Here is a 72089-nt window from a genome sequence, read left to right as displayed (position 1 = left end):
CAGTATTTTGACGCACTAATGGATTGCATTTTATATATTTTTTAAGATGGACTGGTTCTGTCAAACAAAAAGATGATGCATAATTGTGTGTCTAGATTCTGAAGAGCAGGGGAATGAAGAGAAAACACCGACCTCGACTACGATGGACACAGATGGACGAGAGCCTATGGGTACACTCCCACTCACATTACCTACATTTATTGAAGTAGATTTAGTTTTAACCAAGAGACATTTATGAAGGTCTGAACCAGGAAGGAGAACTCATAGATGCAGTTCAACAATGGGATTTATGTGAAATCACCAGAAAAGAAACGATAACATGAACTCTGTTATAAAATATTTACTTTGGCCACAGTTCAACTCCAATATTAGCTCCAATGTTAGCAGCATGCTAGCTCACTAGGTTCACTTTGTGGTAGAGACCCTTTGCATTACTCACTACACTGTTGAGTAGAGCTGTACTCACATCAGATTACAGAACATTCCAGTTCACCTGCAGAGCAGCTGCCCTACACTCACCTCCCATTACAGCCTACATACCAAACGTTATGTTTTACCTTTAAGACTCGTATTTTACAGCCTTTTGATCATCATCTGTGATGTAAAAACCTATGATCTATCTCTGTTTCCATTACATTACTTTGTAGTTAGGTAATTTTGAAACAAGAGAGAGTTTGCAAGACTTGATAGTCTACCATGCTGTTGTCCTGTAACTAGAAAAAGTTCAGTGACAACTGACAAAATGAGATTCGACTCAAGGGCTTCTTGACTCATGATAACATTATTATCTCCTTTCAGCAGGGTAGTAAAGGTGTTTATCAACAGCAAGTTGAAAATCACTTCTAATGAATGTAGCTGACAGTACAATGAAAAAAAGTCCTGATAACTATGAAGAAGTGAAGCAGTGATTAAACAGACTGATGATTAATCATGGCTGTTTACACCTGCTTAAGAATGAATTTACAGATATGCTGGAGTTGACTATCCCCCACATTCTCAACATAACTTGTTACATAACTTATCACACTTAATGTGTTTTGAGATATCTCTTCACTGCACTCCTCCTCAGAACCCGAGATAAAGGTAAATAGAAACCTGTTGTTCAGTTGTATCAAATACTTTTGATTTCTACATCAAGTATAAATACAACAGATGCATGAGACAGTCCCAGAGTCTCCTGCAGTCTGATGTCAGGTGTCAGTGAACCTCAGTATGCTGGAACCATTTGACTGTTTTGTATTGAAATGTGACACAAAGCATTTTTTCACAATATAATTTGAAGTTGATCATAACTGTATCTAGTTAGTGATGATTTGAAATATGTGCAGTATTTTAACGCACTAATGGATTGCATTTTATATATTTTTTAAGATGGACTGGTTCTGTCAAACAAAAAGATGATATATAATTGTGTGTCTAGATGTTGAAGAGCAGGGGAATGAAGAGAAAACACTGACCTCGACTACGATGGACACAGATGGACGAGAGCCTACAGGTACACTCCCACTCACATTACCTACATTTATTGAAGTAGATTTAGTTTTAACCAAGAGACATTTATGAAGGTCTGAACCAGGAAGGAGAACTCATAGATGCAGTTCAACAATGGGATTTATGTGAAATCACCAGAAAAGAAATGATAACATGAACTCTGTTATAAAATATTTACTTTGGCCACAGTTCAACTCCAATGTTTGAGATAAACTCAAAATATTAATGTAATTATCGTAGAATTATGATACCATGATCTTCAGTGTAATGTAATTATTGATACATTAGTATGAAACAAAAATGTTCAAAGGAAACAAAAAGGAGATGAAGTGATGAGACAAATCAAAGTTGCAAAAAATAAACACAAGTCACTGCAACAGGTGGAGAGAGAGAGAAAGACGGAGCAGCATCAGTTCAGAGTGAAGCAGGTGGAGGTGAAGATGGTGTTGATATAGATGTTAATACTGAGATAAATTCAAACAAACACACACTTGAGACTAAATGTCTCAACAAAAGGAAACGTTTCATAGCAGCCTGTAGTGATTTTACAGTTTCTTGATGGTCAATTTCAAATTCAAGTTTAATAAACAAAAAAACTAATAATCAGATTGTGTTCATTAATAAAAGCCTAATTGCTTAATTTTTGTTTGTAATAATCAGTTTTTAGATATACAAGTTTATTTTTAATTAAATATTTTATATAGACTTGAGCTTAAAGAGAGTCAAATAAATAAATTAATACATGAATAAATTACATACATGCACAATGCATCCTCATATTCAAAATAATTAAATATAAAATCAGACTCAAATTGAAACACTATCATTACACTAAGTAATGTCTGGAAGTCTAAATAAGTTGTTTTCCACTGAATGGAAAAAAAAAGTGTTCTCAGTAGAGGTCATGTAGGGCCTTATGAGCTCCGTTTTAATGTTTTCCAGATTCTGTTTGATTTTTTTTTTGATTTAAGCACATTTTGTCACCATAAAGTGTCCAATCATGTGGTGTTTGAATAAAATTTCAATTCATTCAATAAGAAATTATTCAAAATATAATCATATATTGACTGAAATGAATATATATCAGTGAATTTGTAATGATGCAACACAACATGGCACTATATTTTAAATCCAAGTAAGTGCTTCAATACACAGCACACTGAGAGTTTGCATGAAGAAGTGAAACAGATATGTGAGCGCTATGGCCTGAAGTAATCCTTCACATAACAAATGATAATCACAAAATAACATTGGTAAAGCGAGTCTTACAGTTTGGATATTGCTCTGCTCTAAATTTATCTGTTAGTATTGAATTCCTCAGTTTTTTGGATGACTTAGCCGTGTCAGAGGGCCTCATCGACATGACTGTGTGTGTGTGTTGTAACAGGTTTGTTACTTCATAGAAAATAGTTGGAAATAGCTCAGTCAAACCACACAAAACAATAAATACAATAAATATAAATAAATAAATAATAAATAGCAAGTAGCAATGAAAAACACATCATCAAAAACCAGTACAACTCAGTTCAGTTTTCAATAGATGATTAAATCAAGCAAGCAAAGCGACATCGGTGTGTGTCTGTAACTCGTCCCACAGTCTCAGAGGTCAATCCTCTCAGTAAAGGGTCCGTTTTGTTTTCCCCACAAGCCCTAATCAGTTCAGTTCAATCCGGTTTCACAAACATAAAAGAAAAACAATTCAAAAGTCTGCTCCGGGTTTTCACCGCAGATCCCCTCACAAAACAAAACAAACCAAAGACACTAGCAAAGCAACACTGTTACATATGTCAGACCATCATGTTTAACTATATATCTTTAAACGTTACAGTTTCGGCTGAAAATGACAACAGAAAAAAACAAGTTTGCCAAGTTCACATATCTCAGCAAGTCAAATCAACCACCAGTCATCTACCCAGAAGTGACTGTTGTTGTTAGCGCGACGTCACGGTCTGTAGTTCTAATGAATGGCGGAGTAATATTTTTAGTGATGAGGCTTTTTTCATTTGAGCACAGCTAGGTGTTGCTGTTATGCTGATTTGAGCACGTTCTAAATGTCTAGTTGACCAATCAGATTGCTTGGTTGGAACTACGTGTTGTGTAAGTGTATTTTGAAAACATGGTAGAGAATACAGAAAGAAAGAAAAAGAAAGAAAGAGGTTTTCTAAAGAACAATAATTTTACATTAAATTGACACTGGCCAATGCAACTGATTTTCTGTACTGTAATAAGAATAAACCCTGAAGAGCAACATTGAACAAAACACAGTTACAAACCAGAAACACAACTGCATTTCATAACACACGTTAATTAAAGACATCAATGATTCAGAAAACAAGATATTTCACAAAAAACACAATCTTGGGCCTGTTTTCCACAAACTAATCACAATGCAGAACTGAATCAAATCAGGTCCTCCATAGATGCCAATACAACACTGAAAACACATTTAAAAATGGCATACAAATAAAATTAATGTTATATAACATGCTAAGTCATAGAGGGTTACTCATTTTTCTGTTAATTTTTCTTGTTTTTACAAGTGATCTTTTTTTTCTCCCTCATAGTCTTTTTCAACTTTCTCTCCAAACTTGGACTGAAGAAATTTTATCCCAACAAGCTCACTCTTCAGTCTCTTCTGGAAATCAACAAAAACAGGATTTATGATGAAACTGTTGAATCACTGGAGAAAATACCATGGTGCTTTCTCAGGAAACTCTTTCAAATCAACACAGAATGCAGAAACTGCACACAATTATCAAACAATGATGATGAGGAGGACGAAAACAGTGATCCATTTGACTTTGACCTGGTCACTGCAGATGACTCTGCAGACAACAAGGTTAATCCTCTCGACCTCATAGTCGCACTCTTTCTTTGTGCTGACAGCTTCTTGCAACAGGAAATGGCCCTCAAGATGTCAATGTGCCAGTTTTCTGTCCCACTGCTGTTGCCTCATGGTGATAACAGTCAGTGTTCACTGATGCTGTGGGCTCTGAGAGACATCGTCAAAGAGTGGCGTCCACATGATTTGTCTGAATCAAAAGGATTTGTTGAAGACAATATTGTCCAAGCAAATATACCATTCTTTACCTTTGTGAGGCTGAAAAACTGTAGTTTGTCCAAGTCACAGGTTTTGAATCATGTTCTCAGCAGCGGTCAACAGAATCACAACATCTTCATACACAGAGATATGGAAGGAGGAGAACTTAAAAGAGAAATTGCCAATGGTTTGGTCGAGGTTTGCTGGTACCTTCCCTGTGGCAAAGAAAATCTTGACATATTTCCAGAACCAGTTGCCTTTGCCAATTTGAGAGGAGACATTTGTGAGTCACTCGCACAATTCAAGTTTCTTTTTCAAGTGTCAACTGCTACCTTTGTGTTCCTGGACAAAGTTGAAGAAAATGAGCACAAGATTCTGACTTCTCTTCAAGATGTGAAATCCAAACTCTTCTTGATTGTTAATCGCAAGGACAACGCCAGAGAGGACATGATGTCTGTCCAGACAACACTGAAAGAGTTAGAGCTACCAAACAGCAGTGTGAAAATCAAAGACTCAAAGGTAAATGTTGCAGAGTTCTTAAAGAAACTTTGTGCAGCCATCAAGACCTCACTGCCAGAAGAAACACCCACAATGAACATTGTCAATATGGTTGAAATAGCTGTTGAATTTGGTCTATCTGTGGATGAAAACTCAAGTGAAAAACAAAAGAAAGCAGTTGAGGAGATTGTGAAAGGAATTGGGGAGCAGAGTGTACCAGACTACAAGAAACAACAACTTCCTTTTCAGGGAGTTAAGTGGAAAAGATTATCGGAGTTAGAGATGGAGGAGTGTAAATTGAAATCTGGAGACTCAAGCCCTGAAGAGTATAAATCCCAGCTACAGGCAGAAAAACAAAAAATTAGGGAGGAGCAAAGCAAACAAAAACTGTCCAAAGGAATGAAGAGTTTTATTAAAACCTTATCCACAAGTGACAAAGAAGAAAGAGATTTTTTTCTTAAGTGGATGAAACTCAAGTTTAACACACATTCACGGAGGAAACTGTCTGAGCTGCGCAACAAATTCAAAGAGCAATGCAAGAAGAAAGATAAAAATCTCACTGCAGAGTCACAACAGGCTTTGATGGAGAGTTCTTTAGGAGTAGAGCATTACATGAGAGAGATGGGACTCATCTATGAGTTCTCAATTTCTGGCTCAAGAAACACTGCTGATGAAATATCTCGTCTCCCTGGTTTGGCAGCTGAAATGCTGTTGGATGGATATCCTTTAGAGCTCTTGGATGGAGATGCTTCCAACATCCCAGAGAGATGGGTGACAGATGTGCTGATGGAGCTTCACAAGAAGGTTGGAGGGAAGAGCAGACTGTTAGTACTGAGTGTGCTTGGTGTTCAAAGTACAGGGAAGTCAACACTCCTCAACACCATGTTTGGTGTGCAGTTTCCTGTCAGCAGCGGCAGATGCACAAGAGGAGCTTATATGCTTTTCCTCAAAGTTGGAGAGGATATGAAACATGAGTTGAATTATGAATTTATAGTTCTCATTGACACAGAGGGTCTAAAATCTCCTGATTTGGCAGAACTAGAGGAAAGTTATGAGCATGACAACCAGCTGGCAACCTTTGTGATTGGTTTAAGTGATGTCACCATTATCAACCTCGCAATGGAAAATGCAACAGAAATGAAAGACATCCTGCAAATTGCAGTTCACGCCTTCTTGAGAATGAAGGAAATTGGTAAAAAGCCAGTTTGTCATTTCGTGCATCAAAATGTTTCTGGAGTTTCAGCTCATGAAAATACCGTAACAGATAGAAAGAAGCTCTGGGACCAGCTCAATAAAATGACAAAAATTGCAGCTGAAATGGAAAAGAAGACTTCTATTACAGCATTCACAGATGTGCTGGACTATGACATGGACAAAAACCACTGGAACATCCCAGGACTCTGGCAAGGAACCCCTCCGATGGCAGCAGTGAACACAGGTTACAGTGAAGCTGTAGCAGATTTCAAGAAAAATCTTTTGGCAACAGTGAAAACAGACCAAAGCAATGACGTCTCACAGATCCCAGAGTTTCTAGAATGGATCAGAAGTCTCTGGAAAGCAGTGAAATATGAGAACTTCATCTTTAGTTTCAGAAACACTCTTGTGGCTCAGGCCTACGACAACCTTTGCAAAGAGTTCAGTCAATGGGAAGGGGAGTTCGGAGAAGAAATCCTCTCCTGGCAAACAGAAGCAGAGATGGAAATCTTAAATTCTGAAAATGAATCTGATATTCAAACTTGGAGCATTTTGGTTGATTCAAAAAAATCAGAGGCGTCAGAAAAAATAAAATCTGAAGAAAGAAAAATTAAGGAGAAACTTACAAACTACTACAAAAAGAAAGACCAGAATGTAAATCTGATAGAAAAATACAAAAGTGACTTTTTCAACAGCATCAGTAGTCTCGCAAAGGAAATCAGTGATTCAGTGAAGAATAAATTGGATTGTGTCCTTGAGCTGAAAAAAAGTAAAAAAAAAGTTGAGGACATTCAGACTGAATGCAGAGGTAAGATTGAAGGCGAGGTCAAGAAGCTCCTGAGTGCCTGTAAAAACTCCAAACTGTCTGATGAACAGCTGACACATGAGTTTGAAAAGATGTGGACCGATGTGACTAGAAATGTGTCTGGACAAGAAGTTTTATTCTTGTCAGATAATGATCTTGAAATTCAGCTGCAGAAGTACAAGACTCAGTACTTGTTAGATTTTCTTGATTTATACAAAGAGAGAGATGATTGTCAGCGCAAAGCAAAGACTTTTGTCCAGTTTTGTATCAAACCTGCTGTGGAAGAGTACATCAACAGATCTCTGGGAATAAACATTGTGGATGAAATTTTGATAAGTTGTCATTCAGCAGAGTTCAGTTCCCGCTCCTTTTTCCAGTACAACATTCAGGAAGAGTTGCTGCAAAAGGACGACTTTGACAGTTTTGTCAAGTACATTTGTAACTATGAAATATATGTTAAAGATTGGATATTTCAGCACATCCAGCAACAAATGTCAAAGAACAAAACTTTGTGCAAACTGAAACAAGAGAATCTGAAGGTGATAGTTCACAAAATCACAAAAGCCTTAGAGCAGGCCACAAAAGGACCAGGTGGTGTTCAACTGCCAGACAACAATGAAAGCATCACAGAGCTCATCAGCAACATGCGGAAGTATTTGATTAAAGACATCTCAATTTCAGTGGAGAATGAAAAAACCACCTTGTTTCAAATCCAAAGCACATGTCATCCATTTATCAACAGCCTCAAAATGTCAATAAAAGACTTGAACAAACAGCTTCAGGAGGAATTCTCAAAGTCTGAAAACATCACTGAGACTCTGAACAAACTTCCAATCAAACCACAGGAGGAGCTTTTCAAGCGAGTGTTTGGTTGTGGAAAACAATGTCCATTTTGTAAAGTTCCCTGTGAGGCTGGAGGCAAAGGACACGAGCAGCATCATGCAGCTGTTCATCGGCCACAAGGTCTTGTTAGATACAGTTATGATGACAGTGATAAGCTGGTTGCAACACTGTGTACAACTGATATACAAAGTGAATGTACATTCAGAAACAGAGATACTAAAGGAGAGTGGCATCCTTACAAAGACTACACCAAGTACTATCCAGACTGGCACATTCCTCCAGATCCCAGCATGGAGGCATCTGACTACTGGAAGTTTGTACTGGTAAAATACAATGACAGATTTGCTCAAGAATATAAGGCCAAGCCAGCTGATGTTCCAGAGGCCTGGAGGAGAATCACAAAGGAACAAGCACTGAAGGGGTTAAAAGATGCCTTCAACATAAAGTGAACAACATACAAATGTCTTTAAACAAAACCACATTTTAAACATGCAAGTTTTTTTCTAACAAAAATGAACACTGGAGAGGAGCAAAAGGACACGAGGACTAAACACATGAGAGCTTGCAGCAGATCAGATCAGTCAAATTCAATTAGTTAAATTCAAAATATATCAATACTGTTTTAATGTATATTGTTTTGTTTTTAATGTAAATGACTTTCAAACAGACTAAAGCAGCTGCTGACAGTGAATACTGTGGCATCATTTGGTCTGGTGAACATGATGAACAAATGATGAGTTGAACAAGTTGTTGAGAAGTTGAAAAGCTGGAAATAGTTGTTAGACTGTTCAACTTTTTCTATAATATTCCTTTTACTTTTTATTTTGTGTTTTTATTTTTTTGGAGATTACAGATGTTTTGTTTTCTTCTCTCATGATTAATGACTGGTGTTCATGATAATGATAAAGAAAATGATGACGTACAACAAAGATCATGTAAAAAAGAGATGATGTTTTATGGTTTTATCTTTATATTTTGGTTTGTGATCATTACAAATGTTTAGTTTTTTTCTTTTTTCAAGTTTCATTTGCATACATGTAAATACACAATTATGATGCTGACGATGACAATTATAATGTTCTACAAAGACCTCATGAAAAAAAGGTCATGATTTATAATATTAGTTTTTTTGTTTTTGTTCTTTTTTTTTCTTCTTTCTTCATATTGATATGTGACTATGTGAATAGTAACCAGTGTGCAAGATAATGATGACGATGATGAAGATGATGAAGATGTCAGCATGGTTCATTCAGTGTTTTCAGTTGGCTTTCTAATGGTTACTACCAGTCAATCAATAACAAATATTGATACAACTGACTTTTGGTGCACAGAAACAATCACTCAGACTTTTAAATATTTACCTTTTTTTCTTCTTTATTTTATTATCTTAAATACAATGTGATGATGATGATGATGAAGGTCTATGTAGTTGAAAGGTCATCTAATGAGATGCTGTTTTGTAACATGTTTTACTGCTTTTTACATTTCTTATAGTTTTATTCTTTAACATTACTTGTAAAACACAACATGTTAAAATAAAATAGTTATTAATGTTTTCTTGGAGATTAAAGTAAATAAATTGTCATCAGTTCAAATGTTTGCATGTTGATGCAAATTACTTTTTGATTCATGAACAAATACTGAGACGTCCTTTCATGTGTTGTTAATGTAACTTTTTTCTTTTAGATATTATGTGTTGAACAAGACTAGAAAACAGTTTTGTTATCTTTTAAAAACATTATTTTTTGTATTCTTTTATTTTTGCATTTTACTTTTTAATGAGTACAAAAGTTTTTGTTTTATTCATCTTGTAACACAACTATATACATAATGACATGAGCTACAGATAATGATGCTGTTGATGATGATGATGATGATGATGATGATAAAGAACAAAGCTCATGTGAAACAGATGTTTTCTAACATGTCATGACTATTCTTAAATATTTTTACAGTTTCATTTCTAATAGGAACATGTAAAACATTTAATCTTTTGATGTGTGTTTGATAAAAGTCAGTGAATAAGAGTCTTTATGTTGTTGTAACTGACCTTTTAGCTCATGTTTAAATATTGTCTAAACAAGCCAACTGTGGGAATAATGTGGCATCTTCTGCTCTGTTGATCATGTTCAACTTCTGACACAATGAATTAAACAAGATACAAACAAGTTTTGCTTTGTCAGTGTTTTTTTCTTCATTTTTACAGGTTGACATACAGTATAGTTATGTGTATAATGATAAGTGATGGTGATAATATACTGTATGCACAAAGATCATGTGACAAAATATCTTTTGTAATAATCAAATTAATGCATAAAGCAATATTACCACTTTCAAATTTGATAAGTTCACAAATATTGGGTATAAAGTTTTCTTCTACAAATGTGTGACTTTAGTTTTATGTTTTTAAAGCTGTAATCAAAGCCGCTGCACTACTGACAACAATGGTGTCACTCTTTACCAGCTGTCAGTAGTTCCTTTATTTCCATTGTGCATTGCATTATGGGACAACAGTGTCTATCAACAGCAGTTATTAATTATTAATCAACACTACAGACTCAGAACATGTTTAGATTCACAGAGTGGTTTACAGGTATTTTGAGGATTATTCTCTATTTTTGGTTTTATCTTCACAGTTTTTGAGATATCTGTCTCTGAGTTTTCTGCCACCATCCCAATACAATGGAGGAGCATTAAAAAGTGACATTTAAAAGACTTCAACAGTATCACGTCTTTCTAAAAAACAATGTCCCCACTTACTCTGGACAATCCACAGGACACATTCTCAACAATTCTGAGTGGAAAGACTTTCTACTAAACTAATCTGACATCTTTTTACAGTATTTTCTGTGGATTATCCACAGTAACAGTCACACTTTCTAGAAAAACACACTGCTGTTGATTTTAATTTAATGTAACTTTTCAGTGCTGTGAGAACCACAAATGAAACTCCATTGAACTGGTGTGGTGACAGACATCTCAAACACTGGACAAATAAAACCAAAACTATCTCCATGACTACACATATCACAAGAGGTTACGCACAAAATGTTTTTCAGCAGTTTTGGGTGAACTGGTCCTTTAACAAGTAGAACCACTAGATACCAGTAGATGCTGTTCATTTGGCACTGGAGTAAGTTCTCCATGAAATCTGATGAGGATTAAAGTCTATCTGTTGTATGAATACACAGAGAAACACTGAATCACAGTTCAAAGAGCAAATATTGACAACAAGAGAGAAGTAGTGAAGTAGTGATAAGTTCAGTCTTCTACCACTTGAGGGCACAAGAGTCAAGTCCACCTTGTGTGGAGTCTACACTCTATTGCAGCTTTCTAAATGGAAAATTAGTGTCTGAAATCAGAAACTGCACAGTCTTATTCATATATCAATAACTCCTGTCTGTGTTTGATCCAACAAGATGAAAACATGACAAATAATCTGAGGGACAGTTTAACTGACTCCTTCACCTCTCTGCCTGTCAGTCTCTGTCACTTATTGACTAATGTGTTCAATCTCAACCAGGTGTGTAGACAGTAATGTGTCTGAGCAGCACTGACCCACCAACATTATCATATTATGTGATGTAATTATGTGATTTTAATGATTTTGGATTGACTGTTTTTATTTGATTTTATTGTGTCTCAGTGTGATCAAATGTGTTTTATTATGATTATGTTGAGGTCTTATTGGGTATCTATTGTTTTTATTGTGGATCCTTTGGTGCTTTTATGTCTGGAGCACTGGACCAAATGGATTTCTCTGTGTGGGATAATAAAGTTGATCTGAATCTGAATCACTCACCGACCCTCACAGCCAAGTCTGATCAAAATACATTTTGTAACAATAAACATAAAATACACATATAAAGAAATAAATGACTATAAACTTGATTTATTGTTGACTTGATGTGTGTGTTGAATTTGTCGTCTGATTAAAACAGAACTGTTGAAATAAGTTGTAGGAAGTCTCTGGAATGTAATTAGTTCCTCTGGTTCTGACACGTAGACCTTCCTGAGCTGTCTTCAGCCAGCTCTCTGGCTTTTCAGGTGATGTAACATTAACGCTACAACAATGACTAAACAACATTTTTAATGTGTTATTTGAAAAAAAAGTTGAGGAAGAAGAAACTCCATCACCTCCATCATGGACTGTTGGATGAGATGAAAGAAGACATTTGTGGGCGTCAACTTGGACTTTTTTCAACATTTTTCACCATTTTCTAACATTTTATGGACAAAACAACTAAATGATTAATCAAGAAAATAATTAACAGATTAATCAATAATGAAACAATGCATTAGTTGCAGCCCTAAAATAAACAAATATTTACCAATTAACTATTTGCAACAGGCTGTAAGTACAAGCAACTTGTGTGCTTAAAAAATCAACATATATATAAAATTTCAATAGTATATAATTTAATTCTGCATGTCAGAGTCTCTCCAGTCAGTCCTGTCTCATCACATTGTTTTATACAGTGTCTATAACAGTGCTGCATGTTGCATATATTGTGCTGTATTGCACATGCAGTCATTATTCCTCCATATCTCCAATGAAAACATGGAATCTTCTCTTTGACTTTTTACTATACATCCTGTTAACTTGTTCACTCTTTCAGGTGAGAAAAATACTGCTGTCTACAATTTACACACCTGCTAAAACTAATGCAGATAATTCAACAGTCCTGCAATAAATCCACCTTTATGACTGTTATAATGTTGAGTTTTTGTGTTTCAAATATTGTTTTCTTCTCCATTTAGAACAATGAGGTAGACAAAAATGTAGAAACTCCTCTAAAGACAATACAAGTCAACATCAGCACTAATGCAGTCTCAACAGGACCATAAAGACGAATCATCACCTCTCTAAACAGTTTCAACAAAAACTCAACATTATAACCTTCATCAGAGGAGCAATTACTTTTTTATTTTACCCAGGTGGACGTAATAAACTGGCAACTGATATTTTTAGTAGCACCACCATAAATGAGTCCATGCAGTGGGACGCATGCAACACAGACAGAGAAATAAATGCTGCAGTTCTGCTCAATGAACAGGAGTCATGAGGGAAACTTCATCCTTATGTTGTAGAAATAAAAACAGTTTTGTGACCGTCACAATCATCATCATCATCATCATCATCATCATCATCATCATCATCATCATCATCATCATCATCATCATCATCATCAGGCTTAAAGAGATTTTCAAAACACCAGCAGTAAATATGAATTCCACACATGAAACAAAAGTAATATTTAACATACTGCTTTACATTTAAATTCAAAAGCCACTGTATAAATTAGCCAAAAGACAATAAAATAAAACATAATTAAGTGTTTATGTGTCTATTATTTGTTCTTTTTTGTTTGCAGTGTAACAGTAAATATTCAGAATCCTTTATTTTAACTAACTAACTCCAACTGATTAGAGTTTGAATGTGGACAAAGTTAACAGTTAAAACTGAGAGGTGGAGACTTTGATGTAAAGTTCATTTCATTGCTGCACATTTTGCATGTCAGACGCTGCCATCCAGTGGTTCCACTGCAGAACAACATTCATGTTAAACACAGTGACATCTGCTGCTGGGGAGCAGGAAGGCTGTCATCTCTCCTCACTTCTTTCTGTCTTTGTATGTTTTTTGCATCAGAGTTTGTAGAGTTGTTCATCATCAGCACCAACACATATACTCTCTCTCTCTTCAGCTCTCTCTCTCTCTTTCTCATGAGATTTAGGATTTGAGGAAGAGAGGTCGACTGTTGTTCCTTAGAAGATTTTCCCACCTTACATTCACACACTCACAACACAGTTGTTTTTTCTACTTTTTTATAAATCAAACACCAGGTAACCAACCTAATGTGTCTCTTTACATGTGATGTCATACTGATTATAGTCAAGTTTTGTCTGTATATTCTCACATTGAATGAAGTGACACAACAGATTTCTCTTTATTAGGAACAAGACTGAAAATATTATTCAGAAGACTTTCATCTGAAATCTGCAGTCAGTTTCTGTACTTGTGTTCAAATTTGTGTGTTATTAAAAAAATGAAGACAATGCATTTCTTCATTATTGCTTTGACAGTTTTGGATCACAGTTGGCAGAAATGCCTCAAATCTCTAAAATCTCTAAAAACTCTACACATGTCTTTCAAAAATAAGCAACTGAAAAAAGCTTTTTGTAAAAACAAAACAAGACTTTAAAGTTGCTTTTGACTTCCTGTTATGTGTTCCAGCCTCAGGGTCAGAGTGAAGAGTTATACTATATTACATATAGCTAAAACATTTTAAAGATTTATATGATACTGTTGGTTATTTATCAGAGGGAGAGGGGTGGCTGAGGTGTGACTTTGTTTCTTTTTTTTATCTTTACCCTCCCCGGAGCTACAAATACTCTCATCGGCCACTTTATTAGGAACACCTGTGAAATCTAATGCAAACTAATACAACAGCTCTGCTATAAATTCTACATTTATGAAGCTTTTACATTTTCAGTTGTTGTTGACATTGTCAGAAAGGTGATAATTCTACTTTATGTTTATTATTGAGGTTGTAGTGGATGGTTGTGTACTGGAGTGCATTATATTGAATGGTGTTCCTAATATTTTGTCCACTCATTAATGTACATGAGCTGTAATGTTAAATATATTTGCTGATATAAATGTATGTTACAATTTATTTCTGACATGTGTCTACCAATAGGCCTAAATATTTCTATATGATTAAATAATGATTATTGTTATTATTTTTACACTGTTAACTGTCAAAAACAGCTATTGCCACGTTAACATACACTCCTTGGCAACTTTTATTTGGTCCATCTGTGCAATTTAATTCAGTCCAACGCAACAAATCTGCCATAAATTCTACATTTAGGAAGATAATACTGTTCAGTTGTAGGTGAGACTGTCAGAAGTGATAATTCAACTAGATCTCTATGTTTATTACTGAGGTCATAGTGGTGATGTTGAACTGGACAGCATTATATTGAAATGTGTTTCTAATATTCTTCTTCCTCTCTGTGGAGTAAAACATTAGAAGCTTCTCTAAATATAAAGCAGTCCACTACAATCTCAAGAATAAATATATAGTTTAATTAACAATCTCTGACAGTGTCAATCACAACTGAACATTATCTTTGTAAAGGTTGAATTTATTGCAGAGCTTTTGTACTTGTATTGCATTGAATTTTACAGGTGAACCTAGTAAAGTGGCCTCTGAGTGTATATGAAAGTAACTAAAACAAAGCTATATTTTAAACAACATATAAGAAACTCACCCTATAGCCTGTAGACTGAGTGAATTACCATTTTATTTAACTACAGTGAAAGAGTTCAGTTTGTGTGCCTTGTGAAACAATAAACTAATATTACAAATTAAAAAAACATCAAAAAAAAACACCATCAAGGCATAACATAAATAAAATGATTCATCCACTAATGAACTAATATTCCAGCTGTGCTGTGTTTGCTGATGTAAATGTGGAGGATATTTTTGGTCAAAATGAAAATTAAAAGTCCAAATAAAAAATTAAAAGAAATCAAATTAAAAAGATTATGATTTTATTACACTATTAGGAATAATCAAGCCATAATTAAAATTATAAAGAAAAAGGAAATTGAAAAATCAAATTTAAAATGTAAAATGATCATTTGAAAATGTGACGTGATGATGAAAATAGTGAAATTTAAAATGCAAAAGCTTACGATAGCCACGATATGTTTCTCCGGACTGAACCTGGTCCAGAGCAGGTTGGCAGTGTAGCCCAGGATACTGTCTACACTCGTTAACAGTGAATCATCTTTGTGACATTGGTAACTCTAGCTAACCTAAAGATAGATAGGTAGCTCACTAGGCTTGCTTCATGGTACAGGCCCCTTGTGTGACTCATTACACTGTTGGTTAAAAAAAACATAAAACCAGACAAACCTGCTTGTTCTAAAAAATGTCCAATGCTCAAACGCTTTTGAAATGCTTTTCAACAACCTGTGATAAATATTTTATATCAATGTATCCAGCTGTATATTCAACTCAAGGGCTTCGGACATGCTGGAGTTGACCAGGGGTGGATTTAGTGATTTGGGGGCTCTGGGCAAACTCAGTCATGGATCTAATTGAGAATGTGGTAGAAGAAGTAGTCTACTCAAAACTTTAATAAACTTTAATATTAATGCCACACTAAACATAGTCTGTTAAAAGTAAAGTAATGTCTTGCATTCAACAATGTACTTACGCAAAAGTGCAGAAGTATTATTAGCACAATGAACTTACATTTACTTAACGTCTGTTCAAGGTGAAGCTCATGTTAACTTCTATATATACCGATGGATAGTTTAATCTATATAAAAGCGTCATACTTTATTTGCTGATCATATATTTGTGTATAAAATCTTAATCTGTAAAGTAACCAGTAACAAACAAAGTGAGTAATTTCAGGGTATAATGAGTAAGAATAATAACATGATTTTATATGTTTCATATCTAAACATCATGATAAATCTATAGCAGTCTGGGCCTGGCAGTGGTCTACCTTTCATAATGGTAAATTCTGCCCCTGCAAACCACATACAAAGGTATGTCAGGATAAATACAGTAAGGGAAAGAATATGTGCTCATAGAGTATTCAATAGAGATGCTGCTTGTAAAACTCAGAATGTTAACACATCTCCATCCCTTTGTGCATTTGTGGGACAGTCGTGTGTTGTTTTCCATTAAGACCCAGTGAAATTAAAAATACATTTTCCCAGTTTTAATCCTGTGTCCCTGTGTTAATGTTAATTTATTTCTTACATTACATGCCAAATATGTGTCATTAAATCAGTATCAGCGTATTTTTACATCAAAATCCAAGTCTTTTCTCTTCCTGTAAAGTAGTTTCAAATGTTTGCTCGTCCTGCACTCAAAGACGTTTACAAAAATTCACCCAATCAAATGTGAAGAGGGGCTAACCACACCGGACATATAAAACCACGCTTCACTGTTTGTGGGTCTAATAGCTAACAGAACAATATGGAGAGAGATAGGAAGAGATGTATGTAAGTTGGATATCAGTGGGCAAAAACTTTGTTTTCATTTCCAAAACAATGTGGCTGAGGTCTAATTCATTCATCTCTCCCTCGTCCTCCTGATCTAACAACAGGTGAGGAAGTGTGTGTGGAGCCGATCAATGCAATTCAATTCAATTCAATACAATTCAATTCAATTCAATTCAATTCAATGGGCTTTATTTGATGAAAGTTTCAAGAGCAATGTTGCCAACACATCAAAGTACAATTTGTCCAAATATTTTGACATTTCAAAATAACAGTAATATGAACATTAACACAACATTAAGTTTGATATGTATACATTTTATATATACAGTACATGCTATGCATGTATTTGTGTGTGTGTGTTTGTGTGTGTGTGTGTGTGAGGGTGCATGTAACATATGCCTCTTGCATGTTACATTAAATACATCAGTTGAAAATCTTGTAACATAGAATATAATTTTGTCAGAAATTTTACCTTTATTTAATAGTTGTAAGGTGTACATATTTGTATTATTTTCATATTTTTTTGCTGTATATTTCATTTAAATTTCATATTTAATACTTGGCTACACAGTATCCAAGGTAATGATGCAGCTATAAAGCATCACCGTGGGAACAAGTCAGACCGGGCTTGTATCCCCCAGGTGAGTGTGTGACTGTTAATGGAAACCTGTAAATATTAATTTATAGCTGATCTGAGAGAGAATTAATTACTAATTATAACTATATTGACATTCAGAGTGATTATCTATGTGAACCGATTCATCTGTATCAATAGTGTCAATACTCCTCCGATAGCAGAACTCTGATTTGCTTTTTGGCTCCATGAAGTCTATCTTTGTGAGGATGTGACTTTTAGACCCATGTACGTATGTGTGTGTGTGTGTGCATTTGTTTGTTTGTGTGTGTGTTTATCTAAGTGTCTAAGCCTAACCGCTTTTTTAGCAATCCAATCAAATGCAAAGGATTTGATTGGATTGCTTGTACACCACCCAAATATTAAATTTCACTGGGACTGTAAGATCAAACTTAGTGGTTAAATTTACTGTTGAAGAGCTGGGGAGGCGCCATCGTCAACATGGATAACTGCGAGGGATCGGGTGAATGAATTCTCCAGTGACTTTTATGCGGACGAAGGAGTGTTGTTTTGTAAAGTGTGTCAGCACTCAGTGGTCTACCTGAGGAGGCAGACCATGCTGGAGCATCTGAAGTCCCTAAGGCATAAAAACAGAAAAGCAAGTTGTTAACTAGCTTTCTAACATTTGAAATTCTTCTCAAAATGTTACCAATTTACCAATTCAAATAGCAATGTTTATGAGCTGCCCTAGCTAACAGCTAGCTAATATTCTCATCAAGATGATACTTATAATCCTCTACCAATAGAGCAAAGCTAGCTAGCTGAAATCAGGCTAGCATTTGGGTACTGGCAGTTTTGGAAACCTCTATAAATCATTGCCTTATGGGGTAGTGTGTGGATAAAGTTTTGTGGCCTTTTTGGAAAGATATTAGAATGCCTTCATATAAAAATTACTAGAGAAGGTAATGGACAAGTTTCTTTGTCTCTGTATCCCTGTGTGTGTGTGTGTGTGTGTGTGTGTGTGTGTGTGTGTGTGTGTGTGTGTGTGTCCAGAACAGACAAGGAGTCTGACTAGCCAATAGCTATTATCAGATTCCATTTCCACCCAGTAAAAGCCTAGAATTGGCCAATCACAGTCAGGTTTGTCAATTTCATGCCCTCCCCCTGTTGCCACAGCAGCCAATGACTCAGCAGTTACAGGACGAAAATAGAATCTGATAATAGCAGCAATGACTCAGCAGTCATTCAGAAATGGAATCTGCTGTATTGGTGCTTTTACTTAAGTAAAGGATCTGAATACTTCTTCCATCAATGCTCCATTTCCAGTCCAGTGTCCATTTCCACTGGTAACAACTCTAGTTATGATGGTGACAGTGGGAAAGGGAGAATGAATCAGAATAGACTTTTCAGATAGCAAAACTCAGATTTGCGCTTTGGCTCTGTGATGTCTGTCTCTGTGAGGATTTGACTTTTAGACCTGTGTGTGTGTGTGTGTGTGTGTGTGTGTGTGTCAGGATGACAACAGTGTGGATTTTACACATTCAATACTTACATGTCAACCTCATTGAATTGTTCCATGTAGGCCATGGCTGTGTTTGAAATCACGTACTGACATACTGCCTGCTACATACTCAATCAGTATATAGCCTACTGCATACTGCCTACTTAATGATCAATTAAGTCTGCCTACTTAATGATCAATTAAGTATGCCATTACAAGCAGACTGTTCACACTGAAGTATACTCAGGCAAGACAGTCCAAGTATCCCAGAATGCATTTCACACCAACTGGCAGTGATGGCAGAGATTTTAAACCAGGCTAAAAGCTTTTGTAATTTTCACTCTAGAACTCTTAATATGTCACTTTATTAAGTTTTAATATTTTTTAGATGAGAAAGTAACCATATAGATTCCCAATATGTGGTCAGTTTATCCAAATAATGCCGCATACTCAGAAATTCTTGCTAATCTAGTATACATAGAGGCATTTTTTGAGTACACAAAATCCACATACTGTGCAGTTAGAATGCACTACACACTCAATTTGACATATTTAGTATGGATAGTATGTTAGTATGCAGTTCCAAACATAGCCTATGTGTTTTTACTGACATTTGTGGGAAACATTGTTAAACTGTGTAGATTAGATCATTGAAAAAATAAAAAATTGCAAAATAAATGTTTTTCAAGTAAATATATGTTATGTATGGTATATAAAATGTATTTTCAATGTACAGTGAATATCTGTCTTTTTCCTTTACTTTCAGTACAATCTATGAATCAAACTTTGGGTTCTTGCCTCTCTAAAACCCCATCTACAGCTGAGAGGAAGGAGTTTCTTCTGGACTTTATTGAGGCAGATATTCCCCTGGAGAAATCTCCCAAACTGGCTCCTTTTTTGCAAAAATACTGCAAGCAAGGAGGATCTAGTCCAGCTCCATCTCATCTCCGATATGACTACCTGCCGGGGCTGTTCCCTCAGTATGTGGAGGACATCCAGCGTGCAGTGAAGGGAAAAGCTGTCTGTGTTATACTGGATGAGACAACAGATGTCTGTGGTCGCTGTGTCCTTGCCATTCTTCTGCAGTCTGTGGACAGACTTCCTCTAGCTGTAGATCGTGTTCTCCTTGAGAGAGTTAACTTCACCACTGTGTCTCAGGCAGTCATCGCTTGCCTTCACACTTACATCATCAACTTCAGCGATGTCTGGACTTTTGTCACAGATTCAACAAGCTACATGAAGAAAGCCTTCAACACAGTTCTTCAAGGCCTCTTTCCCAACGCCAAACATCACATGCCTGGCACATCCTAGCGGAAAAAAAATACACGTGTTAAAAGCCCAGGCTATCTTCATTGTTGAACACACCACTGAGATCTTGGCCACCCTCACCAAACTGCAAGACACATTCAGACTGTCCTCTGCCATCATCCATGGAGAGTTGGATGACCTGTATATGTTGTTTGAGTACAGAAGCACTGCAGGTGCTGAAGACTGGCGTCCTGAGACTAGAGAGCAGCTGAGGGTGCTGGATGAAGGGGAGAAGGTTGCCTGCTCTCAGCTTTTCCAGCGGACCATGGCTGAATGTTCTGCAAAGCTGCAGGCTGTGATGGAAAGGCATCCCTGCATGGAGCTTTTCAAATCCCTTCCAGTGTTTGAGCCAGCAAAGGTGACTGGGCTTAGAAAGAACATGGATGATTATGTCTTGGCCATACCTGCCCTAATCCAACTGTCAGCTGAGGAATGGCACCACTACATTCACATGAACAAGAGTGACACTGTGGAGATCAGTCCTGTGCAGTGTTGGGCCTCCAGGGAGGACACTCTAGCCTTGATAGCAGCTTTGTTCCTCCACCTCCCTACTACCTCAGTGGATGTAGAGAGACTTTTCCCCTACTACACGATGCTGCTGACACAGAACAGAAGGAGCCTGACTGAAAACAACATTATGATGATGCTGATTGCATGCAGACCCCAAGACTAATCTCCACCACGAGTCAAAACCTGTTAACTCAGTCATATCACTCACTGAGTCATTTGTTCCGTTACTGTACTGTTGATTTGTTCACTTACTTGACAAAATTAATTTTGTTGGACAATTTGGATATGTGGATATTATGAGTATCCAAAGAGTTTTAAATTTTACGCAGATGCATTATTTTAGAGTATCAAAGAAAGTTTTCTGTGCCGTTTTTAAAGGTTCTCAAAAGATATTTGGTGAAGTTGAGGTCAAGCACCTTACCAGTTATTTATTCATGTATTTGTTTGAGTATGTGTTGAAGTGTTAATGGGAGTTGATTAATTAATTATATTATATAAATTCATTTTTGCTCTCTCTGCTCCACATTGAACATTTAGTGGCCATGTTTCCTGCATTTTATGCTGGTCGACTTTTCCAACAAATGTTCATGTTTTGTTTTGAACTGTTTGTGATGAAATAAAATCTGAAATTCAAAGGTTCTACCAAAATCTACTAAATATTTCTTTCAGCCTGCTTGAGGTAAATTTAGGTTGTTTAATGCATTGTGTATGCTTATTTTTGCTCAAAAACAGTCTTTCTTATCTTAAATGAATATTGTCTATCACATGACAAGCAAAAAACATTCTGCTAAATTCTGTAGATTTTCATTCTGGATCACCGCTGAAAATTGTAAAAAAAAAAAAGTTTGGGTTTAGATATGAGTCACTAACAACAGTCTTTCTGGAGGCAATTCTGAACTGATGCCTGAAGCAGGGCAACCAGATCCATGTAGGTAAAGTATGAACATAAATCTGAAGGTAGAAAACATGAATAATGGAAGGCATCTCTACAGTGGCTTATATTAATTAGTCAATTCAATTTTGTTTAGTAATTTAAAAAGTCATTCATGTCTAAACAGCGCTTTATTTTAAGATTTTGAAGAAATCCAGGTGGAATTTTCTTTGATTTGTGTTGTAGTCTTCCGCAAAATAAACTTATTAAAAAAAAAAAGGCTGAAGACTTCTGTTTGCTGATGTTTTTTATTAAATCAAATTTGAGGCTTTTGATTAATATCTTAGACTGCACTATAATTTTTATTCTCCTGTTTCTCCGGTCTTATTCTATTTAAACTTATTTTTGTTTTTAAATTTGACACTTTCATTTCTATTTAATGTTTTTATATTGCCTTATGTTGCTTTTACATTTAGTCTTGATACCTTTGTCGGGGCTGGGAGGAGCATGTTTGATTATTAGCAATAATTAATAATCATCAAAGGTAGTTATTAATTATTAAATCAATAAATTTGTGAATACAAATTAATAACGAGGCACCACCCGGAAACCAGGACCAATGGAGAAGGTTTGAATCCGAGCTCTGACTCTCTCAACCAGCCTCTTATCACAACAAGTAAACACAATAATCACAACAGACAAATGTACAATAGAATTTATTAACCTCAGGAAGAATAAATGCAATTAACAAATGCTTTAGTGATCAAATTACTGTACAACTAGCGCTACCGGAGCAAAACATACATAAAACAACAGCTGTACACGGTTAAACACACATGCAGGTGAATGCATGTGTGTGTGTTTTTGTGTATGTGAGTGAGTGTGTGTGTGGGTGACAAGATGGCGGACATAATCTGGGATGAGGACGTCACGCGAGAGACAAGATGGTGTACGTGACTATAGGAGGAAGTCATGTCATGGGAGAATCAAATGGCGGATGTGACCACAGTGTTTTGGTTAGAGTCAGTGGCTAAGATGGTGGCGCCTACTCAGCACAGGTCTCTAGTTGCACGATGGCACCAGCCGGAGGTCGGCAACTCTGCAATCACCCAATTTGCTGTGTGTGCTATCAGCAGAGCGCCACTGTGTCCCACGTTATCTGCCCACCAGATGTGCAAAGGGGCGTGAGTGTTTATGTGCATGTAAACAGGGTTAGGAACAAGAGAGAGAAAAGAGAAAGAAACGCCAGCTCATGGTGGAGTCCCGCGACCGTGGGGAGAGAGCAGTAGTTGCTTTGTCACACAGAAAAGCGCGCGTATGGATGGTAGTCTGTAACACATGTTGTCTGGACTTTGGACCAACAAACCAACCTGCTGTCTTGCTTGCAGTGGCACAATATAACAGCAGGGACAACACAAATTAGCTAAGCGTTGTGAACACAACTAAACAAGCAGCAAACATCAATGCTCCTTGAGCTTAGCAGAACGAAGGACTCGCTGTTCTGTCAGTTCACAACAACTGTAGCAATAAAGCTTAACAAGCTATAAAGCTAACAAAACACACAATGCAACACTGTCTCTGCCTAGACGTAAGCCTCTTACTTATGTCGCTTCAGAAGGTGATCAGATATGTGTCCATCAGTGGGGTCCAGCTCGGGTCCTCCGATGCGTGGGTCCTGGCAGTGCCATTCCTCGTTTCCTTGAGGGTTAACCGCAGCTGGTTTCTCGGTGGGCAGCGAGAAAACACAGGAGAGTCGACTCAGTCGGAAGGCAGTGGGGCACAGAAATTATCCGTGTCTTCTTGAAGAAATCCTTTTCTTCAAGAAGGCAAATAGGAGAGCGCTGGGTTGCAACAGCGGTCTCTTCTTCAGATCCAGTAATTATGCTTGGCTGAACACAGGGAAAAGTCACAGCTCGTTCTGCGAGGGGAGGATCTTCAAACTTGGCAAGGGGAAAATACACGTGTACGGAAAGCTGGTTACCTCCTTCAGTAAACTGGCTCACGGGAAAAGCAGAGCTTCCTGCGGCACAGTTACAATGGAAAGACCAGCCTGGTCGCCAGAATAAAACGTTGGCATTGTATATTTCTGCAAACCACAGATACATTAAATATATACGTTTCAACACATATAATACGTAGGATATTAACATTTCAACAATACGTATTCTATCAACATTTTAACATTTCCAGAATACATGTCATATCAACATTTCTAAAGTGACTTATTCACATGAGATCTATATGACCCGACTTTCTTATGAGGAGGATGAGGGGTCGGTGGATGGTTAGGAAGTTTGTTGGCAGAAAGTTGGAAATCAGCAGAGAGCACGTTTCAAGACCACCTCAAAACCGATGCCTGCTGCCCGTTTCAACTGACAAAACTAGGTGTTTTTAGTGAGATGTCGGGACATTTGCAGCCATTTTTATTTATTTAGTTTTTTTATCTTAAACCAAAGCATGATCTTTCCCTAACCCTAACCAAGTGGTTTTTGTGTCTAATCTAACCAGACCTTTACCACTGTGTTGTCACATCATAAAACATCATTGTTCAACAGATAATGGCCAACATTGAAACGAAGACATTCAATGTATCTGTGGTTTTGCAGAAACGTACAATGGCAACGTTTTGTTCTGGTGATTGGGTTGGGAAAGACAATGGGTGTATCTGTGTGTAGCAGTGGTGTACTCTCTCTCTTGCTTTGTGTTAAGGACAATACGCACACTGTCACTTTTTGGCTCTGATCTAAATTTATTCTGGCCTGGTAACAAACACAGTGGCATTCTCCACAGCCAACTCTCACAGCAGAAGTTGCAGAAAATATACATTGACACAAAACAAAATTAATTACTCGCTGCTGCTGCCAGCTGTACCACAAGCATTAGCTACGAGCTAATATTGAGCTAGCAAGATCGCTGATAACTGGCTCAATAAGTTGTTACAAATTACACCCACCCAACATCATCACCAAAAACTTGTTGTAGTTACTGGGGATGTCCAGAGGGCCCAGTATTAGTATTTGTATCTGTATTTGTTGAGGCAGCAAAATTAATTAATTTTAGAAAATTAAAGTGTTACAATAAGTGTTCATGAATAAACTACCTCATGAAGGAGGTCCCCACACCGAGTATTGAACTGGAGTCTCCCAGATCATAGACGACTGCGCTGACTACTGATCTAAAACTTTACTCATCGCCTCATTGCAGACAGACCTCTACCTATTTATACACCCATAACACAGAGACAGCACAGCGTGTAACGTGTAGGGAAGAACTTCAAAGGCGATTATTGCTTTGCACTTTTCATTTATTTTCTATTTTTTACAACCGAACTTTGGGGAAAGGAGACGTGGAACAATGAGTTATGGAGAGTCCCTTGGGAGCACTTTGCGTGTGTCAGTAGTTCAGCTTTATCTCTGGGGAACACCCCCAACTCTGGGAGTGATGTCCAAATAAGGAAATGTGCGTCATGTAGCAGGTGGATGTGACTCCCTTCGTTGAGACCTGCTGATAGATGTAACAGGGAGCAGAGGAGAGAGACTGAGATAGCAATCTAATCAACCTGTGCGCTGGTATTTGACATGTCTTTTTTTTCTCCCTGAAAACAAATGATTTTTAAAATATTTGTATGAAACAAATATTTGTAAAAACATCCACTATTTGTGCTTTGCCAAATAACGTATTTGTATTTGGGCACACCGCTAGTAGTTACTGGAGGTTTATGTCAACATATAAGGCAAATAAAACAAAATGTAACCCTGAATTTATTTTACCTTGATACTTTAAATTCCTTAATTTTATGGAGAAACTGAGATGATTGTGATTCTCATGGTCTCTACATGGTTTTCCTAAATTTTCTTAATTCTGCAACACAGCAGGGAAAACAACTTTGTCCACTAAGATGGCTTTAAGTTTTATCAGGTGATTTACTGTAAATGGACGTTCTGTTTCCAAGAAACCAGATGATCATTATGTGCAAACCAAAAGTGAAAGTAGCTTCACAACAGAATAAAAGGGCTGTGATGCAGGACCACCTTGGCACATGCAGGGAGATGCTGCACTCCATCCGCAGGACAGATAGACGCCTTAACAACTGAAGACTGCATGACTGAAACCAACTCCTGGATAGAAGAATGTATTTTTAACATGGGAGAATCTCTTCTACAAAGGTGGGTTATACTTTTATTTTGTCAGTGTTTTTTCTGTTATGTGCCTGAAAAACAAGTTTTTTCAGTATTTTTATTGACAAACCTGATTTTACTTTGGTTCACTATTATCGATCCCAATTCTTTCTCAGATGATCAGATATTGATTTTTTTCCTTCTCTCTATTTTCTTTTTTAGACAGAACAGTCTAGATCCAAATAAAACACACTTAAAGAAGGCTTTTTAGGTTTAGGGTTAGCTTCAAGCTTCAAAAACAATGACAAACAACAGCAATGACAACATCATATTACAATGAAAAAGATATCAATCAATATGGATTGGGGGGTGAGTGAATGAAAGTGAGAAAAGAAGAGAGAGAGAGAGAGGAGGGGAGAAAGGGAGGGGGAGAAAGAAAAAGTGAGAGTGAGAGCGTCAATAATTATTATAATAATAATGATAATAATAACAATACAACAATATAATGTAATAATGATAATAGTCTTGTTTGATAGTACACTGTGGCAGCGGTAGCGGCAGAGGCAGCCACAATAACAATACAAAATGGGTTAAATAATTAGATATTTATATTAATTTATATCAATTTATATCTATTTGAGTTTATATCAATTAAATTAAATTAATATGGATATGGGGGGTGGAGCCAAACACACAGAGCCCAAGGAGGGGAGGACACCATCACCCTCCCACACGACAGCCGCCCCCACCCAGCAACACAGCCACAGCCCAGGGACCAGACCAGCTGAGACCAGCTAAGGGGTATTCCTCCTGTAGTATTTGTTTGTTTGTTTGCTTGTCTTTTTTGGAGACGGTCCAAACCTAGTCCAGCCGGACCACTCTCAGAGCCTTTGGGAGAGAGTTTGTCCAGTGGAAGGTGACCATAGATTTTTTTTTACAATAAGAGGGGTAGGGGTGGAGGTACCACAGCCAGCTACCTCCGGAGGGCAAGGAGTCGGGAGAGGCGGGCGCCCCCCCCCCCCGCATGGCTCCACCCCCCACCGCCCTGCAAATATGACATAATAATAATAATAATAATAATAATAATAATAATAATAACAATAATGATAAAGATATTTAGTTTCTAAACAACAATAATTAGCCTATCATGATACATATTGATGATATATATGTATAATTGGAATGAGAGGGAGCGGGGAGGGAAGAAGTAAAACAAAGAAATAAAAACAAAAACAAACAAACAAACAAAAAAAAGACGGACAGGAAAAGTGAATTAAGTAAATAAAAAAAAACATCTGTTATTGGTTGGGTATGTGGTCTGATATGTGGTCATGTACGTGGCTCTGGCTTTGGTTATTGATTTGGATTGGATTCTGGGTCAGATATTGATTTGTTTAACTGCTTTTATTCACATAGTCTCAGTGTCTATATCACCAGACCTGGGCAGGGCAACAAATAATTGATGACATACCCATGAATCAGAGATATTAAGGAAAACATTATTATTGTTGATGTGGTGATTTCAATGATTTATGTGCATTCATTCGGTCGCTATATACAGATGATAGTACATGTATAGTCCGATACTGCAGATGTTTCACAAGTTCAGCAGAAAGACAGGTCACAGTTTAGATGAAATTCTCATATATTTGTTGGATTTAAAACAATTTAAGTATTCACAAGAGTCACCAGGCAAATTTAAAACATAAAGAGAAAATGCGATCCTATTTTTACAGGTTGAGAGGGGTGCTGGGTGCTGTGGTAATTGAATGCAGCTTATTTTCTTTCCTCAAAGAACACATTAACAATAAAGTCTGCACACGACAAATTGGTAATTTCATGAACTGTATTCCATTATATTCTATCATATTTACTAAAGTGCCTTGTTAAAAAAATATTATGGGTGTTTTGTATTTGCAAGGACACAGCTAATCAGTGATACATTTCAAACCCTTGATATTTAAAGGCTGACTAGGATAAATGATTGTTGTGAGTTGGATAATAATGTAAAACCATTCCAGTTTTCTCCTACAGTCCAACATGTCAGTGAATTTGCTACGGCCTGTCGGTGTTTCCGGTTAATGTGAGTGTGAATGTGGATGTTTATGTGTGTGGGTGTAACCTGCCTCCTGTTCATGATGCAGCGTGTATCATATTCCCTTCCTGTTACTGCATGGTAGACAGACTCCAGCCTCCCATGACACTGTACAAGATTAGCAAGTGTAGAGATCAGTGGTGAACTCAGGCTGTCTGAGGTGCAGGGGCGAAAAAATATAAAGGACACCCAATGGGCCCCTTCAGCAGAGAGCGATGATGCATGTTGGTAAAAAAGCTACATCTCCAATTAAAATGAACATTTTATAGGGTGATTCAGGATCTAAGGAAAACAACACCTCTGTATTAAAAAGGATTTTTTAAACATTAATTTTGCAAACATCTCTGAATGGGTAAAGTTTTAAATGTTTATTTCTCAGACACATCTGTAATAAAAACATGGAACTATTAACATTTTGAGAATTAGCTGTTTTCAGCTGCTAGATTGGTGAAATCAAAGGAGAATTCTTTTGGCCATGAGTTTGTTAATGTTAATGACCTCGTTATGGTCAGTTGTGATGTTCCTCTCAATGAACAACAGAAGATGTGAGAACCTTCTTTCTCCACATCTGTTTCTAAACTGGGTTTTGATCACCTTCAGATTGGAGGATGATCACTGGACTGATGCAGTTGTTGCTGGCAGCTCAGACTGTACTGACCCAAAGGCAATGGAACAATCTAAAGGGGGTGTGACTGAGCAAACTACTGAGTAGTACTGTACCAAAATCAACTGAATGGAATAATGTCAGCCAGTTAATGGCCAGTTTGCTTGATCATAAGGGCGTCTTAAAGAGCACAGTATCTCATGTTCTTCAGTGGAAAGGAACTTCACAATGTTTTTCTCATATGTAGTACACCCTATACGGCACATTCACCATTTTAATTGTTCATTAAAAGGGCACTCATCATGGCATCATGTTTTCTCACACTTGGTGGCACCCTACAGGGCACTAAATACCTTTTTTTCATTGAAAGGGCACCCAGTTCTGCACTTGAGTATGTTAGACTTATGGGAACTAGAAGGGCACCCGTACAGAAGCTCCAGCTCACCCCTATTATAATGGCAACTTATAGGACACTGCATTACATCTTGTGGCTGTTCTTTACAGGGCACTTAATTCCAGATTGTCACATATAGAGAGACACTCTATAGGGCACTTAATCCTGATTTACCCTTTGGTATGTTTCCTCCTTTGCGTGGGCACCTTAGGGGGCATTTTATATGGTTTGCTTTACAGTAGGATCATCTTAGAGGGCACTTTTGTGATACTTTTTTGTCCTCAGGGGCACTGGGGTGGGTTGGTGGTGGGGGTCGGGGTGGGGGGAGTGGGTGGTTGACCCCCTGCCCCCCTCCCGAGTCCGCCAGTGGTATAAATGGTCCATATATGTCCATGTGTGCAGTGGTTCTGGGTCGGGTTTGTGCTAGGATTTTCTGGTTTTGGTCCATAGTCAAGCAGGCAGCATTGTATTTTAAACTTTGTGGGATATTTATAATACTTTGGTAATAAAATCAACAATGGAGGTAAATTGCTCCTTGTACATCTTCAGAAGATAAATTTAAATAAAATTACAAAATAGTTAATTAGTGGATGGGTTCATTTAACACACCTGAACATGCATATTCTTATTCTTGTTTGTTAAGGACATCAGTGATGAAGATTCATTTGTTGATCTACACGGTGCAGAAGTAGAGGACACTCCACCAACACCACAGTCTGGCTGCAAGGGTGAGTGTCAATAGAATGATGCAAGTGGTAAAGGTCAGCTTTAAACAATCTATCATTCAGCAGAAAATGCACTGTATGCTGTGCAGTCTCAAAGTAGTTTTAATATCAACATTATTATTATTGCTGTGTTCTTAGAGCCCAGCCCCCCTGTGAAGATAATAGTTTTTCATGGTTATTTAGTTCAAGGTTAGGTCATCCCTGAGTACAGATGGACGCACATTTCCCCCCTGACTAGGAATAATGTGGGCAAAAGCAAACACCTCTATGTGAAAAATAAATAATTATTTGGTAGTTGAGACCTTTTCTTTTTTGTTTCATCTTGGTTTGAAATTGTGTGCATGTCACATGGCGGTGGTCCATGACAATATGACCCAATTTAATATCACTATATTGTAAGGAACTACTGGGGTCAAAACCTGCATAGGACTGTTAGGACATGAAAACGGTTTAATACAGGGAGTTTTAGCTCAGTTAAAACTCTGCTTTTCACATTTTTTGCTATGCCACAAAAAAGAGTCCAAAAAAGAGCCTCCATATAAATTAAATGCAACTCCAACCTTTTTATTTTAAGGTCTTTAGGTTGACGTCTAGCTTTCACCACTAGATGTCGCAATGTCATTAATTAATTATGGGCTTATTTACTGCTGCCACATTCGTTTCGTTGGGACTTGTGCCTTTAATGGCATGTTTGATTGACAGGCCGGACTCACAGCACAGTATTTGAAAAGTTAGAGTTTTAATCATTAGATGTTATGATTCATGATTCAATATTTCAAATGTTTATCTCAGTGTGACTGAAAATAATGACAGAAATGATGTCCCTGCATTAGCTATTGTAGCTAACTGCATAAGGATCTACTTCCAGGGAAACTTGGCAACTACCCAACACCCAGAATTTTATTTTAATATGTGACGTATAAAACAAACTGTTGTGGATTAGTAAGCAGCCAGCCTACACTGTTATAGATTTTTCCAACAAAAACGGTAAAGAACTGGCAGCAGAGTTGCCATTAATTTATAAACAGAAACCTGTTGTTCAGGTGTATGAAATGCTTCTGATTTCTATATCAAAAATAAATATGACAGATGCATGAGACAGTCCCAGAGTCTCCTGCAGTCTGATGTCAGGTGTCAGTGAACCTCAGTATGCTGGAACCATTTGACTGTTTTGTATTGAAATGTGTCACAAAGCATTTTTTCACAATATAATTTGAAGTTGATCATAACTGTATCTAGTTAGTGATGATTTGAAATATGTGCAGTATTTTGACGCACTAATGGATTGCATTTTATATATTTTTTAAGATGGACTGGTTCTGTCAAACAAAAAGATGATACATAATTGTGTGTCTAGATTCTGAAGAGCAGGGGAATGAAGAGAAAACACCGACCTCGACGGACACAGATGGACGAGAGCCTACAGGTACACTCCCACTCACATTACCTACATTTATTGAAGTAGATTTAGTTTTAACCAAGAGACATTTATGAAGGTCTGAACCAGGAAGGAGAACTCATAGATGCAGTTCAACAATGGGATTTATGTGAAATCACCAGAAAAGAAACGATAACATGAACTCTGTTATAAAATATTTACTTTGGCCACAGTTCAACTCCAATATTAGCTCCAATGTTAGCAGCATGCTAGCTCACTAGGTTCACTTTGTGGTAGAGACCCTTTGCATTACTCACTACACTGTTGAGTAGAGCTGTACTCACATCAGATTACAGAACATTCCAGTTCACCTGCAGAGCAGCTGCCCTACACTCACCTCCCATTACAGCCTACATACCAAACGTTATGTTTTACCTTTAAGACTCGTATTTTACAGCCTTTTGATCATCATCTGTGATGTAAAAACCTATGATCTATCTCTGTTTCCATTACATTAGTTTTGTAGTTAGGTAATTTTGAAACAAGAGAGAGTTTGCAAGACTTGATAGTCTACCATGCTGTTTTCCTGTAACTAGAAAAAGTTCAGTGACAAGTGACAAAATGAGATTCGACTCAAGGGCTTCTTGACTCATGATAACATTATTATCTCCTTTCAGCAGGGTAGTAAAGGTGTTTATCAACAGCAAGTTGAAAATCACTTCTAATGAATGTAGCTGACAGTACAATGAAAAAAAGTCCTGATAACTATGAAGAAGTGAAGCAGTGATTAAACAGACTGATGATTAATCATGGCTGTTTACACCTGCTTAAGAATGAATTTACAGATATGCTGGAGTTGACTATCCCACACATTCTCAACATAACTTGTTACATAACTTATCACAGTTAATGCGTTTTGAGATATCTCTTCACTGCACTCCTCCTCAGAACCCGAGATAAAGGTAAATAGAAACCTGTTGTTCAGTTGTATCAAATACTTTTGATTTCTACATCAAGTATAAATACAACAGATGCATGAAACCGTCCCAGAGTCTCCTGCAGTCTGATGTCAGGTGTCAGTGAACCTCAGTATGCTGGAACCATTTGACTGTTTTGTATTGAAATGTGTCACAAAGCATTTTTTCACAATATAATTTGAAGTTGATCATAACTGTATCTAGTTAGTGATGATTTGAAATATGTGCAGTATTTTGATGCTCTAATGGATTGCATTTTATATATTTTTTAAGATGGACTGATTCTGTCAAACAAAAAGATGATACATAATTGTGTGTCTAGATGTTGAAGAGCAGGAGAATGAAGAGAAAACACTCGACTACGATGGACACAGATGGACGAGAGCCTATGGGTACACTCCCACTCACATTACCTACATTTATTGAAGTAGATTTAGTTTTAACCAAGAGACATTCATGAAGGTCTGAACCAGGAAGGAGAACTCATAGATGTAGTTCAACAATGGGATTTATGTGAAATCACCAGAAAAGAAACGATAACATGAACTCTGTTATAAAATATTTACTTTGGCCACAGTTCAACTCCAATATTAGCTCCAATGTTAGCAGCAGGCTAGCTCACTAGGTTCACTTTGTGGTAGAGACCCTTTGCATTACTCACTACACTGTTGAGTAGAGCTGTACTCACATCAGATTACAGAACATTCCAGTTCACCTGCAGAGCAGCTGCCCTACACTCACCTCCCATTACAGCCTACATACCAAACGTTATGTTTTACCTTTAAGACCTGTATCTTACAGCCTTTTGATCATCATCTGTGATGTAAAAACCTATGATCTATCTCTGTTTCCATTACATTAGTTTTGTAGTTAGGTAATTTTGAAACAAGAGAGAGTTTGCAAGACTTGATAGTCTACCATGCTGTTGTCCTGTAACTAGAAAAAGTTCAGTGACAAGTGACAAAATGAGATTCGACTCAAGGGCTTCTTGACTCATGATAACATTATTATCTCCTTTCAGCAGGGTAGTAAAGGTGTTTATCAACAGCAAGTTGAAAATCACTTCTAATGAATGTAGCTGACAGTACAATGAAAAAAAGTCCTGATAACTATGAAGAAGTGAAGCAGTGATTAAACAGACTGATGATTAATCATGGCTGTTTACACCTGCTTAAGAATAAATTTACAGATATGCAGGAGTTGACTATCCCCCACATTCTCAACATAACTTGTTACATAACTTATCACAGTTAATGTGTTTTGAGATATCTCTTCACTGCACTCCTCCTCAGAACCCGAGATAAAGGTAAATAGAAACCTGTTGTTCAGTTGTATCAAATACTTTTGATTTCTACATCAATTATAAATACAACAGATGCATGAAACCGTCCCAGAGTCTCCTGCAGTCTGATGTCAGGTGTCAGTGAACCTCAGTATGCTGGAACCATTTGACTGTTTTGTATTGAAATGTGTCACAAAGCATTTTTTCACAATATAATTTGAAGTTGATCATAACTGTATCTAGTTAGTGATGATTGAAATATGTGCAGTATTTTGACGCACTAATGGATTGTATTTTTACATATTTTTTAAGATGGACTGGTTCTGTCAAACAAAAAGATGATATATAATTGTGTGTCTAGATTCTGAAGAGCAGGGGAATGAAGAGAAAACACCGACCTCGACTACGATGGACACAGATGGACGAGAGCCTATGGGTACACTCCCACTCACATTACCTACATTTATTGAAGTAGATTTAGTTTTAACCAAGAGACATTTATGAAGGTCTGAACCAGGAAGGAGAACTCATAGATGTAGTTCAACAATGGGATTTATGTGAAATCACCAGAAAAGAAACGATAACATGAACTCTGTTATAAAATATTTACTTTGGCCACAGTTCAACTCCAATATTAGCTCCAATGTTAGCAGCAGGCTAGCTCACTAGGTTCACTTTGTGGTAGAGACCCTTTGCATTACTCACTACACTGTTGAGTAGAGCTGTACTCACATCAGATTACAGAACAGTCCAGTTCACCTGCAGAGCAGCTGCCCTACACTCACCTCCCATTACAGCCTACATACCAAACGTTATGTTTTACCTTTAAGACTCGTATCTTACAGCCTTTTGATCATCATCTGTGATGTAAAAACCTATGATCTATCTCTGTTTCCATTACATTAGGTTTGTAGTTAGGTAATTTTGAAACAAGAGAGAGTTTGCAAGACTTGATAGTCTACCATGCTGTTGTCCTGTAACTAGAAAAAGTTCAGTGACAAGTGACAAAATGAGATTCGACTCAAGGGCTTCTTGACTCATGATAACATTATTATCTCCTTTCAGCAGGGTAGTAAAGGTGTTTATCAACAGCAAGTTGAAAATCACTTCTAATGAATGTAGCTGACAGTACAATGAAAAAAAGTCCTGATAACTATGAAGAAGTGAAGCAGTGATTAAACAGACTGATGATTAATCATGGCTGTTTACACCTGCTTAAGAATGAATTTACAGATATGCTGGAGTTGACTATCCCCCACATTCTCAACATAACTTGTTACATAACTTATCACAGTTAATGTGTTTTGAGATATCTCTTCACTGCACTCCTCCTCAGAACCCGAGATAAAGGTAAATAGAAACCTGTTGTTCAGTTGTATCAAATACTTTTGATTTCTACATCAAGTATAAATACAACAGATGCATGAAACCGTCCCAGAGTCTCCTGCAGTCTGATGTCAGGTGTCAGTGAACCTCAGTATGCTGGAACCATTTGACTGTTTTGTATTGAAATGTGACACAAAGCATTTTTTCACAATATAATTTGAAGTTGATCATAACTGTATCTAGTTAGTGATGATTTGAAATATGTGCAGTATTTTAACGCACTAATGGATTGCATTTTATATATTTTTTAAGATGGACTGGTTCTGTCAAACAAAAAGATGATATATAATTGTGTGTCTAGATTCTGAAGAGCAGGGGAATGAAGAGAAAACACTGACCTCAACTACGATGGACACAGATGGACGAGAGCCTACAGGTACACTCCCACTCACATTACCTACATTTATTGAAGTAGATTTAGTTTTAACCAAGAGACATTTATGAAGGTCTGAACCAGGAAGGAGAACTCATAGATGCAGTTCAACAATGGGATTTATGTGAAATCACCAGAAAAGAAATGATAACATGAACTCTGTTATAAAATATTTACTTTGGCCACAGTTCAACTCCAATGTTTGAGATAAACTCAAAATATTAATGTAATTATCGTAGAATTATGATACCATGATCTTCAGTGTAATGTAATTATTGATACATTAGTATGAAACAAAAATGTTCAAAGGAAACAAAAAGGAGATGAAGTGATGAGACAAATCAAAGTTGCAAAAAATAAACACAAGTCACTGCAACAGGTGGAGAGAGAGAGAAAGACGGAGCAGCATCAGTTCAGAGTGAAGCAGGTGGAGGTGAAGATGGTGTTGATATAGATGTTAATACTGAGATAAATTCAAACAAACACACACTTGAGACTAAATGTCTCAACAAAAGGAAACGTTTCATAGCAGCCTGTAGTGATTTTACAGTTTCTTGATGGTCAATTTCAAATTCAAGTTTAATAAACAAAAAAACTAATAATCAGATTGTGTTCATTAATAAAAGACTAATTGCTTAATTTTTGTTTGTAATAATCAGTTTTTAGATATACAAGTTTATTTTTAATTAAATATTTTATATAGACTTGAGCTTAAAGAGAGTCAAATAAATAAATTAATACATGAATAAATTACATACATGCACAATGCATCCTCATATTCAAAATAATTAAATATAAAATCAGACTCAAATTGAAACACCATCATTACACTAAGTAATGTCTGGAAGTCTAAATAAGTTGTTTTCCACTGAATGGAAAAAAAAAAGTGTTCTCAGTAGAGGTCATGTAGGGCCTTATGAGCTCCGTTTTAATGTTTTCCAGATTCTGTTTGATTTTTTTTTTGATTTAAGCACATTTTGTCACCAAAAAGTGTCCAATCATGTGGTGTTTGAATAAAATTTCAATTAATTCAATAAGAAATTATTCAAAATATAATCATATATTGACTGAAATGAATATATATCAGTGAATTTGTAATGATGCAACACAACATTGCACTATATTTTAAATCCAAGTAAGTGCTTCAATACACAGCACACTGAGAGTTTGCATGAAGAAGTGAAACAGATATGTGAGCACTATGGCCTGAAGTAATCCTTCACATAACAAATAATAATCACAAAATAACATTGGTAAAGCGAGTCTTACAGTTTGGATATTGCTCTGCTCTAAATTTATATGTTAGTATTGAATTCCTCAGTTTTTTGGATGACTTAGCCGTGTCAGAGGGCCTCATCGACATGACTGTGTGTGTGTGTTGTAACGGGTTTGTTACTTCATAGAAAATAGTTGGAAATAGCTCAGTCAAACCACACAAAACAATAAATACAATAAATATAAATAAATAAATAATAAATAGCAAGTAGCAATGAAAAACACATCATCAAAAACCAGTACAACTCAGTTCAGTGTTCAATAGATAATTAAATCAAGCAAGCGAAGCGACATCGGTGTGTGTCTGTAACTCGTCCCACAGTCTCAGAGTTCAATCCTCTCAGTAAAGGGTCCGTTTTGTTTTCCCCACAAGCCCTAATCAGTTCAGTTCAATCCGGTTTCACAAACATAAAAGAAAAACAACTCAAAAGTCTGCTCCGGGTTTTCACCGCAGATCCCCTCACAAAACAAAACAAACCAAAGACACTAGCAAAGCAACACTGTTACATATGTCAGACCATCATGTTTAACTAAATATCTTCAAACGTTACAGTTTCGGCTGAAAATGACAACAGAAAAAAACAAGTTTGCCAAGTTCACATATCTCAGCAATTCAAATCAACCACCAGTCGTCTACCCAGGAGTGACTGTTGTTGTTAGCGTGACGTCACGGTCTGTAGTTCTAATGAATGGCGGAGTAATATTTTTAGTGATGAGGCTTTTTTCATTTGAGCACGGCTAGGTGTTGCTGTTATGCTGATTTGAGCATGTTCTAAATGTCTAGTTGACCAATCAGATTGCTTGGTTGGAACAATGTTTTGTGTAAGTGTATTTTGAAAACATGGTAGAGAATACAGAAAGAAAGAAAAAGAAAGAAAGAAACAATGAAGGAAGGAGGAAAAGAAAGAAAGAAAAAGAAAGAAAGAAAGAGGTTTTCTTAAGAACAGTAATTTTACATTAAATTGACACAGGCCAATGCAACTGATTTTCTGTACTGTAATAAGAATAAACCCTGAAGAGCAACATTGCACAAAACACAGTTACAAACCAGAAACACAACTACATTTCATAACACACGTTAATTAAAGACATCAATGATTCAGAAAACAAGATATTTCACAAAAAACACAATCTTGGGTCAGAACTGAATCAAATCAGGTCCTCCATAGATGCCAATACAATACTGAAAACACATTTAAAAATAGCATACAAATAAAATTAATGTTATATAACATGCTAAGTCATAGAGGGTTACTCATTTTTCTGTTAATTTTTCTTGTTTTTAAAAGTGAATTTTTTTTTCTTTCATAGTCTTTTTCAACTTTCTCTCCAAACTTGGACTGAAGAAATTTTATCCCAACAAGCTCACTCTTCGGTCTCTTCTGGAAATCAACAAAAACAGCATTTATGATGAAACTGTTGAATCACTGGAAAAAATACCATGGTGCTTTCTCAGGAAACTCTTTCAAATCAACACAGAATGCAGAAACTGTACACAATTATCAAACAATGATGATGATGATGATGATGATGTTGATGATGATGATGATGATGATGATGATGACGATGATGATGAGGGAAACAGTGACTTTGACAGAGACACAGATGACTCTGCAGACAACAAGGTTAACCCTCTCGACCTCATAGTCGCACTCTTTCTTTGTGCTGACAGCTTCTTGCAACAGGAAATGGCCCTCAAGATGACAATGTGCCAGTTTTCTGTCCCACTGCTGTTGCCTCATGGTGATAACAGTCAGTGTTCCCTGATGCTGTGGGCTCTGAGAGACATCGTCAAAGAGTGGTGTCCACATGATTTGTCTGAATCAAGAGGGTTTGTTGAAGACAACATTGTCCAAGCAAATATACCATTCTTTACTTTTGTGAGGCTGAAAAACTGCAGTTTGTCCAAGTCACAGATGTTGAATAACGTTCTCAGTCGTGGCCAACAGAATCACAACATCTTCATACATAGAGATATGGAAGGAGGAACACTTAAAAGAGAAATAGCCAATGGTTTGGTCGAGGTTTGCTGGTACCTTCCCTGTGGCAAAAAAACTCTTGACATATTTCCAAAACCAGTTGCCTTTGCCAATTTGAGAGGAGACATTTGTGAGTCACTCGCACAATTCAATTTTCTTTTTCGAGTGTCAACTGCTACCTTTGTGTTCCTGGACAAAGTTGAAGAAAGAGAGCATCAGATTCTGACTTCTCTTCAAGATGTAAAATCCAAACTCTTCATGGTTGTTAATCGCAAGGACAACTCTAGAGAGGACAAGATGTCTGTTAAGAAAACTCAGAAAAAATTAGAATTACCAAATAACAGTGTGAAAATCAAAGACCCAAAGGTAAATGTTGCAGAGTTTTCAAAAAAACTTTGTGCAACCATCAAGACCTCACTGCAAGAAGAAACACCCACATTGAACATTGTCAATATGGTTGGAAAAGCTGTTGAACTTGGTCTATCTGTGGATGAAAGCACAAGTGACAAACAAAAGAAAGCAGCTGAGGAGATAATGAAAGGAATTGGGGTTCAGACTATACCAGACTACAAGAAACAACAACTTCCTTTGCAGGGAGATAACTGGAAAAGGTTATCACAGTTAGAAAAGGAGGAATGTAGATTGAAGAAATCTGGTGATCTAGGACTGGAAGAATATAAATCACAGCTAAAGGAAGAAAAACAAAAAATCAGGAATGACCAAAACAAATACAAATTGTCCAAAGCAATGACAAGTTTCATTGAATCCTTATCCACAAGAGACAAAGAGAAAAGAGATTTTTTTCTTAGGTGGATGAAACTTAACCTTGATACACATTCTCGGAGCAAACTGTTTGAGCTGCGCAACAAATTCAAAGAGCAATGCGAGAAGAAAGACATCGAACTCATTGCAAAGTTAGATCAAGATTTGCTGGAAAGTTCCTTAGGAGTAGAGCATTACATGAGAGAGATGGGACTCATCTATGAGTTCTCAATTTCTGGCTCAAGAAACACTGCTGATGAAATATCTCGTCTCCCTGGTTTGGCTGCTGAAATGCTGTTGGATGGATATCCTTTAGAGCTCTTGGATGGAGATGCTTCCAACATCCCAGAGAGATGGGTGACAGATGTGCTGACGGAGCTTCACAAGAAGGTTGGAGGGAAGAGCAGACTGTTAGTACTGACTGTGCTGGGTGTTCAAAGTACAGGGAAGTCAACACTCCTCAACACCATGTTTGGTGTGCAGTTTCCTGTCAGCAGCGGCAGATGCACAAGAGGAGCTTATATGCTTTTCCTCAAAGTTGGAGAGGACATGAAACATGAGCTGAATTATGAATATATAGTTCTCATTGACACAGAGGGTCTAAAATCTCCTGATTTGGCAGAACTAGATGAAAGTTATGTGCATGACAACCAGATGGCAACCTTTGTGATTGGTTTAAGTGATGTCACCATTATCAACCTCGCCATGGAGAACTCAACAGAAATGAAAGACATCCTGCAAATTGCAGCTCACGCTTTCCTGAGAATGAAGGAAATTGGTAAAAAGCCAGTTTGTCATTTTGTGCATCAAAATGTTTCTGGAGTTTCAGCTCATGCAAAGACCATAACAGATAGAAAGAAGCTCTTGGACCAGCTCAATGAAATGACACAAATTGCAGCTAAAATGGAAAAAAAGCCTTCTATTAAAGCATTCACAGATGTGCTGGACTATGACATGGACAGAAACCACTGGAACATCCCAGGACTCTGGCATGGAACCCCTCCGATGGCAGCAGTGAACACAGGTTACAGTGAAGCTGTAGCAGATTTGAAGAAAAATCTTTTGGCAATAGTGAAAACAGACCGAATCAATGACGTCTCACAGATCCCAGAGTTTCTAGAATGGATCAGAAGTCTCTGGAAAGCAGTGAAATATGAGAACTTCATCTTTAGTTTCAGAAACACTCTTGTGGCTCAGGCCTACGACAACCTTTGCAAAGAGTTCAGCCAATGGGAATGGCAGTTCAGAAAAGAAATCCTCTCCTGGCAAACAGAAGCAGAGTTGGAAATCTTAAATTCTGACAATGAAGCTGATATTCGAATTTGGAGCAAATTGGTTGAATCAAAAAAATCACAGATGTCAGAAAAAATAGCATCTCAAGAAAGAAAAATGAAGGAGAAACTTACAAACTACTACAAAAAGAAAGACCAGAATGTAAATCTGATAGAAAAACACAAAACTGACTTTTTCAACAGCATCAGTAGTGTTGCAAAGGAAATCGAACATTCAGTGAACAATAAATTGGACTGTGCACTTGAGCTGAAAATAAGTTCAAAAAAAGTTCAAGACATACAGAAGAAATACAGAGGCGGGGTTGAAGATGAAGTCATGAAGCTCCTGAGTGAATGTAAAAACTCCAAACTGTCTGATGAACAGCTGACACAGAAGTTTGAAAAGATGTGGACTGAAGCCACTAAAAATGTGTCTGGCCTGAAAGAGCGAGATATCGCAGCAAGTGTCCTGAAACAGTTGAGAGGAAATTTCTCAAATCAGAATGTTAATGAGAAATTCCAAAACATTACAGACCTAAAGGACATTGGTAAGGATCGATTTAAAACCAGACATGAACATACAGACTCCTATATGGAGAAGTTTAAACATCTGATTCGACTAGGAGATCTGCAGAACTTTGCTGACAGTGTCATTGAGTCTTGCACACGGGTTGTATTTGATAAAGCAAAGACAAACACAGATTACCAGGACTCTTTTACAAGGGATCTTCTTGAAAAAATAGATGAATACCTTGATAAAAGTAATCACGAAACAAATACACAGTTTGAGTTTGACCTGAAACTTCACATGTGTGGCATTGCCTCAAGGGAATTCCTCAAAATGCACCAAAAATTCTTGTCAGATAATGATCCTCAAATTCAGCTGCAGAAGTACAAGACTCAGTACTTGACAGATTTTCTTGATTTATACGAAGAGAGAGATGATTGTCAGCGCAAAGCAAAGACTTTTGTCCAGTTTTGTATCAAACCTGCTGTGGAAGAGTACATCAATAGATCTTTGGGAATAAACATTGTGGATGAAATTTTGACAGGTTGTCATTCAGCAGAGTTCAGTTCCCGCTCCTCTTTCCAGTACAACATTCAGGAAGAGTTGCTGCAAAAGGACGACTTTGACAGTTTGGTCAAGTACATTTGTAACTATGAAATATATGTTAAAGATTGGATATTTCAGCAAATCCAGCAACAAATGTTAGAGAACAAAAATTTGTGCAAACTGAAACAAGAGAATCTGAAGGTGATAGTTGACAAGATCACAGCAGCCTTAGAGCAGGCCACAAAAGGACCAGATGGTGTTCAACTGCCAAACAACAAAGAAAGCATCACAGAGCTCATCAGCAACATGCGGAAGTATTTGATTAAAGACATCTCAATTTCAGAGGAGGATGAAAAAACCGCCTTGTTTCAAATCCAAAGCACATGTCATCCATTTATCAAGAGCCTCAAAATGTCAATAGAAGACTTGAACAAACAGCTTCAGGAGGAATTCTCAAAGTCTGAAAACGTCACTGAGACTCTGAGCAAACTTCCAATCAAACCACAGGATGAGCTTTTCAAGCGAGTGTTTGGTTGTGGAAAACAATGTCCATTTTGTAAAGTTCCCTGTGAGGCTGGAGGCAAAGATCACAAGCAGCATCATGCAGCTGTTCATCGACCACAAGGTCTTGGTAGGTACAGAAATGTAGACACTCAGAAGCTGGTTGAAACACTGTGTACAACTGATGTACAAAGTGAGCGTAAATTCAGAAACACAGATACTAAAGGAGAGTGGCATCCTTACAAAGACTACACCAAGTATTATCCAGACTGGCACATTCCTCCAGATCCCAGCATAGAGGCATCTGACTACTGGAAGTTTGTACTGGTAGAATACAATGACAGATTTGCTCAAGAATATGAGGCCAAGCCAGCTGATGTTCCAGAGGCCTGGAGGAAAATCACAAAGGAACAAGCACTGAAGGGTTTAAAAGATGCCTTCAACATAAAGTGAACAATGTAAAAATGTCTTTAAACAAACTAAGACCCTGGAACATTCACCGGATCAGTTACATTCAATGAGTTAAATTCAAAATCAATACCATTCAAAAAATTATCAGGTTGGCTGAACCATTATAAGTCTTCAGTCTAATTCAATGTAATGAAAAGCTTCCCAAACATATTTGTTTTGTTTTTCATGTTTTATTTTTATGTTGTTTTTTTATGTAAATGACTTTGTGGTTCAAACAGACTAAAGCAGCTGCTGACAGTGAATACTGTGGCATCCTTTGGTCTGGTGAACATGATGAATGACAAATGATGAGTTGAACAAGTTGTTGAAAAGCTGGAAATAGTTAAAGTTATCAACTTTTTCAGTACTGTTTATTTTACTTTTTTATTTTGTTTTTAATTTTTGAAGATTACAGACATTTTGTTTTCTTCTCTCATGATTAATGACTGGTGTTCATGATAATGATGTTGACAATGATGATGACAGAAAATGATGTACAACAAAGATCGTGTAAAAAAAGAAAAAAAAAAAAAAGAAATGTTTTGTTATGTTTTTATCTTTATTTTTTGGTTTGTGATCATTACAAATGTTTTGTTTTTCATTTTTTCAAGTTTTTATTATTATTATTATTACTGTTATTCTTTTCTTTGTTCATATTGATATATGACTATGTGAATAGTAACCAGTGTGCAAGATAATGATGATGATGATGATGATGAAGATGTCAGCATGGTTCATTCAGTGTTTGCAGTTGGCTTTCTAATGGGTAATACCAGTCAATCAATAACAAATATTGATACAACTGACTTTTGGTGCCTTTCTGAAGCTGAACATGTAACAAAGAGGCAGAAAGCACAGAAACAATTACTCAGACTTTTAAATATTTACCATATTTTTTCTTCTTTATGTTATTCTTTTACATAAAAATGTGATGATGATGATGATGATGATGATGAAGGCCTGCAGTATGTAATTCAAAGGTCATGTAATGAGATTCTGTTTTGTGACACGTTTTACTACTTTTAACATTTTTTTATAGTTTTATTCTTTAACATTTCTTTCAAAACATAACATGCTACAATGAAAATAGTTATTCATGTTTTCTCGGAGAGTAAAATAAATAAATTGTCATTAGTTGAAATGTTTGCATGTTGATGCAAATTACTTTGTGATTCATGTACAAATACTGAGACGTCCTTTCATGTGTTGTTGATGTTTAACTTTTTCTGAGATACTATGTGTTGAACAAGTCAAGTTATCTTTTAAAAACATATTTTTGGGGTATTTTTTGATTTTTGCATTTTACTTTTTAATGAGTAGAACATTTTCTCCCTCAGTCACTTTGTAACACAACTATGTACATGACATGAGCTAAATATAATGATGCTGATGCTGTTGTTGATGATGATGATGATGATGATGATGCTGTTGATGATGATGAAGAACAAAGGTCATGTGAAACAGATGTTTTCTAACATGTCATCACTATTCTTTAATATTTTTACAGTTTATTTATTAACAGGGCCATGCAAAACATTTGATCTTTTGATGTGTGTTTGATAAAAGTCAGTGAATAAGAGTCTTTATGTTGTTGTAACTGACCTTTTAGCTCATGTTTAAATATTGTCTAAACAAGCCAACTGTGGGAATAATGTGGCATCTTCTGCTCTGTTGATCATGTTCAACTTCTGACACAATGAATTAAACAAGATACAAACAAGTTTTGCTTTGTCAGTGTTTTTTTCTTCATTTTTACAGGTTGACATACAGTATAGTTATGTGTATAATGATAAGTGATGGTGATAATATACTGTATGTACAAAGATCATGTGACAAAATATCTTTATCTCCAACATTTGACACCAAACTAAAACTTGAGATTAATATTGACAATTTCAAAATTGTTTACAAAGTTTACAAATATTGGGTATAAAGTTTTCTTCTACAAATGTGTGACTTTAGTTTTATGTTTTTAAAGCTGTAATCAAAGCCGCTGCACTACTGACAACAATGGTGTCACTCTTTACCAGCTGTCAGTAGTTCCTTTATTTCCATTGTGCATTGCATTATGGGACAACGGTGACTATCAACAGCAGTTATCAATTATTAATCAACACTACAGACTCAGAACATGTTTAGATTCAAATTGTATAAAATTATGACACAATGTTATAAAATATGATTCACAGAGTGGTTTACAGGTATTTGGAGGATTATTCTCTATTTTTGGTTTTATCTTCACAGTTTTTGAGATATCTGTCTCTGAGTTTTCTGCCACCATCCCAATACAATGGAGGTGCATTAAAAAGTGACATTTAAAAGACTTCAACAGTATCACGTCTTTCTAAAAACAATGTCCCCACTTACTCTGGACAATCCACAGGACACATTCTCAACAATTCTGAGTGGAAAGACTTTCTACTAAACTAATCTGACATCTTTTTACAGTATTTTCTGTGGATTATCCACAGTAACAGTCACACTTTCTAGAAAAACACACTGCTGTTGATTTTAATTTAATGTAACTTTTCAGTGCTGTGAGAACCACAAATGAAATTCCATTGAACTGGTGTGGTGACAGACATCTCAAACACTGGACAAATAAAACCAAAACTATCTCCATGACTACACATATCATAAGAGGTTACTCACAAAATGTTTTTCTGCAGTTTTGGGTGAACTGGTCCTTTAACAAGTAGAACCACTAGACACCAGTAGATGCTGTTAATTTGGCACTGGAGTAAATTCTTCATGAAATCTGAAGAGGATTAAAGTTTATCTGTTGTATGAATACACAGTGAAACACTGAATCACAGTTCAAAGAGCAAATATTGACAACAAGAGAGAAGTAGTGAAGTAGTGATAAGTTCAGTCTTCTACCACTTGAGGGCACAAGAGTCAAGTCCACCTTGTGTGGAGTCTACACTTTATTGCAGCTTTCTAAATGGAAAATTAAGAGTGTCTGAAATCAGAAACTGCACAGTCTTATTCATATATTAATAACTCCTGTCTGTGTTTGATCCAACAAGATGAAAACATGACAAATAATCTGACTGACAGTTTAACTGACTCCTTCACCTCTCTGCCTGTCAGTCTCTGTCACTTATTGACTAACTTGTTCAATCTCATTACATTCTCATTTCATTAAATTGTGTAAAAGTAAATATAATATATATAAGGAAATAAATTAATATAAACTTGATTTATTGTTGATTTGATGTGTGTGTTGAATTAGTCGTCTGATTAAAACAGAACTGTTGAAATAAGTTGTAGGAAGTCTCTGGAATGTAATTAGTTCCTCTGGTTCTGACACGCAGACCTTCCTGAGCTGCCTTCAGCCAGCTCTCTGGCTTTTCAGGTGATGTAACATTAACGCTACAACAATGACTAAACAACATTTTTAATGTGTTATTTGAAAAAATGTTGAAGAAGAAGAAACTCCATCACCTCCATCATGGACTGTTGGTTGAGACGAAAGAAGACGTTTGTGGGCGTCAACTTGGAGTTTTTTCAACATTTTTCATCATTTTCTAACATTTTATGGACAAAACAACTAAATGATTAATCAAGAAAATAATTAACAGATTAATCAATAATGAAACAATGCATTAGTTGCAGCCCTAAAATAAACAAATATTTACCAATTAACTATTTGCAACAAGCTGTAAGTAAAGCCGCTGTAAGATAATAAACATGTATATAAATTTTCAAATATTATATAACATGACTCTGCATGTCAGAGTCTCTCCAGTCAGTCCTGCCTCATCACATTGTTTTATACAGTGTCTATAACAGTGCTGCATGTTGCATATATTGTGCTGTATTGCACATGCAATCATTATGCCTCCATATCTCCAATGAAAACATGGAATCTTCTCTTTGACTTTTTAACTAAACATCCTGTTAACTTGTTCACTCTTTCAGGTGAGAAAAATACTGCTGTCTACAATTTACACACCTGCTAAAACTAATGCAGATAATTCAACAGTCCTGCAATAAATCCACCTTTATGACTGTTATAATGTTGAGTTTTTGTGTTTCAAATATTCTTTTCTTCTCCATTTAGAACAATGAGGTAGATATAAATGTAGAAACTCCTCTAAAGACAATACAAGTCAACATCAGCACTAATGCAGTCTCAACATGACCATAAAGACGAATCATCACCTCTCTAAACAGTTTCAACAAAAACTCAACATTATAACCTTCATCAGAGGAGCAATTACTTTTTTATTTTACCCAGGTGGATGTAATAAACTGGCAACTGATATTTTTAGTAGCACCACCATAAATGAGTCCATGCAGTGGGACACATGCAACACAGACAGAGAAATAAATGCTGCAGTTCTGCTCAATGAACAGGAGTCATGAGGGAAACTTCATCCTTATGTTGTAGAAATAAAAACAGTTTTGTGAATGTCACAATCATCATCATCATCATCATCATCATCATCATCATCATCATCATCAGGCTTAAAGAAATTTTCAAAACACCAGCAGTAAATATGAATTCCACACATGAAACATGAGTAATATTTAACCTACTGCTTTACATTTAAAATCAAAAGCCACTGTATGAATTAGCCAAAAGATAATCAAACATAATTAAGTGTTTATGTGTCTATTATTTGTTCTTTTTTGTTTGCAGTGTAACAGCAAATATTCAGAATCCTTTATTTTAACTAACTCCAACTGATTCAGTTCTCTTAAGTTTGAATGTGGACAAAGTTAACAGTTAAAACTGAGAGGTGGAGACTTTGATGTAAAGTTCATTTCATTGCTGCACATTTTGCATGTCAGACGCTGCCATCCAGTGGTTCCACTGCAGAACAACATTCATGTTAAGCACAGTGACATCTGCTGCTGGGGAGCAGGAAGGCCGTCATCTCTCCTCACTTCTTTCTGTCTTTGTATGTTTTTTGCATCAGAGTTTGCAGTTGTTCATCATCAGCACCAACACATATACTCTCTCTCTCTCCAGCTCTCTCTCTCTTTCTCATGAGATTTAGGATTTGAGGAAGAGAGGTCGACTGTTGTCCCTTAGAAGATTTTCCCACCTTACATTCACACACTCACAACACAGTTGTTTTTTCTACTCTTTTATAAATCAAACACCAGGTAACCAACCTAATGTGTCTCTTTACATGTGATGTCATACTGATTATAGTCAAGTTTTGTCTGTATATTCTCACATTGAATGAACTGACACAACAGATTTCTCTTTATTAGGAACAAGACTGAATATATTGTTCAGAAGACTTTCATCTGAAATCTGCAGTCAGTCTCTGTGCTTGTGTTCAGTTTTGGATCACAGTTGGCAGAAATGCCTCAAATCTCTAAAATCTCTAAAAACTCTACACATGTCTTTCAAAAATAAGCAACTGAAAAAAGCTTTTTGTAAAAACAAAACAAGACTTTAAAGTTGCTTTTGACTTCCTGTTATGTGTTCCAGCCTCAGGGTCAGAGTGAAGAGTTATACTATATTACATATAGCTAAAACATTTTAAAGATTTATATGATACTGTTGGTTATTTATCAGAGGGAGGGGGGTGGCTGAGGTGTGACTTTGTTTCTTTTTTTTATCTTTACCCTCCCCGGAGCTACAAATACTCTCATCGGCCACTTTATTAGGAACACCTGTGAAATCTAATGCAAACTAATACAACAGCTCTGCTATAAATTCTACATTTATGAAGCTTTTACATTTTCAGTTGTTGTTGACATTGCCAGAAAGATGATAATTCTACTTTATGTTTATTATTGAGGTCGTAGTGGATGGTTGTGTACTGGAGTGCATTATATTGAATGGTGTTCCTAATATTTTGTCCACTCATTAATGTACATGAGCTGTAATGTTAAATATATTTGCTGATGTAAATGTATGTTACAATTTATTTCAGACATGTGTACCAATAGGCCTAAATATTTCTATATGAATAAATAATGATTATCGTTATTATTTTTACACTGTTAACTGTCAAAAACAGCTATTGCCACCTTTCATATACACTCCTTGGCAACTTTTATTTGGTCCATCTATACAATTTAATTCAGTCCAACGCAACACATCTGCCATAAATTCTACATTTAGGAAGATAATACTGTTCAGTTGTAGGTGAGACTGTCAGAAGTGATAATTCAACTAGATCTCTATGTTTATTACTGAGGTCATAGTGGTGATGTTGAACTGGACAGCATTATATTGAAATGTGTTTCTAATATTCTTCTTCCTCTCTGTGGAGTAAAACATTAGAAGCTTCTCTAAATATAAAGCAGTCCACTACAACCTCAATAATAAATATATAGTTTAATTAACAATCTCTGACAGTGTCAATCACAACTGAACATTATCTTTGTAAAGGTTGAATTTATTGCAGAGCTGTTGTATTTGTATTGCATTGAATTTTACAGGTGAACCTAGTAAAGTGGCCTCTGAGTGTATATGAACCTAATTGAAATAAAGCTATATTGTAAACAATATATAAGAAACTCATCCTATAGCCTGTAGACTGAGTGAATTACCATTTTATTTAACTTCAGTCAAAGAGTTCAGTTTGTGTGCCTTGTGAAACAATAAACTAATATTACAAATTAAAAAAACAAACAAACAAACAAAAAAAAACACCATCAAGGCATAACATAAATAACAAAATGATTCATCCATTAATGAACTAATATTCCAGCTGTGCTGTGTTTGCTGATGTAAATGTGTTACAGTTTATTTCCTAGATGGAGCACTGTACTACTTGAAAGGTCCTGGTAAGGTCATCAAAACCAAAGTGGTCAGAGGCACAGAGGAGGCTGACGCCATTTTTAGGGATTTTCATGACAGCTCCACAGGTGTGGAGGTATAATGTATATTATACTTTACTGGTATGTATATGTATATTTTCATTAAATTACAGTAATTTTAAAATCTGTTCTACATGGTTGACTTCAGTGTTAAATGCCAGCAGATAGTTAACTTCTTCATGTATATGTATTTTAAACAGGTGTCAGAATGTGCAGTGTGCCAGTCAGCTGGTCATATTATTAAAGGTGGAGTATACCCCCATAAAGGTAGCTGTTGTTGACACCTTCTCACAATTAATGTGTGTTGTTTTACCAGAGAACATATTTACCTTACAGATATAAATACATAAAATCTTTACATACTTCTCAGCAGAGCCTGTGGAAAGGAAGAAAGCTTAATTTTCTTTAAACATGTTCAGACACATTATATTCAGAATGACATGTATATTTTTATGTTGTACTGCCTTTTTCAGGTTACACATCCATTTGAGCTACTTGACATGGACCTGATAGGTAAACTGAATCAGTCCATCTATGTCTTGGTGGACGACCTGACAAAATGGCCACAAGCTTATAATCTCTGTACCAAAACAGCAGCTGAGGTGACTGAATGCATAATTACATTTTTCCATCAGTTGGAGGCTCTGAAAAGGATACTGACAGATCAAGGAACAGAGTTTGTGAATGTGGTCATTTTGAAAATACTTGAAAAAAATGTTGCTGAAATATTTAGTTGTGTTTTGATCTGTAAATGTGGAGGATATTTTTGGTCAAAATGAAAATTAAAAGTCCAAATAGAAAATTAAAAGAAATCAAATTAAAAAGATTATTATTTTATTACACTATTAGGAATAATCAAGCCATAATTAAACTTATAAAGAAAAAGGAAATTGAAAAATCAAATTTAAAATGTAAAATGATCATTTGAAAATGTGACGTGATGATGAAAATAGTGAAATTTAAAATGCAAAAGCTTACGATAGCCACGATATGTTTCTCCGGACTGAACCTGGTCCAGAGCAGGTTGGCAGTGTAGCCCAGGATACTGTCTACACTCGATAACAGTGAATCATCTTTGTGACATTGGTAACTCTAGCTAACCTAAAGATAGATAGGTAGCTCACTAGGCTTGCTTCATGGTACAGGCCCCTTGTGTGACTCATTACACTGTTGGTTAAAAAAAACATAAAACCAGACAAACCTGCTTGTTCTAAAAAATGTCCAATGCTCAAACGCTTTTGAAATGCTTTTCAACAACCTGTGATAAATATTTTATATCAATGTATCCAGCTGTATATTCAACTCAAGGGCTTCGGATATGCTTGAGTTGACCAGGGGTGGATTTAGTGATTTGGGGGCCCTGGGCAAACTCAGTCATGGATCTAATTGAGAATGTGGTAGAAGAAGTAGTCGACTCAAAACTTTAATAAACTTTAATATTAATGCCACACTAAACATAGTCTGTTAAAAGTAAAGTAATGTCTTGCATTCAACAATGTACTTACGCAAAAGTGCAGAAGTATTATTAGCACAATGAATGTGTGTTCAAAGTGAAGCTCATGTTAACTTCTATATATACCGATGGATAGTTTAATCTATATAAAAGTGTCATACTTTATTTGCTGATCATATATTTGCGTGTAAAATCTTAATCTGTAAAGTAACCAGTAACAAACAAAGTGAGTAATTTCAGGGTATAATGAGTAAGAATAATAACATGATTTTATATGTTTCATATCTAAACATCATGATAAATCTATAGCAGTCTGGGCCTGGCAGTGGTCTACCTTTCATAATGGTAAATTCTGCCCCTGCAAACCACATACAAAGGTATGTCAGGATAAATACAGTAAGGGAAAGAATATGTGCTCATAGAGTATTCAATAGAGATGCTGCTTGTAAAACTCAGACTGTTAACACATCTCCATCCCTTTGTGCATTTGTGGGACAGTCGTGTGTTGTTTTCCATTAAGACCCAGTGAAATTAAAAATACATTTTCCCAGTTTTAATCCTGTGTCCCTGTGTTAATGTTGATTTATCTCTTGTTACATGCCAGATATGTGTCATAAAATCAGTATCAGTGTATTTTTACATCAAAATCCAAGTCTTTTCTCTTCCTGTAAAGTAGTTTCAAATGTTTGCTCGTCCTGCACTCAAAGACGTTTACAAAAATTCACCCAATCAAATGTGAAGAGGGGCTAACCACACCGGACATATAAAACCACGCTTCACTGTTTGTGGGTCTAATAGCTAACAGAACAATATGGAGAGAGATAGGAAGAGATGTATGTAAGTTGGATATCAGTGGGCAAAAACTTTGTTTTCATTTCCAAAACAATGTGGCTGAGGTCTAATTCATTCATCTCTCCCTCGTCCTCCTGATCTAACAACAGGTGAGGAAGTGTGTGTGGAGCCGATCAATGCAATTCAATTCAATTCAAAACAATTCAATTCAATTCAATTCAATTCAATGGGCTTTATTTGATGAAAGTTTCAAGAGCAATGTTGCCAACACATCAAAGTACAATTTGTCCAAATATTTTGACATTTCAAAATAACAGTAATATGAACATTAACACAACATTAAGTTTGATATGTATACATTTTATATATACAGTACATGCTATGCATGTATTTGTGTGTGTGTGTTTGTGTGTGTGTGTGTGTGAGGGTGCATGTAACATATGCCTCTTGCATGTTACATTAAATACATCAGTTGAAAATCTTGTAACATAGAATATAATTTTGTCAGAAATTTTACCTTTATTTAATAGTTGTAAGGTGTACATATTTGTATTATTTTCATATTTTTTTGCTGTATATTTCATTTAAATTTCATATTTAATACTTGGCTACACAGTATCCAAGGTAATGATGCAGCTATAAAGCATCACTGTGGGAACAAGTCAGACCGGGCTTGTATCCTCCAGGTGAGTGTGTGACTGTTAATGGAAACCTGTAAATATTAATTTATAGCTGATCTGAGAGAGAATTAATTACTAATTATAACTATATTGACATTCAGAGTGATTATCTATGTGAACCGATTCATCTGTATCAATAGTGTCAATACTCCTCCGATAGCAGAACTCTGATTTGCTTTTTGGCTCCATGAAGTCTATCTTTGTGAGGATGTGACTTTTAGACCCATGTACGTATGTGTGTGTGTGTGTGCATTTGTTTGTTTGTGTGTGTGTTTATCTAAGTGTCTAAGCCTAACCGCTTTTTTAGCAATCCAATCAAATGCAAAGGATTTGATTGGATTGCTTGTACACCACCCAAATATTAAATTTCACTGGGACTGTAAGATCAAACTTAGTGGTTAAATTTACTGTTGAAGAGCTGGGGAGGCGCCATCGTCAACATGGATAACTGCGAGGGATCGGGCGAATGAATTCTCCAGTGACTTTTATGCGGACGAAGGAGTGTTGTTTTGTAAAGTGTGTCAGCACTCAGTGGTCTACCTGAGGAGGCAGACCATGCTGGAGCATCTGAAGTCCCTAAGGCATAAAAACAGAAAAGCAAGTTGTTAACTAGCTTTCTAACATTTGAAATTCTTCTCAAAATGTTACCAATTTACAAATTCAAATAGCAATGTTTATGAGCTGCCCTAGCTAACAGCTAGCTAATATTCTCATCAAGATGATACTTATAATCCTCTACCAATAGAGCAAAGCTAGCTAGCTGAAATCAGGCTAGCATTTGGGTACTGGCAGTTTTGGAAACCTCTATAAATCATTGCCTTATGGGGTAGTGTGTGGATAAAGTTTTGTGGCCTTTTTGGAAAGATATTAGAATGCCTTCATATAAAAATTACTAGAGAAGGTAATGGACAAGTTTCTTTGTCTCTGTATCCCTGTGTGTGTGTGTGTGTGTGTGTGTGTGTGTGTGTGTGTGTGTGTGTGTCCAGAACAGACAAGGAGTCTGACTAGCCAATAGCTATTATCAGATTCCATTTCCACCCAGTAAAAGCCTAGAATTGGCCAATCACAGTCAGGTTTGTCAATTTCATGCCCTCCCCCTGTTGCCACAGCAGCCAATGACTCAGCAGTTACAGGACGGAAATAGAATCTGCTAATAGCAACAATGACTCAGCAGTCATTCAGAAATGGAATCTGCTGTATTGGTGCTTTTACTTAAGTAAAGGATCTGAATACTTCTTCCATCAATGCTCCATTTCCAGTCCAGTGTCCATTTCCACTGGTAACAACTCTTGTTATGATGGTGACAGTGGGAAAGGGAGAATGAATCAGAATAGACTTTTCAGATAGCAAAACTCAGATTTGCGCTTCGGCTCTGTGATGTCTGTCTCTGTGAGGATTTGACTTTTAGACCTGTGTGTGTGTGTGTGTGTGTGTGTCAGGATGACAACAGTGTGGATTTTACACATTCAATACTTACATGTCAACCTCATTGAATTGTTCCATGTAGGCCATGGCTGTGTTTGAAATCACGTACTGACATACTGCCTGCTACATACTCAATCAGTATATAGCCTACTGCATACTGCCTACTTAATGATCAATTAAGTCTGCCTACTTAATGATCAATTAAGTATGCCATTACAAGCAGACTGTTCACACTGAAGTATACTCAGGCAAGACAGTCCAAGTATCCCAGAATGCATTTCACACCAACTGGCAGTGATGGCAGAGATTTTAAACCAGGCTAAAAGCTTTTGTAATTTTCACTCTAGAACTCTTAATATGTCACTTTATTAAGTTTTAATATTTTTTAGATGAGAAAGTAACCATATAGATTCCCAATATGTGGTCAGTTTATCCAAATAATGCCGCATACTCAGAAATTCTTGCTAATCTAGTATACATAGAGGCATTTTTTGAGTACACAAAATCCACATACTGTGCAGTTAGAATGCACTACACACTCAATTTGACATATTTAGTATGGATAGTATGTTAGTATGCAGTTCCAAACATAGCCTATGTGTTTTTACTGACATTTGTGGGAAACATTGTTAAACTGTGTAGATTAGATCATTGAAAAAATAAAAAATTGCAAAATAAATGTTTTTCAAGTAAATATATGTTATGTATGGTATATAAAATGTATTTTCAATGTACAGTGAATATCTGTCTTTTTCCTTTACTTTCAGTACAATCTATGAATCAAACTTTGGGTTCTTGCCTCTCTAAAACCCCATCTACAGCTGAGAGGAAGGAGTTTCTTCTGGACTTTATTGAGGCAGATATTCCCCTGGAGAAATCTCCCAAACTGGCTCCTTTTTTGCAAAAATACTGCAAGCAAGGAGGATCTAGTCCAGCTCCATCTCATCTCCGATATGACTACCTGCCGGGGCTGTTCCCTCAGTATGTGGAGGACATCCAGCGTGCAGTGAAGGGAAAAGCTGTCTGTGTTATACTGGATGAGACAACAGATGCCTGTGGTCGCTGCGTCCTTGCCATTCTTCTGCAGTCTGTGGACAGACTTCCTCTAGCTGCAGATCGTGTTCTCCTTGAGAGAGTTAACTTCACCACTGTGTCTCAGGCAGTCATCCCTTGCCTTTACACTTACAACATCAATTTCAGCGATGTCTGGACTTTTGTCACAGATTCAACAAGCTACATGGAGAAAGCCTTCAACACAGTTCTTCAAAGCCTCTTTCCCAACGCCAAACATCACATGCCTGGCACATCTGCTCAACTTGGTGCTCGAGGTCTTTCCTGACACCTTTGAGGACCTTAATCGAGTGTGTAGCCTTGTGAAGAGGGTGTTTTGTAAGGCCCCCCAGCGTCGCCTGGAGCTGCGGGCCTACATGCAGGCTCTAGGCTTGGCAAATAGGAGAGCGCTGGGTTGCAACAGCGGTCTCTTCTTCAGATCCAGTAATTATGCTTGGCTGAACACAGGGAAAAGTCACAGCTCGTTCTGCGAGGGGAGGATCTTCAAACTTGGCCAGGGGAAAATACACGTGTACGGAAAGCTGGTTACCTCCTTCAGTAAACTGGCTCATGGGAAAAGCAGAACTTCCTGCGGCACAGTTACAATGGAAAGACCAGCCTGGTCGCCAGAATAAAACGTTGGCATTGTATATTTCTGCAAACCACAGATACATTAAATATATACGTTTCAACACATATAATACGTAGGATATTAACATTTCAACAATACGTATTCTATCAACATTTTAACATTTCCAGAATACATGTCATATCAACATTTCTAAAGTGACTTATTCACATGAGATCTATATGACCCGACTTTCTTATGAGGAGGATGAGGGGTCGGTGGATGATTAGGAAGTTTGTTGGCAGAAAGTTGGAAATCAGCAGAGAGCACGTTTCAAGACCACCTCAAAACCGATGCCTGCTGCCCGTTTCAACTGACAAAACTAGGTGTTTTTAGTGAGATGCCAGGGCATTTGCAGCCATTTTTATTTATTTAGTTTTTTTATTTTAAACCAAAGCATGATCTTTCCCTAACCCTAACCAAGTGGTTTTTGTGTCTAATCTAACCAGACCTTTACCACTGTGTTGTCACATCATAAAACATCATTGTTCAACAGATAATGGCCAACATTGAAACGAAGACATTCAATGTATCTGTGGTTTTGCAGAAACGTACAATGGCAACGTTTTGTTCTGGTGATTGGGTTGGGAAAGACAATGGGTGTATCTGTGTGTAGCAGTGGTGTACTCTCTCTCTTGCTTTGTGTTAAGGACAATACGCACACTGTCACTTTTTGGCTCTGATCTAAATTTATTCTGGCCTGGTAACAAACACAGTGGCATTCTCCACAGCCAACTCTCACAGCAGAAGTTGCAGAAAATATACATTGACACAAAACAAAATTAATTACTCGCTGCTGCTGCCAGCTGTACCACAAGCATTAGCTACGAGCTAATATTGAGCTACCAAGATCGCTGATAACTGGCTCAATAAGTTGTTACAAATTACACCCACCCAACATCATCACCAAAAACTTGTTGTAGTTACTGGGGATGTCCAGAGGGCCCAGTATTAGTATTTGTATTTGTATTTGTTGAGGCAGCAAAATTAATTAATTTTAGAAAATTAAAGTGTTACAATAAATGTTCATGAATAAACTACCTTATGAAGGGGGTCCCCACACCGAGTGTTGAACTGGAGTCTCCCAGATCATAGACGACTGCGCTGACTACTGATCTAAAACTTTACTCATCGCCTCATTGCAGACAGACCTCTACCTATTTATACACCCATAACACAGAGACAGCACAGCGTGTAACGTGTAGGGAAGAACTTCAAAGGCGATTATTGCTTTGCACTTTTCATTTATTTTCTATTTTTTACAACCTAACTTTGGGGAAAGGAGACGTGGAACAATGAGTTATGGAGAGTCCCTTGGGAGCACTTTGCGTGTGTCAGTAGTTCAGCTTTATCTCTGGGGAACACCCCCATCTCTGGGAGTGATGTCCAAATAAGGAAATGTGCGTCATGTAGCAGGTGGATGTGACTCCCTTCGTTGAGACCTGCTGATAGATGTAACAGGGAGCAGAGGAGAAAGACTGAGATAGCGATCTAATCAACCTGTGCGCTGGTATTTGACATGTCTTTTTTTTCTCCCTGAAAACAAATGATTTTTAAAATATTTGTATGAAACAAATATTTGTAAAAACATCCACTATTTGTGCTTTGCCAAATAACGTATTTGTATTTGGGCACACCGCTAGTAGTTACTGGAGGTTTATGTCAACATATAAGGCAAATAAAACGAAATGTAACCCTGAATTTATTTTACCTTGATACTTTAAATTCCTTAATTTTATGGAGAAACTGAGATGATTGTGATTCTCATGGTCTCTACATGGTTTTCCTAAATTTTCTTAATTCTGCAACACAGCAGGGAAAACAACTTTGTCCACTAAGATGGCTTTAAGTTTTATCAGGTGATTTACTGTAAATGGACGTTCTGTTTCCAAGAAACCAGATGATCATTATGTGCAAACCAAAAGTAAAAGTAGCTTCACAACAGAATAAAAGGGCTGTGATGCAGGACCACCTTGGCACATGCAGGGAGATGCTGACTCCATCCGCAGGACAGATGGACGCCTTAACAACTGAAGACTGCATGACTGAAACCAACTCCTGGATAGAAGAATGTATTTTTAACATGGGAGAATCTCTTCTACAAAGGTGGGTTATACTTTTATTTTGTCAGTGTTTTTTCTGTTATGTGCCTGAAAAACAAGTTGAACAATGCACAGCTATTTGTACAATAGATTATTAATCATCATTAATGTGATACGGAGGGCTCCTCCTGTTCAACCTTGGCATGTTGTGACAACCTCAGCCAAGCATTTGCTGAATCATGCACAGAGAAAATGTTTTTCTGAAACTGTTTTCAGTATTTTTATCGACAAACCTGATTTTACTTTGGTTCACTATTATCGATCCCAATTCTTTCTCAGATGATCAGATATTGATTTTTTTCCTTCTCTCTATTTTCTTTTTTAGACAGAACAGTCTAGATCCAAATAAAACACACTTAAAGAAGGCTTTTTAGGTTTAGGGTTAGCTTCAAGCTTCAAAAACAATGACAAACAACAGCAATGACAACATCATATTACAATGAAAAAGATAGTAAATGTAGAAAACAACTAAGCAATATGGATTGATTGTGGGAAAAGGGAAGGGGGGGGTGAGTGAATGAAAGTGAGAAAAGAAGAGAGAGAGAGAGGAGGGGAGAAAGGGAGGGGGAGAAAGAAAAAGTGAGAGCGTCAATAATTATTATAATAATAATGATAATAATAACAATACAACAATATAATGTAATAATGATAATAGTCTTGTTTGATAGTATACTGTTGCGGCGGTAGTGGCAGAGGCAGCCACAATAATAATACAAAATGGGTTAAATAATTAGATATTTATATTAATTTATATCAATTTAAATCTATTTGAGTTTATATCAATTAAATTAAATTAATATGGATATGGGGGGTGGAGCCAAACACACAGAGCCCAAGGAGGGGAGGACACCATCACCCTCCCACACGACAGCCGCCCCCACCCAGCAACACAGCCACAGCCCAGGGACCAGACCAGCTGTGACCAGCTAAGGGGTATTCCTCCTGTAGTATTTGTTTGTTTGTTTGCTTGTCTGTTTTGGAGACGGTCCAAACCTAGTCCAGCTGGACCACTCTCAGAGCCTTTGGGAGAGAGTTTGTCCAGTGGAAGGTGACCATAGATTTTTTTTTACTATAAGAGGGGTAGGGGTGGAGGTACCACAGCCAGCTACCTCCGGAGGGCAAGGAGTCGGGAGAGGCGGCCCCCCCCCCCCCCCCGCCCCACGCCCCGCATGGCTCCACCCCCCACCACCCTGCAAATATGACATAATAATAATAATAATAATAATAATAATAATAATAATAACAATAACAATAACAATAACAATAACAATAATGATAAAGATATTTAGTTTCTAAACAACAATAATTAGCCTATCATGATACATATTGATGATATATATGTATAATTGGAATGAGAGGGAGCGGGGAGGGAAGAAGTAAAACAAAGAAATAAAAACAAAAACAAACAAACAAACAAAAAAAAAGACGGACAGGAAAAGTGAATTAAGTAAAAAAAAAAAAAAACGTCTGTTATTGGTTGGGTATGTGGTCTGATATGTGGTCATGTACATGGCTCTGGCTTTGGTTATTGATTTGGATTGGATTCTGGGTCAGCTTTGATTTGTTTAACTGCTTTTATTCACATAGTCTCAGTGTCTATATCACCAGACCTGGGCAGGGCAACAAATAATTGATGACATACCCATGAATCAGAGATATTAAGGAAAACATTATTATTGTTGATTTGGTGATTTCAATGATTTATGTGCATTCATTCGGTCTCTATATACAGATGATAGTACATGTATAGTCCGATACTGCAGATGTTTCACAAGTTCAGCAGAAAGACAGGTCACAGTTTAGATGAAATTCTCATATATTTGTTGGATTTAAAACAATTTAAGTATTCACAAGAGTCACCAGGCAAATTTAAAACATAAAGAGAAAATGCGATCCTATTTTTACAGGTTGAGAGGGGTGCTGGGTGCTGTGGTAATTGAATGCAGCTTATTTTCTTTCCTCAAAGAACACATTAACAATAAAGTCTGCACACGACAAATTGGTAATTTCATGAACTGTATTCTATTATATTCTATCATATTTACTAAAGTGCCTTGTTAAAAAAATATTATGGGTGTTTTGTATTTGCAAGGACACAGCTAATCAGTGATACATTTCAAACCCTTGATATTTAAAGGCTGACTAGGATAAATGATTGTTGTGAGTTGGATAATAATGTAAAACCATTCCAGTTTTCTCCTACAGTCCAACATGTCAGTGAATTTGCTACAGCCTGTCGGTGTTTCCGGTTAATGTGAGTGTGAATGTGGATGTTTATGTGTGTGGGTGTAACCTGCCTCCTGTTCATGATGCAGCGTGTATCATATTCCCTTCCTGTTACTGCATGGTAGATAGACTCCAGCCTCCCATGACACTGTACAAGATTAGCAAGTGTAGAGATCAGTGGTGAACTCAGGCTGTCTGAGGTGCAGGGGCGAAAAAATATAAAGGACACCCAATGGGCCCCTTCAGCAGAGAGCAATGATGCATGTTGGTAAAAAAGCTACATCTCCAATTACAATGAACATTTTATAGGGTGATTCAGGATCTAAGGAAAACAACACCTCTGTATTAAAAAGGATTTTTTAAACATTAATTTTGCAAACATCTCTGAATGGGTAAAGTTTTAAATGTTTATTTCTCAGACACATCTGTAATAAAAACATGGAACTATTAACATTTTGAGAATTAGCTGTTTTCAGCTGCTAGATTGGTGAAATCAAAGGAGAATTCTTTTGGCCATGAGTTTGTTAATGTTAATGACCTCGTTATGGTCAGTTGTGATGTTCCTCTCAATGAACAACAGAAGATCTGAGAACCTTCTTTCTCCACATCTGTTTCTAAACTGGGTTTTGATCACCTTCAGATTGGAGGATGATCACTGGACTGATGCAGTTGTTGCTGGCAGCTCAGACTGTACTGACCCAAAGGCAATGGAACAATCTAAAGGGGGTGTGACTGAGCAAACTACTTAGTACTGTACCAAAATCAACTGAATGGAATAATGTCAGCCAGTTAATGGCCAGTTTGCTTGATCATAAGGGCGTCTTAAAGAGCACAGTATCTCATGTTCTTCAGTGGAAAGGAACTTCACAATGTTTTTCTCATATATAGTACACCCTATACGGCACATTCACTATTTTAATTGTTCATTAAAAGGGCACTCATCATGGCATCATGTTTTCTCACACTTGGTGGCACCCTAAAGGGCACTAAATACCTTTTTTTCATTGAAAGGGCACCCAGTTCTGCACTTGAGTATGTTAGACTTATGGGAACTAGAAGGGCACCCGTACAGAAGCTCCAGCTCACCCCTATTATAATGGCAACTTATAGGACACTGCATTACATCTTGTGGCTGTTCTTTACAGGGCACTTAATTCCAGATTGTCACACAGAGAGACACTCTATAGGGCACTTAATCCTGATTTACCCTTTGGTATGTTTCCTCCTTTGCGTGGGCACCTTAGGGGGCATTTTATACGGTTTGCTTTACAGTAGGATCATCTTAGAGGGCACTTTTGTGATACTTTTTTGTCCTCAGGGGCACTGGGGTGGGTTGGTGGTGGGGGTCGGGGTGGGGGGAGTGGGTGGTTGACCCCCTGCCCCCCTCCCGAGTCCGCCAGTGGTATAAATGGTCCATATATGTCCATGTGTGCAGTGGTTCTGGGTCGGGTTTGTGCTAGGATTTTCTGGTTTTGGTCCATAGTCAAGCAGGCAGCATTGTATTTTAAACTTTGTGGGATATTTATAATACTTTGGTAATAAAATCAACAATGGAGGTAAATTGCTCCTTGTACATCTTCAGAAGATAAATTTAAATAAAATTACAAAATAGTTAATTAGTGGATGGGTTCATTTAACACACCTGAACATGCATATTCTTATTCTTGTTTGTTAAGGACGTCAGTGATGAAGATTCATTTGTTGATCTACACGGTGCAGAAGTAGAGGACACTCCACCAACACCACAGTCTGGCTGCAAGGGTGAGTGTCAATAGAATGATGCAAGTGGTAAAGGTCAGCTTTAAACAATCTATCATTCAGCAGAAAATGCACTGTATGCTGTGCAGTCTCAAAGTAGTTTTATTATCAACATTATTATTATTGCTGTGTTCTTAGAGCCCAGCCCCCCTGTGAAGATAATAGTTTTTCATGGTTATTTAGTTCAAGGTTAGGTCATCCCTGAGTACAGATGGACGCACATTTCCCCCCTGACTAGGAATAATGTGGGCAAAAGCAAACACCTCTATGTGAAAAATAAATAATTATTTGGTAGTTGAGACCTTTTCTCTTTTGTTTCATCTTGGTTTGAAATTGTGTGCATGTCACATGGCGGTGGTCCATGACAATATGACCCAATTTAATATCACTATATTGTAAGAAATTACTGGGGTCAAAACCTGCATAGGACTGTTAGGACATGAAAACGGTTTAATACAGGGATGTTTAGCTCAGTTAAAACTCTGCTTTTCACATTTTTTGCTATGCCACAAAAAAGAGTCCAAAAAAGAGCCTCCATATAAATAAATGCAACTCCAACCTTTATATTTTAAGGTCTTTAGGTTGACGTCTAGCTTTCACCACTAAATGTCGCAATGTCATTAATTAATTATGGGCTTATTTACTGCTGCCACATTCGTTTCGTTGGGACTTGCGCCTTTAATGGCATGTTTGATTGACAGGCCGGACTCACAGCACAGTATTTGAAAAGTTAGAGTTTTAATCATTAGATGTTATGATTCATGATTCAATATTTCAAATGTTTATCTCAGTGTGACTGAAAATAATGACAGAAATGATGTCCCTGCATTAGCTATTGTAGCTAACTGCATAAGGATCTACTTCCAGGGAAACTTGGCAACTACCCAACACCCAGAATTTTATTTTAATATGTGACGTAGAAAACAAACTGTTGTGGATTAGTAAGCAGCCAGCCTACACTGTTATAGATTTTTCCAACAAAAACGGTAAAGAACTGGCAGCAGAGTTGCCATTAATTTATAAACAGAAACCTGTTGTTCAGGTGTATGAAATGCTTCTGATTTCTATATCAAGAATAAATATGACAGATGCATGAGACAGTCCCAGAGTCTCCTGCAGCCTGATGTCAAGTGTCAGTGAACCTCAGTATGCTGGAACCATTTGACTGTTTTGTATTGAACTTGTAATGTGACAGAAAGCATTTTTTCACAATATAATCTGAAGTTGATCATAACTGTATCTAGTTAGTGATGATTTGAAATATGTGAAAAAAGTCCTGATAACTACAAAGAAGTGAAGCAGTGATTAAACAGATGATGATTAATCATGGCTGTTTACACCTACTGAAGAATAATTTTACAGATATGCTGGAGTTGACTATCCCCCACATTCTCAACATATCTTGTTACATAACTTATCACACTTAATGTGTTTTGAGATATCTCTTCACTGCACTCCTCCTCAGAACCTGAGATAAAGGTAAATAGAAACCTGTTGTTCAGTTGTATCAAATACTTTTGATTTCTACATCAAATATAAATACAACAGATGCATGAAACCGTCCCAGAGTCTCCTGCAGTCTGATGTCAGGTGTCAGTGAACCTCAGTATGCTGGAACCATTTGACTGTTTTGTATTGAAATGTGTCACAAAGCATTTTTTCACAATATAATTTGAAGTTGATCATAACTGTATCTAGTTAGTGATGATTTGAAATATGTGCAGTATTTTGACGCACTAATGGATTGTATTTTATATATTTTTTAAGATGGACTGGTTCTGTCAAACAAAAAGATGATACATAATTGTGTGTCTAGATGTTGAAGAGCAGGGGAATGAAGAGAAAACACTCGACTACGATGGACACAGATGGAGCCTACAGGTACATTCCCACTCACATTACCTACATTTATTGAAGTAGATTTAGTTTTAACCAAGAGACATTTATGAAGGTCTGAACCAGGAAGGAGAACTCATAGATGCAGTTCAACAATGGGATTTATGTGAAATCACCAGAAAAGAAACGATAACATGAACTCTGTTATAAAATATTTACTTTGGCCACAGTTCAACTCCAATGTTTGAGATAAACTCAAAATATTAATGTAATTATCGTAGAATTATAATACCATGATCTTCAGTGTAATGTAATTATTGATACTTTAGTATGAAACAAAAATGTTCAAAGGAAACAAAAGGAGATGAAGTGATGAGACAAATCAAATTTGCAAAAAATAAACACAAGTCACTGCAACAAGTGGAGAGAGAGAGAAAGACGGAGCAGCATCAGTTCAGAGTGAAGCAGGTGGAGGTGAAGATGGTGTTGATATAGATGTTAATACTGAGATAAATTCAAACAAACACCCACTTGAGACAAAATGTCTCAACAAAAGGAAACGTTTCATAGCAGCCTGTAGTGATTTTACAGTTTCTTGATGGTCAATTTCAAATTCAAGTTTAATAAACAAAAAAACTAATAATCAGATTGTGTTCATTAATAAAAGCCTAATTGCTTACTTTTTGTTTGTAATAATCAGTTTTTAGATATACAAGTTTATTTTTAATTAAATATTTTATATAGACTTGAGCTTAAAGAGAGTCAAATAAATAAATTAATACATGAATAAATTACATACATGCACAATGCATCCTCATATTCAAAATAATTAAATATAAAATCAGACTCAAATTGAAACACTATCATTACACTAAGTAATGTCTGGAAGTCTAAATAAGTTGTTTTCCACTGAATGGAAAAAAAAAAGTGTTCTCAGTAGAGGTCATGTAGGGCCTTATGAGCTCCGTTTTAATGTTTTCCAGATTCTGTTTGATTTTTTTTTGATTTAAGCACATTTTGTCACCATAAAGTGCCCAATCATGTGGTGTTTGAATAAAATTTCAATTCATTCAATAAGAAATTATTCAAAATATAATCATATATTGACTGAAATGAATATATATCAGTGAATTTGTAATGATGCAACACAACATTGCACTATATTTTAAATCCAAGTAAGTGCTTCAATACACAGCACACTGAGAGTTTGCATGAAGAAGTGAAACAGATATGTGAGCGCTATGGCCTGAAGTAATCCTTCACATAACAAATAATAATCACAAAAATAACATTGGTAAAGCGAGTCTTACAGTTTGGATATTGCTCTGCTCTAAATTTATCTGTTAGTATTGAATTCCTCAGTTTTTTGGATGACTTAGGCGTGTCAGAGGGCCTCATCGACATGACTGTGTGTGTGTGTTGTAACGGGTTTGTTACTTCATAGAAAATAGTTGGAAATAGCTCAGTCAAACCACACAAAACAATAAATACAATAAATATAAATAAATAAATAATAAATAGCAAGTAGCAATGAAAAACACATCATCAAAAACCAGTACAACTCAGTTCAGTTTTCAATAGATGATTAAATCAAGCAAGCAAAGCGACATCGGTGTGTGTCTGTAACTCGTCCCACAGTCTCAGAGTTCAATCCTCTCAGTAAAGGGTCCGTTTTGTTTTCCCCACAAGCCCTAATCAGTTCAGTTCAATCCGGTTTTACAAACATAAAAGAAAAACAACTCAAAAGTCTGCTCCGGGTTTTCACCGCAGATCCCCTCACAAAACAAAACAAACCAAAGACACTAGCAAAGCAACACTGTTACATATGTCAGACCATCATGTTTAACTATATATCTTTAAACGTTACAGTTACGGCTGAAAATGACAACAGAAAAAAACAAGTTTGCCAAGTTCACATATCTCAGCAATTCAAATCAACCACCAGTCGTCTACCCAGAAGTGACTGTTGTTAGCGTGACGTCATGGTCTGTAGTTCTAATGAATGGCGGAGTAATATTTTTAGTGATGAGGCTTTTTTCTGTTATGCTGATTTGAGCATGTTCTAAATGTCTAGTTGACCAATCAGATTGCTTGGTTGGAACTACGTTTTGTGTAAGTGTATTTTGAAAACATGGTAGAGAATACAGAAAGAAAGAAAAAGAAAGAAAGAAACAATGAAGGAAGGAGGAAAAGAAAGAAAGAAAAAGAAAGAAAGAAAGAGGTTTTCTTAAGAACAGTAATTTTACATTAAATTGACACTGGCCAATGCAACTGATTTTCTGTACTGTAATAAGAATAAACCCTGAAGAGCAACATTGCACAAAACACAGTTACAAACCAGAAACACAACTGCATTTCATAACACACGTTAATTAAAGACATCAATGATTCAGAAAACAAGATATTTCACAAAAAACACAATCTTGGGTCTGAACTGAATCAAATCAGGTCCTCCATAGATGCCAATGCAATACTGAAAACACATTTAAAAATAGCATACAAATAAAATTAATGTTATATAACATGCTAAGTCATAGAGGGTTACTCATTTTTCTGTTAATTTTGATTGTTTTTACAAGTGATCTTTTTTTCTCTTTCATAGTCTTTTCCAACTTTCTCTCCAAACTTGGACTGAAGAAATTTTATCCCAACAAGCTCACTCTTCAGTCTCTTCTGGAAATCAACAAAAATAGGATTTATGATGAAACTGTTGAATCAATGGAGAAAATACCATGGTGCTTTCTCAGGAAACTCTTTCAAATCAACACAGAATGCAGAAACTGCACACAATTATCAAACAATGATGATGAGGAGGACGAAAACAGTGATCCATTTGACTTTGACCTGGTCACTGCAGATGACTCTGCAGACAACAAGGTTAACCCTCTCGACCTCATAGTCGCACTCTTTCTTTGTGCTGACAGCTTCTTGCAACAGGAAATGGCCCTCAAGATGACAATGTGCCAGTTTTCTGTCCCACTGCTGTTGCCTCATGGTGATAACAGTCAGTGTTCCCTGATGCTGTGGGCTCTGAGAGACATCATCAAAGAGTGGTGTCCACATGATTTGTCTAAATCAAGAGGGTTTGTTGAAGACAACATTGTCCAAGCAAATATACCATTCTTTACCTTTGTGAGGCTGAAAAACTGTAGTTTGTCCAAGTCACAGGTTTTGAATCATATTCTCAGTCCTGGCCAACAGAATCACAACATCTTCATACACGGAGATATGGAAGGAGGAACACTTAAAAGAGAAATAGCCAATGGTTTGGTTGAGGTTTGCTGGTACCTTCCCTGTGGCAAAAAAGATCTTGACATATTTCCAGGACCAGTTGCCTTTGCCAATTTGAGAGGAGACATTTGTGAGTCACTCACACAATTCAATTTTCTTTTTCAAGTGTCAACTGCGACCTTTGTGTTCCTGGACAAAGTTGAAGAAAGAGAGCATCAGATTCTGACTTCTCTTCAAGATGTGAAATCCAAACTCTTCTTGATTGTTAATCGCAAGGACAACGCCAGAGAGGACATGATGTCTGTCCAGACAACACTGAAAGAGTTAGAGCTACCAAACAGCAGTGTGAAAATTAAAGACTCAAAGGTAAATGTTGCAGAGTTTTCAAAGAAACTTTGTGCAGCCATCAAGACTTCACTGCCAGAAGAAACTCCCACATTGAACATTGTCAATATGGTTGGAAAAGCTGTTGAACTTGGTCTATCTGTGGATGAAAACTCAAGTGAAAAACAAAAGAAAGCAGTTGAGGAGATCATGGTTGACATTGAGGGGCGAAGTATACCAGACTACAAGAAACAACAACTTCCTTTGCAGGGAGATAACTGGAAAAGATTATCACAGTTAGAGAAGGAGGAGTGTAGATTGAAATGTGACTCAGACCCTGAAGGGTATAAATGCCAGCTACAGGAAGAAAAACAAAAAATTATGGAGGAACAAAGCAAACAAAGACTGTCGAAAGGAATGGAGAGTTTTATTAAAACTTTATCCACAAGTGACAAAGAGAAAAGAGATTTTTTTCTTAAGTGGATGAAACTCAAGTTTAACACACATTCACGGAGGAAACTGTCTGAGCTGCGCAACAAATTCAAAGAGCAATGCAAGAAGAAAGATAAAAATCTCACTGCAGCGTTTGATAAGGCTTTGATGGAGAGCTCTTTAGGAGTAGAGCATTACATAAGAGAGATGGGACTCATCTATGAGTTCTCAATTTCTGGCTCAACAAACACTGCTGATGAAATATCTCGTCTCCCTGGTTTGGCTGCTGAAATGCTGTTGGATGGATATCCTTTAGAGCTCTTGGATGGAGATGCTTCCAACATCCCAGAGAGATGGGTGACAGATGTGCTGATGGAGCTTCACAAGAAGGTTGGAGGGAAGAGCAGACTGTTAGTACTGACTGTGCTGGGTGTTCAAAGTACAGGGAAGTCAACACTCCTCAACACCATGTTTGGTGTGCAGTTTCCTGTCAGCAGTGGCAGATGCACAAGAGGAGCTTATATGCTTTTCCTCAAAGTTGGAGAGGACATGAAACATGAGTTGAATTATGAATTTATAGTTCTCATCGACACAGAGGGTCTAAAATCTCCTGATTTGGCAGAACTAGATGAAAGTTATGAGCATGACAACCAGATGGCAACCTTTGTGATTGGTTTAAGTGATGTCACCATTATCAACCTCGCCATGGAGAACTCAACAGAAATGAAAGATGTCCTGCAAATTGCAGTTCATGCCTTCTTGAGAATGAGACATATTGGTAAAAAGCCAGTTTGTCATTTCGTGCATCAAAATGTTTCTGGAGTTTCAGCTCATGCAAAGACCATAACAGACAGAAAACATCTCTTGGAGCAGCTCAATGAAATAACACAAATCGCAGCTGAAATGGAAAAGAAGCCTTCTATTACAGCATTCACAGATGTGCTGGACTATGACATGGACAAAAACCACTGGAACATCCCAGGACTCTGGCATGGAACCCCTCCGATGGCAGCAGTGAACACAGGTTACAGTGAAGCTGTAGCAGATTTCAAGAAAAATCTTTTGGCAACAGTGAAAACAGACCAAAGCAATGACGTCTCACAGATCCCAGAGTTTCTAGAATGGATGAGAAGTCTCTGGAAAGCAGTGAAATATGAGAACTTCATCTTTAGTTTCAGAAACACTCTTGTGGCTCGTGCCTACGACAACCTTTGCAAAGAGTTCAATCAATGGGAATGGCAGTTCAGAAAAGAAATCCTCTCTTGGCAAACAGAAGCAGAGATGGAAATCTTAAATTCTGACAATGAAGCTGATATTCGAATTTGGAGCAAATTGGTTAATTCAAAAAAATCACAGATGTCAGAAAAAATAGCAACTGAAGAAAGAAAAATGAAGGAGAAACTTACAAACTACTACGAAAAGAAAGACCAGAATGTAAATCTGATAGAAAAATACAAAACTGACTTTTTCAAAAGCATCAGTAGTCTTGCCAAGGAAATCAAACATTCAGTGAACAATAAATTGGATTGTGCACTTGAGCTGAAAATAAGTTCAAAAAAGGTTCAAGACATTCAGACAAAATACAGAGGTGGGGTTGAAGACGAGGTCATGAAGCTCCTGAGTGCCTGTAAACACTCTGATAAACTGTCTGATGAACAGCTGACACAGAAGTTTGAAAAGATGTGGACTGAAGCCACTAAAAATGTGTCTGGCCTGAAAGAGCGAGATATCGCAGCATGTGTCCTGAATCAGTTGAGAGGAAATTTCTCAAATCAGAATGTTAATGAGGAATTGCAGAACATTAAAAATTTAAAGGAGATTGGGAAAGATCGATTTAAAACCAGACGTGAACATACAGACTCCTTGATGAAGAAGGCTCGATATCTGTTTCGGGGACTAGGAGATCTGCAGAAGTTTGCTGACAGCGTCATTGAGTCTTGCACACGGTTTGTGCTTGATAAAGCAAAGACAAATACAGATTACCACGACTCTTTTACAAGGGAACTTCTTGAAACAATAGATGAATACCTTGATAAAAGTAGTCACAAAATAAATGCAAAGTTTGTGATTGACCTGAAACTTCACGTGTGGCATTGCCTCAAGGGAATTCCTCAAAATGCACCAAAAATTCTTGTCAGATAATGATCCTCGAATTCAGCTGCAGAAGTACAAGACTCAGTACTTGACAGATTTTCTTGACTTATACAAACAGAGAGATGATTGTCAGCGCAATGCAAAGGGTTTTGTCCAGTTTTGTATCAAACCTGCTGTGGAAGAGTACATCAACAGATCTCTGGGGATAAACATTGTGGATGAAATTTTGACACGTTGTCATTCAGCAGAGTTCAGTTCCCGCTCCTTTTTCCAGTACAACATTCAGGAAGAGTTGCGGCGAAAGGAAGACTTTGACAGTTTGGTCAAGTACATTCGTAACTATGAAATATATGTGAAGGATTGGATATTTCAGCACATCCAGGAACAAATGTCAAAGAACGAAACTTTGTGCAAACTGAAACAAGAGAATCTGAAGGTGATAGTTGACAAGATCACAGCAGCCTTAGAGCAGGCCACAGAAGGACCAGATGGTGTTCAACTGCCAGATAACAAAGAAAGCATCACAGAGCTCATCAGCAAAATACGGAAGAATTTGATTAAAGACATCTCAATTTCAGAGGAGGATGAAAAAACCACCCTGTTTCAAATCAAAAGCACATGTCATCCATTTATCAACAGCCTCAAAATGTCAATAGAAGACTTGAAAGAACAGTTTCAGCAGGAATTCTCAAAGTCTGAAAACATCACTGAGACTCTGAACAAACTTCCAATCAAACCACAGGAGGAGCTTTTCAAGCGAGTGTTTGGTTGTGGAAAACAATGTCCATTTTGTAGAGTTCCCTGTGAGGCTGGAGGCAAAGATCACAAGCAGCATCATGCAGCTGTTCATCGACCACAAGGTCTTGGTGGATTCAGGTATGAAGACACTCAGAAGCTGGTTGAAACACTGTGTACAACTGATGTACAATGTGAACATAGATTTAAAAATGCAGACACTAAAGGAGAGTGGCATCCTTACAAAGACTACACCACGTACTATCCAGACTGGTTGATTCCTCCAGATCCCAGCATAGAGGCATCTGACTACTGGAAGTATGTACTGGTAAAATACAATGAGAAATTTGCTCAAGAATATAAGGCCAAGCCAGCTGATGTTCCAGAGGCCTGGAGGAGAATCACAAAGAAACAAGCACTGAAGGGGTTAAAAGATGCCTTCAACATAAAGTGAACAACATACAAATGTCTTTAAACAAAACCAAATTTAAAACATGCAAGATTTTTTCAAACAAAAATGAACTCCTTTTTTTATGTAACTGACTTTTTAAGTTGAAAAGCTGCAGATAGTTATATTAGACTGCTCAACTTTTTCTTTACTATTTCTTTTACTTTTTTATTTTGTGTTTTTATTTTTTGAAGATTACAGATGTTTTGTTTTCTTCTCTCATGATTAATGACTGGTGTTCATAATAATGATGTTGACAATGATAATAATAAAGAATATGATGATGTACAACAAAAGTCATGTAAAAAAGAGACAATGTTTTTTGTTTTTATCTTTATTTTGTGGTTTATGATTATTAGCGATGTTTTGTTTTTTTGATTTTCAAGTTTCTATTTGTGAATTGTGTGAATACACAATTATGATGCTGATGATGACAATTATAATGATGTTCTACAAAGACCACCAGGTCATGATTTACAATGTTTGTATTTTGTTGTTATTTTTATTTTATGATTATAACAGTTTGTTTTCTTCTTTGTTCATATTGATATATGACTATATGAATAGTAACCAGTGTGCAGGATAATGATGATGATGATGATGATGAAGATGTCAGCATGGTTCATTCAGTGTTTGCAGTTGGCTTTCTAATGGTTACTACCAGTCAATCAATAACAAATATTGATACAACTGACTTTTGGCGCCTTTCTGAAGCTGAACATGAAACAAAGAGGCAGAAAGCACAGAAACAATTACTCAGACTTTTAAATATTTACCATATTTTATTTATAATAAAAATGTAATGATGATGATGATGAAGACCTATGTAGTTCAAAGGTCATATATTGAGATGCTGTTTTGTAACATGTTTTACTACTTTTTACATTTTTTATGGTTTTATTCTTTAACATTACTCACAAATTGTAACATGATACAATGAAAATAGTTATTAATATTTTCTTGGAGATTAAAGTAAATAAATTGTCATTAGTTGAAATGTTTGCATGTTGATGCAAATTAATTTTTGATTCATGTACAAATATTGAGACGTGTTGTTGATGTAACTTTTTTCATTATTTTTGATAGATGATGATGTTGAACAAGTCAAGTTAAAGACCAGAAAACAGTTTTGTTATCTTTTAAAAACATATTATTGTTTTTTGTATTATTTTAGATTTTGCATTTTACTTATTAATGAGTACAAAAGTTTTTGTTTTATTCATCTTTTAACACAAATATGTACATAATGACAAATATAAAGTGCTAAATATAATGATGATGATGTTGATGATGATGATGAAGATGAAGAAGAACAAAGGCCATGTGAAACAGATGTTATCACTATTCATCACTATTCTTTAATATTTTTACAGTTTATTTCTAATAGGAACATGTAAAACATTATATCTTTTGATGTGTGTTTGATAAAAGTCAGTGAATAAGAGTCTTTATGTTGTTGTAACTGACCTTTTAGCTCATGTTTAAATATTGTCTAAACAAGCCAACTGTGGGAATAATGTGGCATCTTCTGCTCTGTTGATCATGTTCAACTTCTGACACAATGAATTAAACAAGATACAAACAATTTTTGCTTTATCAGTGTTTTTTTTTTCTTCTTTTTTACAGGTTGATATACAGTATAGTTATGTGTATAATGATAAGTGATGGTGATAATATACTGTATGTACAAAGATCATGTGACAAAGTATCTTTTGTAATAAATATAACAACAACTTTAGATCAATATTGCTGATTTCAAAATTGATAAGTTCACAAATATTGGGTATAAA

General features: G+C 36.6%; 3 protein-coding genes across 3 annotated transcripts in view; all 3 read left to right on the top strand.

The window, feature by feature from the left end:
- Nucleotides 1-8342, top strand: part of LOC121897011 (interferon-induced very large GTPase 1-like) — a 9622-nt gene extending 1280 nt beyond the window's left edge. The window contains exons 2-3 of the mRNA XM_042411242.1: nt 96-1495; nt 4056-8342. Coding sequence (XP_042267176.1) covers nt 1468-1495; nt 4056-8320 — 4293 coding nt within the window. The 5' untranslated portion in view covers nt 96-1467 and the 3' untranslated portion in view covers nt 8321-8342. The remainder of the gene's footprint in view (nt 1-95; nt 1496-4055) is intronic.
- A 26594-nt stretch (nt 8343-34936) lies between these two features.
- On the top strand, nt 34937-42470 carry LOC121903192 (up-regulator of cell proliferation-like). The gene is made up of 2 exons (XM_042420038.1): nt 34937-35004; nt 37588-42470. Exons 1-2 carry the CDS (start codon nt 34977-34979, stop codon nt 42294-42296), a joined length of 4737 nt encoding a protein of 1578 aa, XP_042275972.1. The 5' UTR covers nt 34937-34976; the 3' UTR covers nt 42297-42470.
- An 18521-nt stretch (nt 42471-60991) lies between these two features.
- Nucleotides 60992-71884, top strand: LOC121896966 (up-regulator of cell proliferation-like). The gene is made up of 4 exons (XM_042411109.1): nt 60992-60997; nt 61118-61202; nt 65638-68968; nt 69126-71884. The coding sequence occupies exons 1-4, from the start codon at nt 60992-60994 to the stop codon at nt 70303-70305; spliced, it is 4602 nt and encodes a 1533-aa protein (XP_042267043.1). The 3' UTR covers nt 70306-71884.
- The last annotated feature ends 205 nt before the right edge of the window (nt 71885-72089 follow it).

The sequence above is a fragment of the Thunnus maccoyii genome, chromosome 1 (genome assembly GCF_910596095.1).
Source record: "Thunnus maccoyii chromosome 1, fThuMac1.1, whole genome shotgun sequence".
Taxonomy (NCBI): Eukaryota; Metazoa; Chordata; class Actinopteri; order Scombriformes; family Scombridae; genus Thunnus; species Thunnus maccoyii.
Note: the sequence above shows the minus strand (reverse complement) of the source record. Positions and strands in the feature narration are given on the sequence as shown.

Coding starts and splice junctions, on each gene's coding strand:
- LOC121903192 (XM_042420038.1), top strand. CDS start 34,977: ATGGACACAGATGGACGAGAGCCTACAG. Junction 35,005..37,587: donor AGATGGACGAGAGCCTACAG/GTACACTCCCAC, acceptor TTTCTTTCATAG/TCTTTTTCAACTTTCTCTCC.
- LOC121896966 (XM_042411109.1), top strand. Junction 61,203..65,637: donor ACCACAGTCTGGCTGCAAGG/GTGAGTGTCAAT, acceptor TCTCTTTCATAG/TCTTTTCCAACTTTCTCTCC. Junction 68,969..69,125: donor GTCATTGAGTCTTGCACACG/GTTTGTGCTTGA, acceptor CATTGCCTCAAG/GGAATTCCTCAAAATGCACC.